The sequence below is a fragment of the Camellia sinensis genome, unplaced genomic scaffold, assembly GCF_055761805.1.
Source record: "Camellia sinensis isolate YWXY unplaced genomic scaffold, ASM5576180v1 Unanchor1, whole genome shotgun sequence".
In the NCBI taxonomy this organism is placed as follows: domain Eukaryota; kingdom Viridiplantae; phylum Streptophyta; class Magnoliopsida; order Ericales; family Theaceae; genus Camellia; species Camellia sinensis.
This window is the reverse complement of record NW_028128987.1, coordinates 17,886,168-17,958,256: the sequence shown is the minus strand read 5'-3', so window position 1 is coordinate 17,958,256 and position 72,089 is coordinate 17,886,168. Positions and strand designations below refer to the sequence as shown.

General features: G+C 34.0%; 2 protein-coding genes and 1 long non-coding RNA gene across 3 annotated transcripts; 2 read left to right on the top strand and 1 right to left on the bottom strand.

Annotated features, from left to right (window-relative positions):
- Positions 1 to 17,068: 17,068 nt before the first annotated feature.
- Positions 17,069 to 21,616, top strand: LOC114301613 (uncharacterized). Its single transcript, XM_028246575.2, has 5 exons — positions 17,069 to 17,562; positions 17,988 to 18,552; positions 18,874 to 19,075; positions 19,627 to 20,109; positions 20,962 to 21,616. Exons 1-5 carry the CDS (start codon positions 17,235 to 17,237, stop codon positions 21,418 to 21,420), a joined length of 2,037 nt encoding a protein of 678 aa, XP_028102376.2. The 5' UTR covers positions 17,069 to 17,234; the 3' UTR covers positions 21,421 to 21,616.
- Positions 21,617 to 22,180: 564 nt separating this feature from the next.
- Positions 22,181 to 52,986, bottom strand: LOC114301609 (uncharacterized). Its single transcript, XM_082911021.1, has 12 exons — positions 52,725 to 52,986; positions 45,634 to 45,784; positions 45,246 to 45,323; positions 44,869 to 44,984; positions 44,603 to 44,656; positions 43,767 to 43,854; positions 43,528 to 43,620; positions 33,500 to 33,540; positions 31,909 to 31,962; positions 31,655 to 31,818; positions 28,248 to 28,317; positions 22,181 to 22,538 (listed from the first exon to the last, which is right to left on the bottom strand). The coding sequence occupies exons 1-12, from the start codon at positions 52,821 to 52,823 to the stop codon at positions 22,413 to 22,415; spliced, it is 1,134 nt and encodes a 377-aa protein (XP_082767147.1). The 5' UTR covers positions 52,824 to 52,986; the 3' UTR covers positions 22,181 to 22,412.
- Positions 52,987 to 64,337: 11,351 nt separating this feature from the next.
- LOC145814248 (uncharacterized) lies at positions 64,338 to 66,064 on the top strand. The gene is made up of 2 exons (XR_014357594.1): positions 64,338 to 64,640; positions 65,814 to 66,064. It is a non-coding gene; the product is annotated as an uncharacterized LOC145814248 (long non-coding RNA).
- The last annotated feature ends 6,025 nt before the right edge of the window (positions 66,065 to 72,089 follow it).

Here is a 72,089-nt window from a genome sequence, read left to right as displayed (position 1 = left end):
GCCACCGAACGCATGGCGTGCAGCCATGTTCTGCCCAAGATGATGTTGTAAGTGGAGGGGACCTTCAATACCCAGAACTCCACTTGTTTTGTTACGCTTCCTGCTCTGACTGGAAGAATTATTTTGCCGACGGGCCACTCTAGCATGGAGTTGAATCCAATTAGGGGAGAGACTGCAGGTGCCAAGTCTTTGTCTTGTAGCTTTAGTTGTTTAAATGTGTCGTAGTACATGATCTCACATGAACTACCCTGGTCAATCAGAATCCGCTTGACGTCAAAATCCTTGACTCGGAGAGTGACGACCAGAGCATCATTGTGAGGACAGTATATTCGATCCAAGTCCTTATCCGAGAAGGACATGACATTTGTTGCCTCTGTCTTTCCCTTTTTGATGGCAGGTTGGGCACTTAACACCTCTCTAAAGTGCTCAGCCTTCTTGATTGATCCTCTGAGCTCGCATACACGCTCAGGTTCAAAGACTCCATGTATTACATTGATAATGCCTTGAGGTGGGGCGTCGATTGGCATTCCGTTGGGGTTATTGTGATCCTGGGGGGCTGGTTGCGTCCCTCCTTCAATGTATTTGTCCAAGTGGCCCGCTGCCACTAATTCTTCCAGGTGTTGTCTCAATGGTGTGCAATTCTCCGTGCGGTGTCCCTTTTCTTTGTGGAAGGTGCACCGCGATCTTTCGTCATAGTCCTTCTGGGCTTCTCCTAGCTTGGCTGGCCACTTGACGAAAGGTTCATCTCTTATTTCGCTAAGAATCCGATATATCGGTTTCTTGAACATCGTGGTTATGGCAGTGCGGATTCTCAACCATCTTTTATCCGGGTCTTCTCCGTTATCTCGTCTGTCACGCCCGTTTTTGTTCTGACGATCTACTGTATTGACCTTTGTTGAGGTCTTCTTTTCTGGTACTGCGGTCGCACTAGATTTTGCTTTTGCTCGTGCGCCATCCTCTTCTACCCTGATGTGCTGATGCACTCTTTCCATCAGGGCTTCCATAGTGAGGGGTGACGTCATGGTGATCGAGTCCCTCAATCTGTTCCCAACTGGAAGGCCTCTTTTATACTATGCAATGGCGAGATTGGTGGGGCAGTCCCCAATCTGATTGAATGTCTCCCAATAGCGACTGTTGTAGGATCTTAGGGTCTCTTTGTCGCCCATGTCGATGGAGAGTAGCTGGTCGATCTCCACCGGGGTTTTAGCGTTCGTTCGGAACCTTGTTACGAAAGCTTCTGCCAATTGCGCCCAAGAGGCTATGCTGCCCTCAGGAAGTTTCTCGAACCAAGTCAAGCCTAGGTCTCCAAGGCTAGACGAGAAGAGTATGCACATTAAGGCCTCGTTTCGTCTGTAAACGGCCATGACTTGGCGAAAGTGGCTCAAGTGTGAATACGGGTCCGTCTTCCCTTCATATGTGGTGAATTTCGGCTGAAGGAAGCCTGATGGAAGGGGCGCGTTTTCGATTGCTGGAACAAATGGCGAAGTCTGTAGTCTTGCCAGTGCTTTGTCCGTTGGTTCGTAGGCTGGGCGCGGTATTGGCATTCCAACCTCGACGCTTCCATGCATCCGAGGAGCCAACCGCTGTAAGGCAGAAACTCTGTGCGGATCCCGCGCCCTGGCATCCTCCTTGCATCGTGCTTTCTCTTCGAGCACTGTTCGTAAGTCGGATGATCTGGGTAATTCCGTCTGTCTAGATCTAGTTTGATGTGAATGAGAGGGCCAGTATGTGCTTCCTTCAGTGTATGACCTTTCAGACTTCGTCCTCTCAGATCTGGAGTGACAAGTTCTGGAAGACCATGATTGAGTATCGCCTGTCCTGAGGCTTCTACTCTCTCCTTGTGAGGGCGTAGTATTCCTGCTACGATTTTCTAAGTGGCGAGGGGACGTCTTGTTTTTGCGCCCCTCTCCTGTCGCCACTTCTTTTTTCTTCATCTGGCGTTTCAAGGCCTCCATGTCTGCCGCCATCTTTCTTATCAATTCATCTTGCTCTTTCACGCGATCTTCCAGAGCTTGAGCGTCAATCCTCCGTCTTTGTCTGTCAGGGCTTTGTGAACGAGAGCTGTTATTTCGTCTTCCCCTAGTATCCCTCCTGGAGCTATGTCGTTGGGGCTCCAAGTCCGCCATGGGAGGGACAGAAGGTAATCCTTCACGCCTTGCGCCCCCTTCTGGAGTTAGCCCGTCGACAGCGGACTGCGGCAATTCTTCAATGTGTGCCATTGATCGTAAAGGGGAGAAGCTTTAATCAAGAGGTTTTGTTCTTGTCTGTATTTCCCACAGACGGCGCCAATTGTACGGGGAAGAAATAATTTTCCTCGTATAATCCTGTTGACTAAGTCCACGCTTCTCCGTACGATGTCGCTTTGTCACCTAAAAACACAAACGTGAGCTAGCCGGCGGGTGTGTGCCGGAAACCTCTCCGATGCCTAAGTCAGAAAACTTGACAAATAGACAAAGCTCAATGTATTCAAGAAGCAAAATTGTATGTTGTGTTATGTTACCTCCTCCAAGGTGATGCTTGTGAGCTTTTATAGGTTTCGAGTATCCCAATCCTAGTAGGACTTTTATTCCTCCATGCAGAGTCCTCCTAGGATTCATACTTCTAAAGGATAATGCTTATTCCTTTACACCCCCCCCACTGCTTATACCAAGTGGGATGGTTTTTACTACGGTCGAACTATCATTTGACCGAAGTAAACTGGCTAAGCTGAGCCATGAGGTAGGTCGAACTATCCTTAGTTCGGCCCTTCCTTTTACTCCTCATATCGGTTCTCCCTTGCATGAACCATGATATGTTGGGACCGAGCTACCGAGTAGCAAGGTATTGACCGATCTATCCAGGATACGTTATGACCGGACTAACTCGGAGACCGGTCTAACTCAAGTTGTCCAAACCGAAGTAGCTTTACAATTCCTGAGCCGAAGTAACTTCATGTCTTTTGACCGAAGTAACTTTATTTCTCATGGGCCGGAGTAACTTCTCGGCCCATTTTACCCAATCCTTCGTACTTTGGGCCATAAAGTCCATTTCATAGCTCGGCCCAATTTTCACCAAAAATTACCCTCTCAATAATGACAATCAACATTAAATACCAACATTAATACGGGATAGGAGAGATTGAGAGTGTTTTGGTCTTCTTACCTCAAATAGGATCTAAGGGAATAGTCAAAAAGAATATGGGTTGGGTGGAATAAAACTCTTAGAAAGAGAATAAAAAAGCTCCCTTTTTTATTTAACAAAATTGATTAAAAAAATAAAATTTCTAATTGCTCTTCTATATACTAATAAAATTACGTGAATTATTAATTGAAATGCATTTCTAATATCATTAAAAATTATTAATCGACTTGATAATTTATTAATAAAAAAGATAATTTGCTATGAAATTATAAACTTCAAGGGCCCGGATGTAATTTTACAAATTACATAAAACAATTTATATTTTAAGTAAATCTCAAAAAGTGTATTTGTAATTTACCCTAAAATTAATTATTTGACTTAATTTTTAAAAATTGTTTTTGAATTTTATATTTTTTTCCTTTGTGTTTTTTTTTTTCATGTTTTAATCAAATTTAATCTAAATATAATTAAAAAGCATAATATTTATGAAAAAATTTATCAAATTTACTAAATACAAAAATGTACTTTTTTTTTGTATTTAGTAATTTTTTTAAAGATTGTTCACAAATATGCTGTTTTAAGTACATCTTGATTAAATGAAATTTAAAAATTTTAAAAATCATGAAGACAAAAAAATATATGTATAAATAAATAATTCAAAACTAGAAATATTTATTTTGGAAGTTGGTAAAAAGTTGACTTTTTGACTTTTTTAACTTATTTTGTCTTTTAGTGGGTAAATTACGTGAGAGGTGATGTGACCCAAAATAGATAAAAAGTTGAAAGCTGGCTTTTTACCGGCTTCCCCAAAGACTCTAGGGCCTTTTTAGTTGGTTTTTTTGAGTTGGACTTTTTTAGCTTGGGACTAAGGCATGGCATAGGAAGTGGGTTGATTTTTTAACTTTTTGGTTATTTTAACCTATGGCTAAAAAGTCTGATTTGGGAAAGGCTTTTGCCTTTTTTGACTTTTTTTGACTTTTGCCTTAATTATGGGTTAAATGTGATGTTTTATCTTATTAGACTAAAAAGCTTATTTTATTTTTTGTGGCTATTTTAGTAAAAAAAAAAAAAGCCCCCAAACATTCTTCCCAAACCATACCTAAAAAGTTCGTTTGGATTGATTGTTTTGGTTTTTTTGACTTTTATGAAACAAAAAATGAAATGATTATGATTTGGATGTAACATTTTAACTTATTAATTTATTTAGTTTATTTTATCTTTTGTGCTTTTTTAGTCCAGATTTCTTTTGCCAAACGAAGCCTTAGTTTTGTTAAAAATCTAATCTACAATGGAAAAACAATAAAGGGAAAATTACACTGACACTCCTTTGAGATTTTTATTTAATACAAATTCTCCCTTACGTTTGAAAAATTACATTTCTCTCATTAAGGTTTGTAATCTCATTACAAATTACCTTCTGAATTGCTGATATCATGTCCTAAAATTTTTTAAATGGTCGTTTTGTCCTTTTTCCTATCATTTCTTCTTCTTAACATCATGACTACATTCTACAACTTTTCATCATTAAATTATACATAAACATATTCTTATTTAGTGATGATATACAAACATAAATTTTATATAAAATTTTTAAAAACAATGATATAACTTAATGGTGACTTTTTACTTTAAAACAAAACATCCATAAATGTAATTTTATATTTACAATAACATCATTATCACAACATTTTTATGATATTTTTTGTATAAATTTTTTTATATGAATATAATTTTTTTTTTTATTTCCACCATCATTTTTGTTTTTTGTCTATTCATCCACATTTATTTTAGTACTATCAAACACCGTCATTCCATTTATTACAGTATTACTAGATTCTTATATTTTTTATTTTTTATTTTTTTTGTACTTGATGAATTTGAAAAAAAAATCACAAAATATTATATTTCTTTAGTATATCTAAATTAAGTATATTTAAAAAATAAAAATATTACTTATAATATTAAAAGAAACTAAGTAAAAATTAAAAAAACACAAAAAATTAATTTTTTTTGTGAGTTAAAACAAAAAAAAAATGATTGTCATTTTTCTTGAAATGACATAAATAAAATATTAATATTATTTTATATGTATAAAGGTTAAAAGATAAATATATTATTTTAATTTGACAAAAGGTAAATATAATTTTTTAAACTGAAAAAAATTATATTAAACAAAAATCTCAACAGTGCTAGTGTAATTTACCCAACAATAAAAATTGAATCATGATGTTCTAAAAAAATTAGATAATTTCTGCCACGTTAGAGATTTGGAGTAAAGCACGACGTCTATACTTGTCAGAATAGTACTGGCCAGGGTTGGCATCCAATGCTTCGCGAGCACATGACAAATTGACATTTGTTTGGAAAAAGGAGAAAATCGCATGTCAGTAGTCTTTTAAAAAATTAATTACATATATATAAAAAAAAAAGTGTATGACTTTATTTTTAGGGCAAATTACATATACCCTTTGAGGTTTGGTTAAATTACAAATATCCTATGAGGTTTGGAAAATTACAAATTCCTCCCTGAATGTTATATTTGCATAACAAATTAGGGAATAATTTGTTATGAAATTTAAACCTCATGGGACAAATTGTTATAAAAATACAAACCTTAGGAGGCGGGATGTAATTTCTGAAATCTCGGAAATATCTGTAATTTAGCCAAACCTCAAGGGAGGTATATGTAATTTACTCTTATTTTTAATGTTTAAAAAAACCGTCTTAATTTGAAAATATTTTTTAAAATATACACTGAAATGTAATTTCTTCTAAAAAAAAATATAGAAAATTTCTTTCAATAAGATTTGAATCAAATATCCCAACATAAACAAGTAATGCAAATATAAGTACGTTTTCAGTAAGTAACCTTTAATACAATGGTACCATTCCCATCACCGTCCCAAACTACTTCATTAAAATGACACACCAACTGCCAATTAAACTAGTCATCTAGTTGTAATTTATTGCTCTCATTCAATTTTTTAATTTATGCGGATTTTTTGCATGGCCTTTTGTTCTATTTTTTTTTTTTTAAACTTTTTTCTAATTCTTTATTCACCAAATTTTTAGCATAGCTATCAAACGAAAAAATAAACAGAATAAAACTAAATAAAAATAGTATAAAATTTATTTTATCCCCTTGTGTTTTGAGACAAAAACACTTTACCTCTTATTGTTCAAATATAACTAGAAAGTTCTCATGTGATTTTGGACTAAAGTACAACCACTAATAATGTTAACTATAGTTATAATACTCTCAAATTCTATATTTTATTGTTATTTTCTTTCTCTCTCCTCTCTCATACACATAATTTATAATGTCTAATATTAATTTAATTAAATCACAATACTTATAAAATTTTAATTATTTATTGTAATTCTTAAGTTTTTATTCTCATTTAATTATATTTTAGATCACAATTAATCTTAAATATTTAATTATTTATTGTACTTCCTTATTTTTTAATCTAATTATATTTTATATCACAATTAATTATATATAAATTGTTAATTATTTATTATATTTCTTTCAACATGTTAATTTAATCATATTTTAGATCAATTTTTATTTATTATTTATTTTATATTTTTATTTAATTATATTTTAAATAAATTCTTAATTATATTTTATATTTTAGATCAATCTTTAATTTTATTTGATTTTAATTAACATATTAATCTAATTTTAGGTTTATAGAAAATTGGGATAAAATTGTCTTTTTCTTTTTATTAATTTAATTTTATTTTTTCCAAAAGCGAAACCCACCCTAAAAAATGGCGTGTGTAATTGGATGAAATACCTAATGGGGTCACTTTAGTCCAAAATCATATGAAAGCTTTGTGGCTAGTTTGGATGGAATACCTAGTGGGGGTCACTTTAGTCCAAAAACACATAGAGGCTTTGCTATATTTGAATCATAGGCGATAAAGTGCTCCAACCCGAAACAATCCTAAAAAATAAAATAAATCTAACAAAATATAAATTGAGAAATGCTATAGAGAGATCCCTAAAGCATAATTCCAAAATTCACTCTTCATGACGTGACAAAGAATTTAATCTTAAATAGTTGATTAGTATATGGAATAGTCCACACCATTATAAATAAATTTAGTAATCATATTTTAGGAGTTTTAATTTTTTTTTCAATATAAATTATCTATTTATCTATCGATCTATCTATCCATATCTACACTATTATATATGTGAGCACTAGACTTACTATCCAAATGTTTGGTGGCTTCTCCTTCTATTACGTGTCTTTTATTTGCTAACTAAAACAACAAAAAAACAAAACAAAAAAAAATAAACAAGTCTTGAACTTGGACCTTGAATTTTTAAAATAGGATTCTTACCAACACAATAGTTAATAAGTATTTTATTTTATATTTACTTATTTAAATTGTACGTGTGCCACCCGCTAATATATTATCATGCACACATCTAATATTTCACTAAACAAAAGTGGAGTCACTAGAGTGGTATATTTAGCTTATTCTTATTCTTCTTCTTCTCTTTTTTTTTTTTCTTTTTTTTTTTTTTTATTTCTCCCAAAGTTTGGGTTATGATTGTTGGGTTTTGTAACTATTGAATTTCAAAAATAAAATAAAAAATGTCTGACTAATGACAATTCTAAAAATGATCAAATATGAATATAAAATAACAAAATATTTACAATTTCAATACATTTGTCACATATTTAAAAATGTCTTATATACTTATATATATGTATATATATATATATATATACATTTTAATACACATTTTATATATTTTTCAACACCAACACCAACCAGCTGTTTCGTAACATTGTTCAAATAAAAATTAAAAAGCTATGCATACACACAGCTCTCAATAATGCAATAACGAGGAAGAAGTCAGATCAACACCGGTCTATTGCGGAGGCACTTATTGAATGAGGTGGTGTTGAGTTGAACAATTCTCTACTCTCTCTCTCTCTCTCTCTTTAGTGTCTATTCTATTATTACAAATTCAACCTTTTATACCTTCATTATTCAAAGTTAGTTTCGCAGTTGAACTAACCACTGGGTCAAGAATTGTGTTAGGAAGAAAGAAAGAAGTCACTATTGGGCTATTCTTTATAATTTTTTTTAATTTTAGGAGTTTGTGATAGATTATTTTATGTAATTTCTACTTATAGTTTATGAAACAAAAATATTTTAAATAAATTAGAAAAAGTCAATTTTAAAAACTGGCCGAGGGGTGTTTTTGAATTTTACTTTTAGATTATTAACTTTAATCTAGAATAAGTTACACCAAAATGTCATTCGATTTTTTTAAAAAAATATATATATATATATATAATTAATAATTGTCAAATTTCCATTACTGGAAAAGTCATGTTAACCATACGAGGTTAGAAAATGGTAAGAAAACTATGTTCAATTTTATAATTTGATTTTTGTCTTAATAGAAGAAATATAACGTTTCAGTTCACAATGAACTTGCGAATTTCAAAATATGTTTCGATTCACACTCAATTGATGAGCGTCAAAATAAGATAGCTTTGATTCAATTTTATTTGGTAGTTGGGAGATTAGACAGGACCAATTTCGTGTGTTTTGTGATTTTGTATCTGTCCACAGCATAAATAATATCATATTGTCATATAATATTTCGAAACTGCTTCAAATAATATATTAAAAAGTGATGAGATTTTCTTATCATGACTCCTCTAATAATAGAGAATATGCGATTAATTTTTATGAAATAGAACTGAGTGTATTTAAGTAAATTTAAATAACTTACTACTAAGCTTAATTCGACTCAATTATATAAATTATAAAAGAGTGGTGCGACATCTCCTTAATTTTGTCTCTCCAATTTCACTTTTAATGACGTGACACATCCCTATGTGAAGTGGTCTCACACTCTTCTCTCTCTTATCTTTAGTCTTCCTAATTCCACATTATTATGGGTGAAAATGGGGGAGCAAAATTAGTTATCTATTTTTTTAATATAAATTTAATGCAAACATATATAGCTATCGATGTGTAATAACCCGACCCTCGCATGTGTTTCTGGTATATTTTCAGTCCCTTATTCTGAGCATTTAAATATTTATGGTGAAATTTCATGTGAAATTACATTTACTTAAGCGAGACTTATGGTTACAGATTCATATCTGTCTACTAAAAGAACAATCTGTCACAATTATAATGTTTGAATTAGGATTTGAAGCCTTAGAGGCTTAATTATCTGAAATTGACTTTACATTTGAGATCAGCATAATTTTTAAGTAATAATAAGCGTTTCTGTGAAATTTCAATTTGGGATGATTAAACGATTGATTTTTGTCCTATTCACTTTTTATATATATCTATGTTCTTTTTAACATTTGACTTGGTAATTCTTCTTCAAAATATCTCCTGGGAGAGTAGGAAGAGAAGAGTTAGAGAAGGAAAGGAAAGATTCACTTAGGGTGGAAATTGAGAGGATTGGTAGAGATTTGAACCAAGGTATGTAAACTTCATTTTGAATTAAGCTCTTTCTTAGATTTGAATAAGCATGCCTTTCATTTGGAAGAGCTAGGGTTGATGCTTGAAGTTTTGTAAGTATTGATTGTCTAATTGGAAAGTTATGCTTGTCATATGGTTGTTTTGGAACCTAATTTGAGTTATATGAAGAAATTACACCTTGTTTCCTTGTTAATTTCATGTAAACACTCATTTAGGTGGTTGGATTATAAAATTAAATAGCTATGTATATATGTGTATAAGTGAACCCAAAATAATTAGAACTTTGGAAAGAATTATGGTTGGTTGTGATTATGAATTCAAAGTAAGTAAGGACCAAAGTAGATCGGTGATTGATTTTTGCGTGATTTGGAGCCTTATTCTTGTGTTAAATTCATCTAATTTGAACCTTTTTATGTGTTTGCAAAGATGGGTTTTGTGTGAGTTTCGGACTGCCAAAACAGGGGCTCGGCCGCACGTGTGAAGGTCATGGCCGCACGTGCGGGCAAGAGAAAAAAATGAGATTTTGCATTCTGCTTATAGCCGCTCGTGCGGTGAGGAGGACCGCACGTGCGGTACATGTCCGCATGTGCGGCCCAGGTCGGGAAATTTGTTCACTCCGTTTTACTTGCTTAACCCTCAGCTATTTTTGAAATTTATGTTTGAAGTCTTTTTGATGGTTGTAAATTCAATTGAAGTGTGATGACTCAAGAAATGGTTTAACAAGGAAAAAGGGAACTAATGTGTGTTATATACGTATGTAGGACACACGACGGGAGGAAACATCGCTCCGCAACAACACTGTGAGTAATAATAGGAACGAAATACCTTTATTATCGTTAATAATTATTGTTATGAACGTTATGTTCATCGCAAAAAACTATGTTAATATGTGTGCTACTCGAGAAACAATGTGAAATTATGGAAACATCGGAAGTCTTGTGAACTATGAACCTACGGAAACATCGGAAGACTTGTGAATTTATGAGGCCGAGGGCCGATTTGTGGATTTATGAGGCCGAGAGCCGATTTGTGAATTTGTGAATTTGTGAACCTATTAGGCCGAGGGCCAAGCTGTGAAATACGTTGTACTTATTAATAATTATGTTCATTCTGGAATAATGATTTTAGTGTAACTGTGAAGGCATACCGTTTGCTACTAATGGGCCTGAGGATGATCAGTTATAAATCATCGAGTATGGATATTTCTGAGGGATCAAAATAATTGGTTAAGCTATGTGCATCCGTATGAATCTCAAATAGTTCTGTTGTGTTACATGTGGACCCGAGGTCATTCAGAACCTACAATATGAATGCAAAGGTTTAACGTTATTATATGCTCTCTGTAATAGTATGACTCTTATTCTGCTATACATGAGATAACTGTGTTAATCGATAACTAAGTCATGAAAAGTTTATGTGCACTATTCCATAATGGAATTCTTAAGGAACTAAGGTTATTCTGTTTTTGTTTATCCGTTTCGATTATGCTATGTTATGACATAATATGCATTGTTCGGTCTTTATGACCTAATGATTTCTGGTATGGAACAAAGTGCTGAACGGAACTAAGTGCTACACTTTGGTGGGAACCACCTCTAGAATCCGTACGAGCCACCTCTTGAGTCCATACATATTTATTTTTGGGCCGCGAGGCCGTTCTGTTTTTTCTGGGCCGCTAGGCCATTTTGTTATTTATGGGCCGATGGCCGTTCTGTTATTTCTGGGCCCATGGCCGTTTTGTATCTATTAGGCCTATGGCCATTCTGTACATTGGTGGGCTTTAAGCCATTCTGTTAAGAAAACTGGACCCATGGCTGTTCTGGAAGTAATTACAGAATGTAGTTAATCATATGCCTCTGCAGTTATATATTTTATTATTCAAGTTAAGCATTACATTATTTATATACTATTATTCACTGAGTTTCACTCATTCTGTATTTTGTCTGTTTTTGTAGGTAATCAACCGAAAGACCAGTCCTAACCCTTAAGGCTCGTCTCTCTCTTGTCAACCTCGGTGTGTCCAGGCACTTAGCTGAAGCCCGTGCATCTTGTAAAGTGTTGTTAATTTTTTTTGGCTTATGCTTTGGTTGTCTTTCATTAATATTTTTGTTATACGCCCAATTATGGGGCTGAGTCGAGGTATATGTGTGTAAGTTTTCTGTATATTATTTACCTAATGTGATGTTGTGATCCTGGCATAATAGTGGTAGCTCAATGGAATATATTTTTGTTATCAAGTGCTTCCGTTCAGACCCCATACGTTACATATATCGGTTTTATGTCTGTTTCTGATGTAGTCATGCCCAAAATTTTTAGGGACGGTTTTGGGGTGTGACACGATGTCTGACCGTTTTGATTTGTATAAATATTTTATTCAACGAATCTTAAATGGTGAACGGTTTAAACCACTAAAATCGATTTCAAAATAGATTTATCAAATTAAAATATTCTCTCAAATTGAAATGATTAACATGAGAAAAGCCCACCCAAAATAACACAAGCGAAACCTAAAAACATAAAGCTCCTTTTCTCTCCTTCCTGGCAAGCTAAACTTATTGCATAAGCATATGGGTGAAACTCTATTGAATTCTTTGTGTGGATTTTTTTTATTCAATAGTAATTTTTAGAGAGAATTACACATTGGTGGGATGAGAAAAAAATATTTACAAAAAATGATAAATATTAATAATTGTAACTATAAATTTTTTCACTTTTTTGTAAATATTTTTGCTGAACTTCACTGATGTGTAATTCTACCTAATTTTTATGGTCATATTATTTTGATCAACTGATTGAATTAGTTTTTAGGAGAAAAAAATTTATTCTGTGTAATTTAATTTCTTGTTATATCAATACTCTAGGCACAATAGAAGTTTGGAATTCTTTGTGAATTAAATAACTAATTAATTTGCATTGTATGCTCATTTAAACATTTTTGGTGATTCTTTTATGCAAAAATTAGTTTTAGGGTGAACAACATCATTGGTCTTTCTAGTTCAAGCAAAATTTTATTTTGATTTTCATAATTTTAATTTTATCAATTTAAAGCCTACACTTTCAATTTTATTTTAAGGCCACAGCTTTTCTCCGGTCCAATTCGAATTAGAAGGTGCTCTTGGGCCTCCATGGGCACACCATGGAGCCCACATCAATAATCTGAACCGTCAATGTGCAAGTCTCGTCAAGTATTTTATCTCTATAAAAAATCACGTTGATTGAATATCGATAGTCACGTGATTATATCACATTTGTGTCAACAATAAGTATAATTTTTAAAATAAATTATTTATACAAATGCGATTTGATCAAGTGGCTATCGATATTCAATTAACGTGATTTTTTTATAGGAATGAAGTACTTGACAAGTCTTACATATTGAACGATTTGGATCATCAATGAGGGCCCCATGGTGGGCCCATGGAAGCCCAACATCACCCTCCAGTTGGGATACCCAACTAAAGAGGTCTTCCTTATTTTAATGCGATCCTTCTATCAATTGTCATTAACATTTTAAACTGCAATACCACATATGTAAAATTAGAATGATCAAAATAAAATTCAAAATAAATTATAGTAATCACCAGAATAATTTATTCATTTTTCTTTCTTACGTGAGAATTTTAAAAAATTTCACAAAATTGCATACGCTTCTTTCAATCTAAAATACTAACGATAATGACAGATACACTAAAACGTAATGACAAAATTAAAAAGTGAATTTCAATTGAATGCTAAACAAAAAGTGAAATCATCGAACAGCGAAATTGAATCCATTCATGAAATCTAAAAATAGAGGCCATGCATGACAGAGAGGATACACATTTTGGCAAAGTGGACAGTACAACATTCACCACTAATAATAGGAAAATGCCTGGTAGCTCGAAACTACCAGGCTCGAAATGGCTCGAGAGGAAGAGAGGGAGAGGGAGAGGGAGAGAAAGAGAGGGAGAGGAGAAAGAGAAGGGAGGGAGAGGAAGAAGGTCGGCGTCGCAGCTCCCCGCCCCACCCCGCCGTCGTCGCAGCTCCCGTCGCCGCCTCTGCTTCCTCCTCCGTCGCAGCCCTGCCTCCGTCGCAGCCCAGCCTCCCCTCCTCCTCAAACCGGTTTTTATGGCCCCCTCCCCTCCCTCCTCCTCCTCCTCCTCCTCCTCCTCCCTTCTCTTCTTCTTCTTCTTCTTCGTTCTGCAAAACCAGGGAAAAAAAAACAAAAAACAAAATCGACACCAAAACGATGTCGTTTTGGTGTCGAGCCGCGTTTCGAGCCGCAACATTCGAGCTACGTAGCATGATCGCTAATAATATCACTAAGAGGAAGTAGAAGATTTAAGGAAAATTTTTAGTAAAACTTAAAAAATAATTATAAATATATAGTAGATTTTATTAATATTAATAATTATAATTATAATTTTTTTTTTTATAAATATGTAATAATTTTCTCAAATTACTTCTAATTGGTAATTTCTCCAAGATTCAAAAGGATATTTATAATCTTGGAAAATAGCATTAATTACAAAACTATTTCAAACTATAGCATTAATTACAAAAATAATTCCAGCTTCATCTAAATTTAGCTACCACACATTATTTTATAATAAAATTTGATGTTGGCAGGTACCTTAGGCCGCGTTTGGCAACATCACTTTTTAGCTTAAAAGTGAAAAAGTCACTAAAAAAATTAAAAAGTCAACAACCTATATCAAAAAGTCAAAAATTCCCTTTTTACACATCTTTTCGTAAAAAATTAAAAAATCGTCACAAACAAATTAATTTTTTTACCTCATATTATAATTAAAAAATTATTAAAATAGCTTGTTCTCAAACAAGACTTTACTGGACAAAAAAGATTAATACTTTGAAGAATCCGGAATTAGTCCATTTCTAATAAATTCTCAACACATTTAATTGTCTCAGCGGAATTGAAAGTTGATGAAACGCGTGGCATTTATGGATTTATTAGTTGGTATTTGATTGCAATATAAGGAGGAAGAGTAATGCTAGAGATCCCAAATATTCTACTAAAAGTTTTACCAAATGTCTCACATGGGTATGGGACCCACACAATGTAGGTCTCATGTGGGTCCCACACACATTTGGTAAAACTTTTGGTAGAATTTTTAGGGTCTCTAAGCATTTTTGAGTGATTTAAAGTGGGAAATATGATAGGATTATCCAATTTGACATGTGTTTCACATGATACCGAACTTTGAATAATTTTAATATTTGTATAGAAAATTAAATAAAAAAAAATTAGGAATTAAATAATACTATAGATAGTGTGGTATCATAACGATTAGGTTTCTCGGGATCATTTTTTAACTTCATTCAATAGTCAAATATAATTATATATTTTTATTTCATCATAACTAAATATAAATCATAACCAAATACAATATCTCACTTCCTCTTCATAATCCTATCATATATCTAATTATTCATCCCATCTAATCTCATGACGTAATTTATCCCTCAAGAATTAAAGTTTAAAAGAGTCTAGAAACCGAAATATTCCTCTCTTTTTTTTTTAATTTTAATAATTACATGTGTTTCACAAAGTATTTATTTTTCTTGTCAATGGCTTATTTAGACTTCAATCTCATTTTAACGTGAATAAGACTAGCATTCATCTTACTTATAAAATACTTTATCTCTGTATAAAATATATTCACTACGATCAACAAATATAATAGTAAAGAGATGCGACACAATAATGACAAATGAAAGTATTAAAGGAATGGACAAACCTAAATTGAAGTAAACTTACCAACAAAAATATATATACATAAATCTCCTGAATTTGATTAAGCAAATGGCCGTTGATAGAATCAAATGAAAGAGAAGAATTCATATATCTTATCCCATTTGATAAGACTTAAGGATTGGTTTGGTTTGATTTGGTTAGTTTGGTTTCAATATTTGCATAATTTTTACATTTCTTATATTATTAGAAATTGCATTTTTACAAATATGAAAATTTTGTTGTCTTTACACATTTTATAAAAATTAGTTTTGAGGATATTGTTAAAATTAGAGTAAACTAATGATTTTTTTTTTTTTTTTTTAAATACTAGTAAAGGTAAAATTATGTTTTAATAAACTAAATATTTTAGATAAAATGATAATGACAAGTACAAAAGTCCGACGTCGTATTACAAAAGTCTGAACAATGACACGTACATATGACATTTTCTGTTTTTTTGACAAGATAACGTTGGTGGTGGTGAATTGAAAAAATACATATATTTTTTAAAAACTGTATTGCTGATAAATGATTTTGGGTACTTAGACAAAAAATAAATAGATAAAATAAAATAAAAAATAGATCACAAGACACCTATCATTAAATTTATAATATTTTTTTATGAATTTCAATACACTTTTTAATGTTTTTATATCTTTCCAAGCTATTTTTTATCATTTCTTTAATGTTAACAAATGTATTAATGACACTAATGCAAAATTTGTATAATATCCTAAAATTATTAAATTTCTTAATTTGTATTAATTTTATTTTTTTAATTTTAAATTATTTAGTTTTCAAGAATTAGACTAGTTAGTTGACTTAGCCTTAATTTTATATGAAGTGTTAGCTATCAAATTCAAACTTAGTGTGAAAGAAAATATCAAAATTAAAATTAAAAAAATTTACAAAAATCGTTTTGGAGGCTTGGTTGTTCTAATATTCTAAGTCATGTTGTCCCCACAAAATCAAAGCAAAAGGGTTGAAAACAGAAATTCATGGCTGATAACAAGCCAATTAGTAGCCCATATTTTTAGTTCTCTGTCTCTCTCATCTCATTATTTATTTTTATTTTTATTTTTTTTATAGTAGTTTAACTTTGTTAGCGTACGTCCAGCTTATTTTTATTTTATTTTTATAATAATTTAACTTTGTTAGCATACGTCCAACTTCAACCGTTCATTTTTTAGGACTTTCTATATATATTATTTATGGGAAAAAAAATGGCGTTGATCTAATGATTGTAGTCATTTCATTTTATTAGGTTTGTTTCAGAAAATTAGATGATAAATGTATTTTTTTAAATAAATCATTTATATTTTTTGAAACAAATGCTATAAAATAAAAAAATAAAATTTATTGAATCAACCTAATTCTTTCCAAAGATGAGATATACCAAGGGTCTTATGAAATGGACTATTTGAATTATCAAAATAGGATCCGTGATGGGCCTATAGATTATATTTGAATCATGAATTTAAATAAGAATTTGAAAAGAAACAAAAAAAAAAAAAATTGAGAAAAGTGTAAAAGAAATATATGTTAAATTTTTTCTACATGTCTTTTAAAAATAAAAATAAAAAAATTCTATGGAAATCAACGATTCAAACGCGCAAGGAGAAGGTTTTTCCTTGTGAAGAGATGAAATTTGCATGAAATTGCAAACGAGGACTTGGGCACAACGGTTGGATAGGTATTACTACTTGGACAGCTTGGATGTGCCTTCTGTTCACGGCGTTTACTGGTTTTTAAAATTAAAAAAATAACCATTCTCACATATTTTCAGTTGATTTATTACACCATTCATCAATCTTTTTCATAACCCTCAAAATATCTATAAATACTAGGACTCTTTAGCTCATCACAACACCAAACATTCTCTTTTTTCTCAAACCACATAATGGAGTTAAAGCAACCCATGATCAAAGAGATGGAGCCACAGCATGGCCAAAAAGGCTTCCTTGTCAAGGGTACTACGAAAATTGGTGGCCATGATTTCGAGGATACGAATTGTCGATTGGATTCGCTTAGAATGCTAGAGACGGGCTTGCCTAATGGCTCTCCGGAGAAGAAACTGGCATGGTTGAGGTCACAAGTGATCGGAAGCGATTTGGAGTTTGAGACGCCGTTTGGGAAACGCCGCCTCACTTATGCCGACTACACGGCCTCTGGCCGGAGCCTTCTCTATATTGAGAACTACATCATTGCCAATGTTCTCCCGGTTTATGGTAAATTTAAACTATATAACTTCTAACTTAATTTCTTATATGTGTAAACAATGAAGTAAACTCATGATTCTTAATAAAGTATGCATTTTATGTCAATTTTATAAAATAATAATAATCTTATGGTGTTTAAGTATGCGTTATGTTTCATTTCAGTCTCCAAGTTTCAATTTGTCAATTTTTATCCCTTAACACCGTAAGTTATGTTTGATTTTTTTTATTAATGTTTAAAGACTAAACTGACATAAAACTTATACTTTAAACATGATAGGATATTTTATTATAATTTTGTTAACGAATTAAAAACTTTTGATATGAAATTGACAAAATTAAAAACTTGTTGAACCAAAATAATACGGAACACATAATTTAAGAATCATAACTATATATATATATATAATTTTGACTTGTGAATTATTATGATACAGGAAATACACATACAAGTGACAGTTATGTGGGGCACCAAACCACAAAAATGGTGCATGAAGCTAGTAAGTATGTGAAAAGCTGCCTTGGTGGGAAAGAAGAAGATGCCCTCCTCTTTGTTGGATCTGGTACAACTGCAGCCATCAAACGCCTCCAAGAGGTCATGGGAATTTCAGTTCCATCCATCATGAGAGACAAAATATTAGCATCAATGGAGGCCGAGACCGAGGACGAGGATGAAAAGATCACTAAGCTTAGGAATAAGATCAGGAGTAGGGTTAATGAAGAAAGATGGGTAGTTTTTGTGGGTCCATATGAACACCATTCAAACTTGCTGTCTTGGCGCCAAAGTCTAGCGCAAGTTGTTGAGATTGGTTTGGATGAAACTGGGTTGATAGACATGAAAGCTCTGAAACTACAACTTGAGAATTACCGACACACCAATCGCCCTATGTTGGGTTCTTTCTCGGCTTGTAGTAATGTCACCGGGATTTACTCCGACACCCGTGCCCTCGCTACTCTTCTTCATCGATATGGCGCTTTCGCTTGCTTTGATTTCGCTGCAAGGTATATGAATTGCGCTTGCTTTGATCATTTGTACTGTTAATTTTATGTGATTCGTTACAATTTAGTTTTCAATCTTTTAATTTTCTCATTTTGATCCTCAAGTATGCAATTTTTTATACTGTAGTTTTAGTAATCAATACCCGTTCAAAATCAATAACACAAACAATGGTGTATTCAAAATTTTAGCAAAAAATAATGTAATAAAATTTTAGGATTAAAATGCATGCTTTGAATACACGTATTTGATCATTTGATTTTGTTTAGATTTCATATAAAATTTCAAAAATAACCCTATACATATATATGTGTGTGTATATGAAGTGGTCCTTATGTAGAGATAGATATGAGATCTGGAGATATAGATGGGTATGATGCAATTTTCCTAAGTCCACACAAATTTGCGGGAGGCCCCTCTACTCCTGGAATTCTCCTCATGAGCAAGGTCCTCTATCAGCTCGGCACCTGTCCCCCTTCAACTTGTGGTGGCGGAACTGTCAGTTTTGTCAATGGATTCAATGAGAAGGTACACAAAAAAGTCAATTTTACATATTTATACCATCTATACTACTATATAAAGTCTACACAAAATTGAATGAAGACTGTCACGTGTTTTACTTTTCTTAAAATATTCCAAACATAATAATTATTTTAAACTGTTTCAATTCTTACAGATCCATCTGCTTCAAATAACTTTCTTAGTTATTCAATTATTTCAAATAATTGTTATTTTAAATTTCACACACGTGTGAGTAACACCTTACCTTTAGTATATATATATATATATATATGTGTGTGTGTGTGGGTAAATTACATTAACCTCCCTTGAGGTTTAAAGAAATTTCAGCAAATCCTACCCTTTTGACATAATTATACCAAATACATTTATATGACAAAATCATTTTTCATCTATGCAATTAACGAATTTTCAACGAAAATGAGGTTTGAGTGTTCAACAAATTAAAATCTTTAGAGAGCTGAGCGTAATTATGACAAATTTGTAGCGCTTGTTTATTTTCTTCAAACCTTAAGATTTACCTTATATACATGTATATACTCAAATTCAAACGAATGCAGGACACACTGTATTATAACGACGTGGAAGAGAGAGAAGACGCGGGAACTCCACCAATAATCCAGAAAATAAGGGCAGCAATGGCATTCTGGGTTAAAGAGTACATAGGCCATGAAGTGATCAAACAACAGGAACACAAGCTCATAGAGAGAGCACTAGACAGGCTTCTTTCAAATCCAAACATATGGGTATTAGGAAATACCAGTGTCGAAAGGCAAGCCATCTTGTCCTTCCTTGTGTTCTCCACTTCAAATTATTCTAGAAATGACAACACTAGAGTTGACGGAGGAGGAGGAATTTATATGTGGAGAGAAGCTGGGAACATGAGAGATAAGCCGATGCACGGGCCTTTTGTTGCAAAGCTATTCAATGACCTGTTTGGGATACAGGCACGAGGCGGTTGCGCTTGTGCTGGACCCTATGGCCACCATCTTCTACATGTCGATCAGCCTCACTCACTCGCCTTCAAAGCTGCCATTCAAAAGGTAACTAACCAACGACCAAGGATTCCCAGTCTCCAGATTTTCCCATCTCCTATTCCAAAACACTTACAACTATTGAATTATGTGAAATCTTGAGGTGCAAGAATCTCGAGACATAATCTAACAGATGATGTGAATGTTTAGGGATAAGGAGTAAAAGGATTGGAGAACAAAGGATCCTATGCTCTAAACTACCTACCGGATGATTAGTATTAATTATTAACTAGTGGTTTTGATATAATAAATATATTAACCTGATTAATTACACATGTACGCATGGATAGAAACCCCAACTGCAGATATAATGAAACCATGGTTACCCGAAAAAAACACTAGTACCCTGCTAATTTACGTTACCCAAAAAAAACACTAGTACCCTGCTAATTTGCATTTTGGAATGCACATTCCAAAACACAATTTATTTCCCCAAAAAAATGATGAATTTAGCAAATCTTAAACGATTCCCAATTTTTTTTTGCCTATGCTTTTTCTTAAAAGATCTCCTTAGGAAGAACAAAAATCAAATCAAATCATGTGAATTAAAATCTAGGAAGAGTAGAGTTTTGGAAGGAAAAAAGTATAGAAAAAAGGAGGGCTATAATGCTCCTAAAATTGTGTTTTATTAATTTTAATAAAAATAAATTTTATTCTACAAGACATCTAATTATTGAAAGAAAAATGCTCACATATTTACTACTATCTTAAGTTCTAATAGCAAGTCTACCCCTATAGTATTGATATTTTATAGCATACGACCTATGTTCCCATTCCTCAAACTAGAACGATTCACATTTCAAAAAACATAGACTTCAGAAGGAAGAAAATGGAGAAAATAATAATGTATTATGTTGACAGGGATACAATGGAGTGAAGCCTGGATGGACAAGAATTAACTTGGCTTACTTCATAGCAATAGAGGAGTTTGAATTCATTCTTGCAGCCCTTGAATTCATAGCTATGTACGGCCAGAGATTCCTTCCCCTCTACGACTTCAACTGGAAGACAGGCGCTTGGACTATGAAGAAAAACTCAGTCAAAGAGATTGCAGCCATAAAACAAAGCAAGCCTGCGTTTAGCAACTCACTAATCACTCATGCTTTGCAAGCAGCAGCAGCAGCCAACTTTGAAGATTTTGATGAGAAAAAGAGTAACAAAGTCGGCAGCAATATTGATCCAAAGACAGTTGAATTGATAGACAAGTATGTGTCTTACTTGGAGACTGCTAAGAAAATTGCACATTCCCTCCCAAAGTTTCCACCACCTCGTAAGGTTCCCAAAGATATTGATCTTAACCTTGTACACTTTCGAGTTTAGCCAAATATGGTAACTTTCATTTCCAAGTAATGTCTATGTCAATATACCGTGTGTGAGAGTTATTCACTGTTGGTTGTGTTGTACAATCGCTAGTTGTATGTTGAATCCAAAGTGTGTGAGAGTTATTCACTGTTGGTTGTGTTGTACAATCGCCAGTTGTATGTTGAATCCAGAGTGGTTTTCATCTTTGTTCCAATTAAGCTAATTTCACTAGTGTATGCATTAAAAGCTACTTTGAATTCATATCAGTTAATTTTCTTAGTATTTAATTTTATTTCTTTTAACACATGCGAAGAGATTTCAAGTACGTGGTTATATTTCGGACATTCCAAGTCTATGCTTCGTTACTCAAACACAATGGGTCCACCAATGAACAAAAACCTCTGATAAGAAACATGTACACCATGTCATTACTGAACGCTAATGTAATGGACCTTTCCATAACAAAATCAGTACTAGCAAATTTTATCCACAAGGGACTTTGCTCTGCCCTAATATAAAATAGAAACCAGGGAGACGAGACCAGTTTATCCTATGAAATGTTTTATCATTCTTCAGATTTATTTATCTGAATAAAGCTACCACATTTCTAAATCATCTATACACTAGCAACATCTCCATGACATCATATTTAATGGTGTGTGTCTACTCAGACTCAAAATTAAGAACGTCAATTTAGAAGTTTCTTAAGAATTCTCAGTTATTAAAAAACTTACCAGAGTTTACAACTGAACAGGTTGACAGAAATAACATCAACGTATCTCCAAAATATTCAACGAGGACTAAAGTCCGCATACTTTTTTATCTCCAAAATATTCAATATACTCACACATACTCATTTTGCACACAAACAAAATCCAGGAGTTTCTCAGTACAATAACATCAACCCAATGTTTTCCAAAATCCAGTACCTTTTTGTTACCTTGATAAGCCATATATCTTGCATTTTTGGCTGTTCGAGTTTATTCGGACTAATACATGAAAATTTATTGTCAGACAAATAGATCTTGAATATCAAGAATATCAGCAAGGACTCCAGCTGCTGTAGTATCATTGCCTGCTCCAGCACCTTGAATAACAAGTGGTTGTTGATTGTAACACCGGCTTGATATCTCCAACTGCACTTACATTGAAAAGAAATACTTAAATTTCACATGTAAATCACAACCAACTCTAAATCACAGGAAGGAATTGTTAGTATATATTAGTATATACATTAGCTGTCAAACCTTTAATAATGTATCTTTAATAATGTTGTTTGGTTTGTGCTTCTACTTTCGATTCTTTGGGGTTTGTAAGGTTCCTTTTGTTTTCCCTCTCCTCTATAAAGGAGAGAGCTCAACTGAATATTATATACAACATCAATATACTGAATATATCAATACATACATAATTGTTTCTCTCTCTCTTTCCCTATACATTAATTCTAACATGGTATCAGAGCTAGGTTAACAACCTAGTAATTTCGCTTCACCGGCGGGCGGCAGTCTCACCTTGGCCGCCCGCCGGACGATGAGAAAACTAAGCACATAACATGTCTGCCATACCTCCCAATTTCGGTACTCCGCGGCCGCTTCCGCCGCCGGTGAGTATGGACAGCTCAGCTACACCTCCCAACAACGGCCAACAACGGCCACAATCGGTGCCACTATGGTCTCCTCATGTCGGACCCCCCACCAGCAGGTCTTTCTGCTCCTGCTCTCAGGCTTGGTGTAACATAAGCTCCCTTGGTCAAGCTTCCATCCTCCGACTCAATCACCGAAGTCATGGACACATCCTTATGACCCTCCAAGATTCCATTCAGTGAACCTGAGCACCACCATGGTTTCACCATGGTCCGAAATGCTCCGATCCATCCCACTCTGTTGGGAAGCTCCTCATGCAGAGCGACCTCGACATGGCCACCGGCTGGCTCTGCACTCAGATTCTCAATCCCTCCGCCGTACACGGTGTCACCAAGTTCTTCGATCTCACTCCGGCGAAGTTCCGCCGCAATTATCTCGGCCTCAAGCAACGCCGGCTCAAGCTCCTCCCACCTCTCTCTCTCTCTATGTGCCTGAGACTATCCAAAGAACAAGTGTTGTCCACTTCAACAAACTCCACTCATTCCCTTCGTCAAACAAGTGGTCTAAGAAAAAGTGGGATCAAGAACCTGCCGACACCAACAGGAAGCATGGGAGCCTCACCACATCTCTAGCACCTTTTTATTTATTTTATAATAATAATTATTATTTTCTCACCACACTTATTCTCTCTGTAATTCACTCTCTCTCAAACTATTCTTACATGGTATCAGAGTAAGGTTGAGAACCTAGTATTTTCGCTTCACCGGCGGGCGACAGCCTCGCCTTGGCCGCCCGCCGGACCTCTCATCTCTCAACTGTGCGGGCGGACCTCTCATCTCTCAACTGTTTCTGCATGACTTCCATCACAGTGCTCAAGCACTGTTCCACTCGCTCCGTTCTGCTTATGCAGCCACTCCCACAAACCTCAAGATCATCGATCTGTACGTGATGTTTGTGGTCTTCACTGCTCTGATTCAGGTAGTTTACATGGCTATTGTTGGATCCTTCCCATTCAACTCTTTTCTCTCGGGAGTTCTTTCTTGTGTAGGGACAGCAGTTTTTGCTGTTTGTCTCCGTATCCAAGTGAACAAAGAAAACAAGGAATTCAAGGATTTGCCACCAGAACGTGCTTTTGCAGACTTTGTTCTCTGCAATTTGGTGCTCCATTTGGTGATTATGAACTTCCTTGGATGAAGTCTGAGGCCCTAGGACTGTAGGAATATTGTTCAATGAAATACTTAAAGCCCAGTTGGTCACAACACCACCGACTCTCTAAACATAGAGCCCTCACTATTAACATCATGAAAGAGAGTGCATTACAGGTGGGGGACCATTCGGACTGCGGCCTCTTGCGAATCCACAAGCACCACCGGCCTTGCAATCTCTGACTGATGATCATCACATCTAATGGAAACTGTTTTGATGCGTTTATTATTTCCATTTTCTCGTCTTTTCTCGCGGTTCTCTCAATACACCACTTCTGTTTCAAGCACAGGTTTTGCATAGCTTTCATCATTTTTGTCAGGTGAGACCATGCAAAACAATAATAAAATATATCAAACCCATCTCGGGTCTCTCTCTCTCTCTCTTGGGGTCAGATGGGTGAGTGGTGTTCAGGTGAGACCATGCAAAACAATCATAAAATATATCAATCCAACTTGTGCCACCCACCCCTCATCATATCTTCATATTTGTTTACTCTTTCAACTTCCAACCATCTATCTTTCATCATTGTTTGCCCACCCACCGAATTGCCTATGACCATCTATTATATATATATATAATAGATTGTATTCTTCCTGCAACCTCCTCATAATTCCCACTATCCCCACTTTACCTTTATTTATTTTATTTTATCTTCCCTTTACCATTCCCAAAAAAAAAAAAAAAAAAACCAAACCAAAACCACCAACCACAACCACCACAAACACCATTCCTAGATTTAACAAAACCGTGGGCCCCGAAACCACGTGAACCACTTTCCTTATTTTCCCATCTTTCGTTTTCATTTCAAATATATTCTTATTATTTCTTTCTTTATTTTTTTTTCACATTATTTTTAATCTTTTTCAAATTCTATTCATACCATATAGCTTTGCACACCAAACCTTGTTTTATTCATCTCAGGAATCTACTTCCATCGCGTTCTCACCAGCGAGTTACAAAAAAAAAAAAAAAACAAAAAAAAAAAAAAAAAACAAACAAACAAACAAACAAACAAAAACAAAAACAAAAACAAAAAAGGAATCAAACCCGATCACAAACAAAAACTCTACTCTGCCGCCGGTCTCTTCTTCTTGCCTCCGTCCTGGACGGCCCTTGACGGTGTTGCCTCCGTGTTTCCCACGCCGTCGAGCCCGTTCCCTCCCCCCTGCTCCTCCACTGCAGCATATGGCGGACCTTCAAATCGGAACATAACGGTGGCCTCCCGCTTCAGCTCCTTGTTTTCCGCTTTTAGCACACATATCTCTACTCGCGCATCCTTACACATGCGCTGGAGCAGAGCCAGTTGGGCGTTTAACTGCTGCACCTCATTTGTCCTACTCTGAAGCCAGTGCGACAAGTTTGTGACTGTCGTCATGGTCTCCACACATGACTTCAATGTATACTGATTGGCCTCAATATCTGATTGCGCTGTCATTATTTGCTCCACAGACCGCATAGGAAAGGTCAACGGAGCAAAACCAGGGGCGCTTGGTTGAGGTTCAAGGGCAACCGCACCAGTTATCTCTCTTGTGGACTCGTTGAGGTCTGGAAAGAGAGTGAGCAAACCACGGGAAGAAGAGGTCATGTTTTGGGTTGTTGAGTGTTTCCGCGCAGCAGCGATTTCAAACTGGTAATGTCAGCAAGGGTTGGTTGCAGAGTGTTTCAGAACGAAGATGTTTAGCGGTTTCAGACTTGTTTGGTTTGCACAGCCTCCGCCTCGGTTTATATAGACAATGACGACGCGGACGACATGACGCTCTATCACTCACGTGCATCGCCGCGTGTCCGGCGCAACTTTTAATGGCTCGCCGCTCGACGATTTCTGTCGGGCACGGCTTTTGATACAGTGGGCGCGCCTTTTGAGGGCCCGACTTTTGAGGGCTCGATATATATATACATGTATATCTTTTGGGCAGCCTATATACATAATCCTACAGTGTGATCTACATCGGTCCGACATGACCCCATAAACTGTCCCGACATTGATTCCGGTTAACTTCTACATTGGTCCGGCATGACCCCGTAAACTGTCCCGACATTGATTCCGGTCAGCTTTTACAACGGTCCAACATGACCCCATAAACTGTCCCGACATTGATTCCGGTTAGCTTCTACATTGGTCCGGCATGACCCCGTAAACTGTCCCGACATTGATTCCGGTTAGCTTCTACATCGGTCCGGCATGACCTCGTAAACTGTCCTGTTACAACGGTCCGACACGACCATACAGTGTCTTCACCAACGGTCTGACACGACCATACAGTGTCTCCTATCCTATTTTATTTTTAGTTTATTTTCCTATTTTGTTACTCTTTTCAAACTCAAGTTGGTTAATGTTTATCATCCTTGAGTTTGAGGGGGGCTGTTAGTATATATTAGTATATACATTAGCTGTCAAACCTTTAATAATGTACCTTTAATAATGTTGTTTGGTTTGTGCTTTTACTTTCGGTTCTTTGGGGTTTGTAAGGTTCCTTTTGTTTTCCCTCTCCTCTATAAAGGAGAGAGCTCAACTGAACATTATATACAACATCAATATACTGAATATATCAATACATACATAATTGTCTCTCTCTCTTTCCCTATACATTAATTCTAACAGGAATTAATAAGTGTAAATGGTTTGATATTCTCCTACAGCATTTCCATGATTAAGTGTAGGTACAATATCCAAGCATGGGAATCTATTTTGAAAGTTTTGTCAAAGTTGCATAAGAATTCAGAAGAGGAGGTTTTTGCCTCCTGGAAAAGACTAAAGAGTTTAATTGCTTCAAGGATGAGAAGCAGAGTCAAGATAAAGCTGACCAAATGGTTAAATACACGCAGATAAAGCACATTTCATACTGTTATACTCTACTATCAGAGCAACAAGTTTCCGCTGCAACAGCTGCAAAAAGAAAGATAGACAAGATATGTATATGTAGCATGCCAAGTGATCTACTAGGCATAGAAATGGTGAATCATCTGCTCATTTCTTGTACAGAATGCTGAACACAGTTACAATTCCCCTCAATTAGGCCTAGTTTGGGAAGACTAAATAAGTGCACTTTTTGACTTTTTATGAAATATGAGTTGGGTTTGGGTTGGGTTTGAAGTGATGTGTTAGAGAGGTGATGTGACTTAAATAAGATGATGTGACTTAAATAGAATAGTGACTTTTTGTCTTTTTTTAATCATGCCAAACTTGGCCTTGAACACCAAATATTGTAGGACATTTTTTGTGATTTTTGTCAATTTTATGGAATATTTAGTTGTGTATGGGTAGATTGGATAATTGATTACACTCAGTCAGCCCGGCCCACCGGATTCAACCTATGGTCTATTCCCACTCAGGTATTATCATGCATTCATGTCTTAATTGCATATGAAAAAGGATTTTTGGGAAAAGAGTATTATTTTTCTGAAATAGAGTTAGAATTGGTCTCAAAACCAGTTTGTCAATTGATCCGTCTTGGGAAGGGATCAATCCCCAAAAATCGTCGCAGTTCAATAAATTTCCAGAGGATAGCAATTGCCTTGTTGATTGTTTAATTAGACATGAGTTCAAAAATTGAGAATCAGATTAAATAACTATAATTTTGTGAAATTGGCCTATTCAGGCACAAAGGTTGGTACCAAAAATAACTATAATTTCTAGTGTTTCTTTCTTTCCAACTCATGCAATTCAGGCACAAAGGTCAGTACCAGAATTTTGTTCTGGTTGTTTCCAACAAGGCCACCAAAAGAAATCCCAAAAGACAAATATATTTACCAATTCTTCTAAACTATCATCTCATTAGCAGTGGATATAAATCTACCAGTTCTTGTAATTATTGGACCAGTAAAATAATCACTGTACATATGAAGATACTAAAGAAAATGAACTACTGAAACATGATGTCCATAATTCTCATCCATAACCACCGTGCAGGAAACAGAGTCGCCAGTTGTTCTCAGGATTTCAAGTCTGTAATCCCCAGAGTTTAAATATGTAAGTAGCAAGAAAATCATTTTATGAAACAGAACATTAAAGTAAAAGGCAGAGAAAGGGGAAAAGGAGAAGTAAAGAGCACTTACCACATTGTCACTTCCTCTTAGTCTCCCCAAGGGAGAATTTTTTGGAAGCTCTTGAATGCCAACTTCACACCTACAAAAGAGGTAAGGCTTACATCCAAGTGGAAAGAGTTGTATAAATAATGTCTAAACCATCAAGATTTATTTAACAAGATGACTCTGTTTCGTCCAAACACAAGGAATGGTGCTCACACTAAAACAAAGAGAGAAGTGGCCAAGTAGAGGGCTACAAGCAGAGGGCTTTGTGGAGAAAGTGAGTGGATGGTGGGACAGCTACAGTGTGGTCGGGATGCCTAGTTGCCGGCTAGCTCAGAAATTGAGAATCCTAAAATCTGATTTGTCGAGTTGGAACCTGGAGGTGCTTGGCCGGTTGGAGGTTCGGAGGGCGAACATCTTGTCAGTTATGCAAGAGTTGGATGAGAAGAAAGCTGAGGGGGCTCTATTTGAAACAAACTTGGCTTGCCGAGACGAGGTACGGAAGGAATATGGGTAGATTGCTCAGATGGAGGAGATTCGCTTCCGTAAGAAATCTAGATGCTTGTGGTTGAGAGATGGGAATCGCAATACGAAATTCTTTCACAAGATAGCAAATGCTAAATAGGGAAAATTTGTGTCGATGGGGAGGTTCTATCGTCAGAAGAGGACATCCGAAATGGTATTGTGGCCTTCTATCAGCATTTATTCCGTGATGAGAGGGAGGTGTGGAGGCTGGGGTTGGATGGGATTGCCTTTGATGTTATTTCAGAGGCGGATGGTTTGATGTTGGAGAGACTATTCACAGAGGAAGAGGTTTGGAGTGCTTTGCAGAGTATGCCTGGGGATAAGGTGTCAGGGCTTGATGGTTTCTCTACTATGTTCTCCAAGAAGTGTTGGGGGGTGGTGAAAGAGGAGGTGATGGCTACGCTTGAGCAGTTCCACCAAACGGGATAGTTTGAGAAGAGCCTTAATGCAACTTTCATTACCCTAATCCCTAAAAAGGGAAGGGCGGAGGATATCCGAGACTTCAGGCTGATTAGTCTTCTAGGTAGTGTTTATAAGTTGTTAGCTAAAGTCTTACCTAATAGGCTTCGGGGCATTCTAGAGAGGGTGGTGTCAAAGTCTCAGAATGCCTTTGTGGGTGAACGTCAAATTCTGAATGTTGTGTTTGTGGCTAATGAGTGTGTGGACTCGCGGCTTTGAAAAGGGAAGGAGGGAATTATCTGCAAGTTAGATATTGACAAGGCTTATGATAACGGGAATTGGAGGTTTTTGTTGTATTGCTATAGAGGATAGGGTTTGGGAGAGGTGGAGGCGGTGGGTTCATTTTTGTATCTCCACTGTGCAAATGTCGGTCTTGGTTAATGGGACGCCAGCAGAGAGATTTGCAACATGGTGACCCTTTGTCTCTTTTATTGTTTATTTTGGTCGTGGAGGCTTTGAGTCGGTTGTTATCTAGAGCAGTTCAAAGGGGCTTGTTGTCGGGTTTTGGAACGAGGCCTGCTACTTTGGTGGTGTCTCATCTCTTTTATGCTGATGATGCGCTTGTCCTCTGTGATGCGGATGCAGCTCAGATTGGTCATTTAAGGTGTGTGTTGTTTTGTTTTGAAGCGGTGTCAAGGCTTCGAGTTAATTTAGGGAAGTCGGAATTGATTCTGGTGGGTGAGGTGGGTCGACTTCCAGTGTTGGCAGCTATTCTGGGGTGTGAGGTAGCCATGTTACCGGTGTTTTATTTGGGGCTTCCATTGGGAGCTACTTTGAAGGCAAAAATGGTGTGGGATGGAGTGGTAAATAGGGTGCAATGGCATTTGGCGGGGTGGAAGCGGCAATATTTGTCTAAAATAGGGTGGATTACGCTGATCAAGAGTGTCCTTTCTAGTATCCTGGCTTATTTTATGTCAATGCATGTGATTCCTGTGTCGATTGCAAAGCGGTTGGAGAAGCTACAACGGAATTCCTAGTGGGGTGATGGGGGGAAGGGGTTTCATTATCATTTAGTGGCTTGGGAAAGGATCTGCACTCCTAAGGAGATGGGGGGGTTTGGTGTGAGAAGGTTGGTTGTGTTTAACCGGCTCTTTTGGAAAAGTAGTTGTGGTGTTTTGTGGAGGAAAAGGAGCGGCTGTGGAGGAAGGTGGTTAAGTATGGGTTGGATAAGGGGGGGTTGGTGTTCGGATAGGGTGGGTCACTCTCATGAACGGGTTTTGTGGAAGGAGATTTGGTTGGGTCGAAAGGAATTTTGGGATAGGGTTTGGTTTAAAGTGGAGGTGGGGGATAGGGTTCGTTTTTGGCATAACAGGTGGTGTGGGGAGCTATCATTAGCGAGTATGTTTTCATTAATATATGTTATTGCTGTTGATTGGGAGAAGGTGATTGTTTCGGTGTGGATTAGGCAAGGGCAATCGTTTGTTCGGAATGTTCATCTGTGACGTAATGTCCACAATTCGGAGGTGGACCAGCTCGTGGACCTTCTGGGATTTCTATATGTGGTGAAGATGGGGTGGGATGCGTTGGACTCTTTGGTGTAGGATTGTCCGAGATCTAAAGGGGTTTTCTCGGTGTCTTCGTTCTATGGTGTGCTCGTGGGTGGTGAGGTTGCTATCTTCCCTTGGAGGAGTATTTGGGCGACGGGTTCTCAGTCTAAGGTAAGCTTTTTTCGTTTGGACAGCTACTTCGGGTAGCATTCTGACTATTGATAGCTTAATTCGTCGACAACATGTGTTGGTAAATCAGTGCTGCATGTGTTGTGGTGATACGGAAATAGTGGATCATTTGCTCATTCATTGTTTGGTTGTGTCTTGGTGATGGAGCTCGATTGTTGCTCTGTTTGGTTTGGCTTGGGTGCAACCAGGTTCTGTGTTGGATGTGGTTCAAAGTTGGGGTGGGGCTAAGGTGGGGAGGAGACGTCGGAAGGTTTGGATTCTTACTTCCCACTGTTTGTTGTGGTTGGTTTGGTTGGAACATAATAGGCGTGTTTTCTAAGATATTTGTCATTCAGTTTTGTGCATAGAGAGTAAGCCCTCGTTTGTCTTGCATAGTTGGGTTACGGGCTTAGTTGATCCCAATGTCTTGGTTTTTGTAAATTTTGTAGAAGACTTAACTAGTTAGGTTGTTGGGCCCAATGTGGGTTGTTTATCTTTTGGTATTCTTTGCATCATCTTGATAATTTTATAATAAAGTTCAATTATTTATCCCCCCCAAAAAAAAGAAAAAAAAAAAAAGAAAGAGAGAAGTGGTCAATCTTAAGCTCTTCAAGTCATTGCACATCTTAATCATTATGAACAAATAATGGTTTCATGTCATTTTATAAGGAGGTAAAAAACATCCTTGCTCTCCCACATTGAAATTTGAGACCGCATATTAAAGGTCAATTCATAGAACATACTTCACCATATATCAAACTGCCAAGACTTGATTGGAACAGAAATATAAAGTACCTTGAGTCCTCAATCACACAAACATAACGGAGCACATTGCCATTTGAAGAAGCCTTTTCAACCCTCTCTTGGATGCCTTTATCAAGAAGTGGTAGGCCGTTGACCAAAAAATCTTCAACATGCATTATATTTGGTCCCATTTCTTCAGGATACAAGCTTTCAACCTACAAGATTAAAGTAGAAACTACATATAAATCTGGTCATACTTGATTTGAAAGCGGAGATATACAAGTATATCATCTCAATGTCCAAACCTTTATGTTGTCCAAGTCAATCCGCTGACCAAGAAGTCGAGCAAGGATCAAAGCCTGTCTTCAAATAGAAAAACTAGTGATCAATACATGACATGAAGCAACATATCTTAAAACTATCTCAAATAAAACTACATAGTGTTTTGTATTATCTGCTTCATCAGTGACAAGGTTTCATCAGAAGAGGATAAAAATAATTTGAATTAGTTTTGAAGTTAGAGGATTGCCCATTGAACAAGAACTATTAGTTTCTTTAAACTTGCAAATCAACTACTTCAAGGATATCATCACTCTGAACAATATTGAGATTGCTTCATATTTTGCACAAGTCGAACAGGAAAAAAGTAGGAGATCTCAGTTGCTAGAATACCAGTCAAACCATAATTTTTGTTTATAAGCCAGAACTACTCCAAATTGAGTAGTATAACAGTTGGCGCACACTTGTCACCAAGGTTCTGAAAAGCGGTTGCGGTTGCTGTAACGGTGGCGGTGGCGCGGCTGCGGTTGCGAGGTGTAAAGGCCGTAGTGTAACGGTTGCAGTAACCGGAACCGTGAATTTTTTTATTTTTCGCACAATTTGAAAAAAATTTACTGATACGCATATTTTTTTTCCATGATCATATTTATTGGGTTAAAAATAAATATTGATCAATTTTTGTAAATTTTTAAGTATGATCCAATATATTTCATATTTTTAAATCACTATAAACTGAGTTTTTTACATTTTATTTCAATAATTAATGACTTTATATTATACAAAAAATCAATCACTAACTATTATATATAAGATAAACAATGACAAAAGTAAAAGAATAAATAAGAGTCTAAACATATATATATATATATAGACATATTTTAACCAAGCTAAATAGATAATGACCACACTTATTATTATTATTATTTTCAAACAATATATAGATAGACACACACAAACAAAATGGTTGAGTGATAGCAGCTGAATAGAATAGCATAGGTCTTACAGCTTCAACAAATCAATAACATGTTCTTCATCTTCCCTCTTCTCTCTCTCTATATCTTGCTCCTCCATTTTCTCTCTTTATCTTCCCTCTTCTCTCTATCCCTCTTCCCCAATTTTCAACTTTTTTTGCGTGTTTTTTCGAAAGAAACAGTTTGGAACCGTTACGTAATAATGTGTAACAGGCCGTTACGGCTGTTACGGCACCGTTACGACCGCTACGACAGCTACTACGGCCGACACGACAGCCACTATGGCCGACACGGCAGCCGCTACGACCGACACACCTGTGAATCTCAATCACACTGCAAAAGCGGCTGTAACGGGTGGCGGTAACCGCCAAAACCGTTACGTAACGGCGTTACGTAACGGTTGCGGCCGCTTTTTAAAACCTTGCTTGTCACTAATCAAATTCTTCCAATCTGTGCAACACACTAGGTGTCACATTACACTAGCAAAAAATTGAAGTTAATAATAGAACTAAGCCTTCTGCAAATGTGTACCATTTAGTAACAATATGTTTATGATGTATCCTCAAACAGAATACTTTCTTGAGATTAGTTTCACCTCAGCTAAATGCAAGTGATTTTATGGAAGGAGGGCAGGGGCTCGACAAACCTTTCTTGCTACATCCATCCCACTGAGATCGTCACGAGGATCTGTGAGAATAAATATGAAATCAAATTAAGCATTTCTTTAATCAAAAGTATTTGTCTTCAAATTCTAGAACAATCTTACAGAAGAACAGAACTAAATACAGTAACACAACGATCAAACTGTAATTAGATGCCATCAATGAATCTAGCTTTTTTGAGCAGCATCTGCAGGTAAAGTAAAATCATTACGATACCATTGGAGTAAATGAAAGTCGTTAACAACCATAGTATAGAAACAGCTCTGCTATTCAATGAAACAAACCTAGTTTAATATAACATCATCAATTATGGCCAAAATTCCTATATTGGCCTAATATGTTGATGCATTTGTGCAAAAACATATATATACACACACATCAAAACATATATAGGGTGATTCAATTTCTGCTGACATCACTTTGTAAATCCAACTACAATCTTCTATTTCTTTCTAGAGCAAGGTGCATCCTTACGAATGTGTATCTAGCTGGTCTGTTATAAACTGTCAACCATACATGAAATTAACAACAATAAATTTTTAAAAAATATATATAAAAAACACACAAACAAAAGCATACAAAACTAATTTTAACACACGACTAATAAACAAAATTGAAATTGGAAAGTGCATTTCAGTTATGTTTACATGCATCAACTGCAAAGTACACATTTATTCTGTGTATCTTCAAAAAGAAATCTGGAACTTCACCACAATTTAAAATAAAAAACACATGTTGGTTTCAGCAATTCTACAAAGTAGCACTCCGGTGTGATTTATGCAAGACACTTTCACAATAAGACAGGGATTCCTCAATGTCATTCAGATTTTTATTCAAACTTCAAAGTACAGAAACAGAACATAGCACAAAAAGATTCCCCAAAGGAAAACAAACCATGGGGCTCAAAAGGACATTAATTGTAGGGAAAGAAGAAGATTTTTAAAGTAATTTTCCTTTTCACATGCACATATGGAAAGAGAAGAGAGCAGAAAAATGAAAGGAAGGAGAAGAAAAAGAAGAGAGGGAACCACAGATAGAGAGCTCAATTGCTTCTCATTTTTTTATTTGGGTTAATTATAGACTAAAGCTAACCTAGAAAATAAGTACCCAAATCATATCATACCCAGTAGGATAACACGTAAGGCCTCAAATTTTTTCCACACACAAGCTACTAGAAACACAAATACATAGCAATATTTTATTGAAGAGCCCTAATAGGACAAATTAATACCGTGTTAATTGAAAATCATCTTCCTATGGATCAACTATCAAATGACTCAAATGCTTCATTATAGCAATCCGCTGCAATCAAAGGGCTGTGACATTAGATTGCAACACAGTCCCATGGTTATGATAACAATGCATATGATCTAAGAACTTCTTACTTGTATTGTCTACATCAATGATTGCCATGTCGAACACTTGTTCAGACAAGACGTATCGACTCATGCAACCCCTCTTTGAGCACTTAGAGAAGTGCCCTTTCTCAGCTAAAAACAGCTGCTGAAGAACCAAATGAACTATAATGTGTTACAAGGTCGCCAATACAAATCTCAACTTTCTTCACAATTATTTTATTCTTTTTCCATGTAGACAAAACTAACCAACAAGGACAACTATTAACACTTCAGCGCATGTAGACGAACATATGATTATATTTAACATAGCATTTAAGAAAGCAAACCTACAAATACACAACTATACATTGTGTGCCAGGGTGTAGATTTTGGGAAGATTGTAGTGTCTGGCACCATAATTCATTCCAAAATGCAATACTTCCATCAATTTATTTGTTAATAATGGACCAAAAAAAGTTAAACCGTAAGGACTGGATCCCTTTTTGATGAATAGATTACGAATTTGCCTGGCCTTTTCTTCTTCAATGCAATAATCTCCAATATGAATTGACACTAGGTCTAAAATATTGGTTCTGCACTACCTGCCAAAACCTCACAACACTCATGCTGCTCTTGTGGCTAAATCAAAATGCCAACTTAATGAATCCCAAAAGTAGCTTAAATAAATTTTAATTGTCTGTTAGAATAGGAAATAATGAATTGTATTCTTATTTATTCCTTTTTTAGTTGCTCAAATTATGCCTATAATTGATCATAATTATTAATATAAAAGAGAATGAAGTCTAACGCATTCCCTAACTTTCTCTTCTCCAAAATTACATGGTATCAGAGCCAAAACCCTAGCCCATACCTCTGTCAGGAGTCACCTCTCTCAGTCGACTTCTGTAGCCTATCACCCAGGCCCCCTACAGTCAATCCAAACCTCCCACTCCTGTTCAGTCCATCGGCAGCCTCCCTGTGCCTCCCGACAGCCTCTTAGGCCTAGTCGACAGCCCCTCTGGCCTTCTAGGGGCCTGTCGGCAGCCTCCCTCTTCCACCGCAGGATTGCCCAGGCTCGTCGATAGCCCTAACTTGTTCGACTAAGGCCGTCGTGGCTTCCTAGGTGGTCAACTAGGGCCTTTGGTGCTCCTTGGTTGGTCAGCTAGACTCACGCATGTAACTAGTCGTCTCTGTTCTTGTCATCTCTGTATAAAACAACAACAACAACAACAACAAAAAAAAAACAAAAATAGTTTTCTTTTCTTCTTTATGCTTTCATAGGGTGAGTTGTGCCTTTCCTTCCACTATTATCTTCTGAGTTTGTGATTGGCCCTGGGTTTGAAGGTTCCTTAGTAGAATATTCATAGCAGAATTCACTAGTGAGTCAACAACTTCTCAGCCACTTAAGAGCGAGAGCTTCCTTCTACCTTCTACTATGACTGATAATCTCAACCCTGGCCTAAAAATCACCACTCTCTATTCAATGGTCAGAACTATCCAGCGTGGTCGCAAAGTCTGACTATTTTCTTAAAGAGCAGAGGGAAGATGGGTTATGTTAATGGCAGGATACAAGCACCCACCACCACGGACCCGAGTTATGATCAGTGGGAGATCACCAACTCCCTCATTATGGGTTGGTTGATCCATTCTATGGTCCCGGAGATTGGAGAGGGCTATTTCTCTATGGATACTGCACAGAATATTTGAGAGGCTGTGACTCCTACTTACTTCCGGAAAGGGAACTTCTCCCAGGCTTTTGAGTTACGTCGCTCCATTGAAAGGTCGGTACAAGGTAAGATGACTATCCTTCAGTATTTTACCTTCCTTAGCAATGGGCGGAAGCGACTTGATCATCTTCAGGATTACAAACCAATCTGTCCCACTGATTCTGTGGGTTACCAGAAGTTTGTGGCACAAGAGCGGGCCTTCAAGTTCTTAGAAGGCCTAAATGTGGAGTATGATCCAGTGCAGAGCAGAGTCCTTGGCATGGATGTGCTTCCTTCTCTCCAGGAAGCCTTTGCTTTTGTGCAGAATGAGGAGAGTCGCCGTTCTGCGATGCTTCCCTCTGCCACTCCTGATTGCTCGGCCTTGGTCTTTGCACCTCCTCGCAATGGCGACCGTGTGACTCATGATTCTCGTCCTTCCTCTGAGAAGGATAATCTTTTTTGTGACTACTATCGTCGACCTCGCCACACACGAGAGACCTGTTGGAAGCTGCATAGGACTCCTTCTGGTGGCTGAGAAAACCGTCTTGGTACTCGAGGGGGTAGGTCTGGTCCATCTAGAGGCTGAGGGACCAATGCTCAGGTACATCTTTTAGACACAGTTGAGACACCATCTTCATCTTTGGTTGTCTCCCCAATTGCTGATGTTTTAGGGTTCTTTGCCTCGGATTTTGAGATTGCTCTTCGACACTTACTAGATCGTTGAGCCTCCACTTCTGCTCAAGGTGCACGCTCTTCTTCCTTTGCCAATTCAGGTAACTTGGCTTCCTCCCCATATGCATTGCTCTCTCATACGACTGGCCCATGAATTATTGATTCTGGTATTTCCGACCATATGTCTGGCTCCTCTAATTTATTTTCAGAGTATAACCCCTCCTCAGGTCAGGAAAAAGTGCGTATTACAGATAGTACCATTTCATCTATGTCAAGGAAATGTTTAATTCATACCACCTCTTCTCTTCCTTTGTCTTTTGTCCTCCATGTGCCCAATTTCAATGTTAATCTTTTATCTTTGAGTCGTATTACCCGTGCCTTAAATTGTAGCGTGACGTTTTTTTCTGATCATTGTCTTTTTCAGGACCTTATCACGAGGAAAAGGGTTGGCAGTGGTAGAGAGGAACATGGGCTCTACATTCTGGATCAGACAGACAAGCTAGCTCATTCATCTATTCAGTTACCATCCACTACGGAAGACATTTGGCTGTGGCACTGTCGCTTAGGACATCCCTCTTTTTTATTACTTAAGCATTTATTTCCTTCTGTTTTTGAGAAAAATAATGCATCAGAGTTTCAATGCGAGTCTTGTCCACTTGGAAAACAACAAAGAGCCTCTTTTGCTCCTTTTACTAATAAAAGTTTAGTTCCTTTTTCTTTGATTCATTCTGATGTATGGGGTCCATCTCATTTTGTGTCTTTAACCGGTCAAAAAATGGTTTGTTACCTTCATCGATGATTGTTCCAAGGCCACTTAAGTCTATTTGATAAAAGATAAAAATGAAGTCTTTTCTGTGTTTCAAAACTTCCATAACATGGTTTGTACTCAGTTTTGGGCGATTGTCAAAATTTTACGTTCTGATAATAGGAGGGAATATATTGACTCTGGTCTTGCCACTTACTTCGCCAGTCATGGCATTATTCACTAGACTTTATGCACCAATACCCGTCAACAAAATGATGTTGCAGAACACAAAAATCGCCATCTTCTTGATGTTGCCCCTTGTCTATCCTTTGAGATGGGGGTTCCTCGATCCTACTGGGGGGGAAGCGGTTCTCACTGCCACTTATTTGATTAATCGTCTTCCTACTCAAGTCCTTCACAAACAAACACCTCTTCACGTTTTGTTCGGGTCTATCCTTTCCCGGTTCTCCATTCCTCCTAAGACTTTTGGCTGTGTTTACTTTGTCCATAATCATTCACCCACTCGTGGTAAATTGGATCCTAAGTCTCTTAAATGTGTTTTTGTAGATCATTTTGCCACCAAAAAGGGTTATAAGTTTTATCATCCTCCCACTCGCAAATGGTTTGTCTCCATGGATGTTACTTTCTTTGAGTCTCAGCCTTACTTTCCGACGCCCCCGGTATCACAGTCATCCCTTCCAGGGGAGCCTTGGTGTGAAAAGATTCTTGTTCCACGAATAGAGGATAATGAGCCAGCAGTGGTTGAGGAAAAGGAAGCCATCAAAGTTTATATCAGGGACAAGTACAGACAACAAGTCACCTAGATGCAAGAGCCTACTCTCCGTCCACTGCTGTCAATTTCTTCTCCGGATGAGTGTCCAGAGTCAACCTCATCTCCTAAGAGTCCAGGTAATTCTAATTCTAGCACTCCTATTCCTGATATCTCAGATCTTAATGTTCCCATTGCTAATAGGAAGGGAGTTAAGTCATATACTCAACATCCTATTACCAATCATGTCTCTTATTCTAATCTGTCTTCCTCATACAAAGCCTTTCTGTCTAAAGTGTCTTCTGTGAGTCTACCTAACACTTTTCTGGATGCTCTCTCTATTCCTGAATGGAAACATGCCATGATGGAAGAAATGAGAACTCTCAGCAAGAATGGCACTTGGGAGTTAGTGGAGTTACCGAGAAGAAAAAATCCAGTTGGGTGTAAGTGGGTGTACACGGTAAAACACAAAACAGATGGTTTCACAGAACAATACAAAGCAAGATTGGTTGCTAAAGGCTTCACTCAAACTTATGGGGTACATTACCAGGAGACATTTGCACCGGTTGCAAAAATGAACTCTGAGAATCTTAGGCTCTGTTTGGTTGTGTTTTCAAACTAGTTTTCGGCTTGATGGTTTGAGTAAGATGTTTGGATAGAGTTGTGGAATTAATTTTCCACAACTCTGCAGAAAACTCTGTCAAACAGAACGCGTTTTTCAATTTTTTTTTCAAAATTTGGCCTAACTGGTTGTCCAGTCAGTTGACCGGAATTTTTTTTTTTTTTTTTTTTTTTTTTTTTTGCAATTGATATGTTAATTTTATATATTCGAAAAAAATATTTTCTGAATTTTTTAAAATTTTTTATGTGCTTTAAAATAATTTTGAGTTTTATGTTTGGTTATGAGTTGTAAGTTTTTGTATTAAATATCAAATGTCACATCAAATATTCCCCACTCAATTCAAAACTATTTTCAAAACTCTCACCAAACAAATTTTCCACACTCAAATCATAATTCCAAACCTCACAAACTCAAAATACAACTTATACTCTCAAATCATAATTACAAAACTCTACCAAACGCAACCTTACTCTCTCTTGCTGCAAATTTGGATTGGCCACTTCATCAGTTTAATACGAAGAATGCCTTCCTTCATAGAGACCTAGCAGAAGAGGTTTATATGGATATTCCTCCTAGTTTTGCAGATGCTAAGTACAAAGGTAAAGTATGCAGGCTCCGAAAGTCACTTTACGGACTAAAGCGGTCCCCTAGGGCTTGGTTTAAAAGGTTTGCTCAAGCTATGCTGAAATATAGGTTCAAGCAAAGTCAAGTTGATCACACCTTGTTTGTGAAACATTCCCCACATGGTAAGACTACAGCTCCCATTCTTTATGTTGATGATATTGCTCTGACAGGGGATGACATTGAGGAGATCCCTCAATTGAAGGAATACTTAGCCAAGGAGTTTGAAATCAAAGACTTGGGTTGTTTGAAGTATTTTTTGGGCATTGAAATAGCTAGGAGCAAGGATGGCATCTTTATATGTCAAAGAAAGTATGTGCTTGACTTGCTAATGGAAATTGGACTGCTTGGAGGTAGACCACGTGATACACCTCTAGAATCAGGCCAAAAACTTAGTGAGAATCAATAGGGAGAGCTAGTAGACAGGGGGAGATACCAGAGACTAGTGGGCAAGCTCATATACTATGCTGAAATATGGGTTCAAGCTGATCACACCTTATTTGTGAAACATTCCCCACATGGTAAGACCACATCTCTCTTATATTGATAATATTGTTCTGACAGGGAATGATGTTGAGGAGATCCCTCAGTTGAAGGAATACTTAGTCAAGGAGTTTGAAATCAAGAACTTGGGTTGTTTGAAGTATTTCTTGGGTATTGAAGTAGCTAGGAGCAAGGATGGCATCTTTATATGTCAAAGAAAGTATGTGCTTGACTTACTAATGGAAATTGGCCTGCTTGGAGGTAGACCATGTGATACACCTTTAAAACCAAGCCAAAAACTTAGTGAGAATCAAGAGGGAGAGCCAGTAGACAGGGGAAGATACCAGAGACTAGTGGGCAAGCTCATATACTTATCCCACTCACGTCCAGACATTGCCATTGTCGTGAGCATGGTGAGCCAATTTATGCATGCTCCTAGAACTTCCCACTTTAAGAATCCTGAGATACCTGAAGTCTTCTCCAGAAAAGGATCTCTACTTCTCAAAACATGGCAATCTTAGTGTGGAAGCATTTATTGATGCAGATTGGGCAGGATCAGTCACTGACAGACGATCAACTTCTGGATACTGCACATTTGTTGGTGGCAACCTAGTCACCTGGCAAAGTAAAAAACAGAATGTGGTTGCTCGATCTAGTGCTGAGGCAGAATTCAAGGTTATGGCTCAGGTGGTATGTGAGTTACTATGAATTAAACTATTATTGGGAGACTTGGGAATTCATCAGACTAACTCCATGCGACTATATTGTGACAACAAGGCCGCAATCAACATAGCTCATAATCCAGTTCAGCATGATAGAACTAAGCATGTGGAGATTGATAGGCATTTCATTAAGGAAAAACTCACTAATGGCACCATATGTATTCCATTTGTGAAAATTAGGGACCAACTAACTAATGTTCTCACCAAGGGACTAGGGAACAAATCCTTTCATGGCATTCTCAACAAGATGGGTATGAGAGATATCTTCACACCAACTTGAGGGGAAGTGTTAGAATAGGAAATTGGTAGAATAGGAAATAATGAATTGTATTCTTAATTATTCCTTTTTTAATTGCTCGGATTATGCCTGCAATTGATCAGAATTATCAATATAAAAAGAAATGAAGTCCAACTCATTCCCTAACTCTTTCTCTTCTCCAAAATTACATTATCAAGAAACTACGATGGCATGAACTAAAAAACAGTTTATGAATGTATTAAGAAAGATAGATCTTTCTTTCTTTCTTTATTTCTTTCGTTTTAGAAGTATAATCTCAACAAAGATGAGGCACCAAGGGGGGTGCAACCCATATACAAAATAAAAAAACATGAGCTCTACCCACTATACCTCAAAATGTACTTGAAAGTCTCTGCAAAATCCAAAAATTAGTTCAAGGGCGGGTTAACCAACCCTGAGAACCAACTATATAAAAAAGAACGCAATTTTCCCTGAATAGTCAAAATTTATTCTTCTTTACCAACAAAAGTTTTTTGGTTGGTTCCTTTCACCCCAAACCAACCACATCAACGCCAACAGGATCAAATTCCATGACTTCCTTTTCCCCTTCCCTACCCAAATTCCCCTCCAAGAAAGAAGTTGCCTCACCTCTCTAGGGAATACCCAATCTATGACAAACAAACCAAGAATTAAGGCTCACAATTTCTGCGCCACCTCACAATGAATTAGAAAGTGACTCGCTGATTCCTCGTCATCCTTGCACATACAACACGAATCTTAGAATCCCAAACCCATCTGCACATGAAGGTAGACCACTATCACCCATCAGAGTAATGTAATAAGACTTCACCTAAAACTGGCCTGAGGAAAACTTAAGCCATTGAACTGACTGAATCACCAGCATCCAATACGGAACTAATCAAGACGATTAAGGAGATCCTCAATCATTAAGCTCTCTTTGAAGGCCAATATCCCAAAATACCTGACCATCAAGCAACTGCAGTAGCCATTGACTGAGGCCTCCCTATCACTAGCGATGCAAGCAACAATAGGAAATGCATCCTTCAAACCTCCACTGACAATGGCTTTAGAACCTAACATGTTCCCTACTCCCTACCACAAATTGAATATGCTCAGAAAAAGTGTCCCGCTCACTTTTAATTCCTTTGCACAGACCAACACCACAAAATATTTGCAGGAAACCACCTTTCTCCAATATATCTCCCGTCACATAAATTTTGGATCCAAATACAAATTTTCAAACTCTGGAATTTATTTTACCTAACATGTAAAATATCAATTTTGTAACTGTAGCATGTATATTGAATTCTTCTATCCTGTTAATATAGAATACAGACTAAAATAAAGTAGCCAATGAAATTTAAGTATGCACATATTCCATCGTTTGTTAAAACTATTCCAGGGAACAATTCAAGAAGTTTTCTTTATATCAGACAGAATGTTCCATCTATTTGAAAAATGAAGTTGTTAACTCTCTTTGTTCATTTCATGTTTTCTATAGATGACGAGTTTTCCTTAAAAATAATAATAGAAAATAAAATTCCTCAACCATAATCAGGGAAAACTCCAAAAAAACAAAAAAATCACATTCATTTGTACAATGATCGGAAGTCACTCTCACTTTCCTATAACAAATTAGAAGCTAATGGCCAAAAAAAGATACATGCTAGCAGAAATCCTTCAATAGAGAACAAAAATTACAAGAAACAAACAAACAAGAAATGACCAAGCATCATATATAGATATCAAAGTAATGTATAATGCAAAATTCTTACAGAATATATGCTTTCTGTCAAAAAGTTTAGGAAACAAATAAATTCATTAATCTAATACTAATAAAATGCCATAGGAATTTTGAATTAAGCTCACAGTTTTCGTTTTCTTGCCTTTTTCTTTTCAACAAAAAATGGAAACGAATAACAGGAATAGACAAACAGTCAAGGTAAAAAAGACCTTATAATTGACGATTTGGACCCATATCACTAATTATTTAGATATGGCTTTTCTATACCAAGAAGAATCCTAGAATTCAGCTAAACTGCTTTATTAAAACGGTAACATTATAAATTATTAAACCTGGTTCAGTGTAACCACGGCTTTTAGCAGATTTGACAACTTGGCTGAATGGCTTTCCATCTTCTACCTCGCTTATTACATAACCCAGCGTACCTGTTCACATACAAGGATATGCAACAAAATGATAAAATCACAACTTAAAAAATGAAGCATGTTCGATATATGCAAGCAAGCAAGCAAGCATGAAGAAGAAATAAGACGTTTCAAAAAAAATTAAAAAATAAAAATAAATGTTATACCACTTAAGCTCCCAATTATATGGTGCACGGGATCTCCAGATGAAAGTACACGATTTAAGGATGCTATAACAGGGAGGCCAGCACCAACCTGCCAGTTGTCATAGCATGAAATTATTATTTTTTATTAAATGCCACAGCATGAAATTATGCAGACTATAAATGATTAATCCTATCAAGCTCAATTTTTATAAACAATAACTGCCAGAAACAATAAGATTTTTAGAGTTATAGGAGAAGCAGAAGCAGGTTTAGGGAGCAAGATCTACTCAAGATAAATGGTTTTTCCCAGATGAAACAACTAATTGGCCAAAATTATTTAGAAGAGTTTATATTAAAAATAAGACTCCATTAAGAGGTTTCCAATTTATTACAAACAGTGTCTTCCAAGTACCACCAAAACCGCTTCCAATTTATTACAAACCGCTTACAAACAGTGTCTGGACGACATTCATAAGTCAAAACTGGTTGAATGCTAATATTGCTAGACCCATCTCTACATCAAACAGAAAGCATACAAGCTGATATATTTAAACCTAAATTAAGAGACTTTATACATCTTAACTGGTTTGTAATCACAGTAATATGTGAAAGAATGCAACAATGTATTTCAATTTAGTATAATTTCATCAACTGAATCACAATTTCAGTCTTGAATATTAGCTCTAAAAGACAAAGAAGAGATTAGCAAAAATTTCAGTTTTGATCTGCAAGTCATAATCATCTGTCCACTCACTATTGCACAACAATAGTCTCCAACCATCACATTCATATTTTATCTTTGTTCCAAGGTGTAAAAGCACTTCTATCTGCACCAACCAAGTAAAAAGCACACTCACAGTTGATTCGTGTCGAATGCGACGTGGATATGCAAGCAACTTATCATAATCTTCCTGCAATCCAGACAAAAAATAACTTTTCTTCAGACAACAGAAATGTAAGCAGATGAAATATTATATGAAATTTTTCCCCACAATTTGTCATGGTAAGCAGAACAATCAAACAGCAACCACATACTATCATTACCTTGATCACAAACAGAAACATCAAATGGCATCCATTAACAAACTAGGGTGCGGAAGAAGTACATAAAAGGATTAGTTACCATTGAAGAAGTAAGAGGCTTCTTATTGGCCATCACAACACAACAACCCAAATCTACCACTTGGTTTAGCACTCCAATAGTCTCAGAACTGGCAGAGCAATCAATGAATGCCAAACCTGTTGCAACAATTATTTCTTGCAATCATTCCAGAGTGATCTGAGGCTCAAATTATGATGTACAAACTCTAGCTCAAGATATATGGAGACAAAGTTGTATGCTGGCACTTCTTTTTTAAGTTCACATAGGATAGTAAACAGAACACATGCTGGGAAGATAAACTGCTATGTCACCACCTTATGCAACGCCATCTCTAAAAGTTTGGTAACGTTCAAACGCACAACAAGAGAACCAACATTACAGCTCAAATGTGCACAAACCTGTAGATCTACCCAGAAGAGTTGCAACATCGATGATTTTTCCCATAGCTTCAGGGTTCGAAAATACCTTGCATTGACCTATACAAGTACCCGACAACAAGAAGAAGTGTAAGCATGTTGATTGGCTTTGATAAGCCAATAGCACTAGTTTGAGCTTTTTCAGTTTTTGGTTGTTAGTATGCTAATATATCATTTATAAAACACCAATTACATATACATATAAGAAAAGGTCAAAGATCAGAAAAAAAATTTATTCTTCAAATAATTCTTTCTGTAAGCCTAAATAAAAGAAGCCATAAAATAGTATTCCATACTCATTGCCATTTATTTATTTTTAATTATATATTAAGAAAAACAAAAAACAAAAAACAAAACAAAATGTAATTACCTGAATTACCAAGTGTCAGTAGAGAAGAGCCTTTCAACTTGACCAGGCAAACTTCCGTCAAAGTGGTATCATCCAACTCCGTTGTGAGCACATCTGATGCAACAAGTAATGATTTACTATCACATATTCCCACAACACGCAAGTGCACTCCCTGTCAATCAAGTATAGTATACTCAAAAATTGCTATCCCCAAATTAAATTTGTCAAAAACATAAGCATAAAATTATTTATATTTCATATCTAACCATGTTTTGTTTTTGAAGAGATCAATCTAATATTGAAGCTTCAAACAAGCACATAAGACTATAAGTGGCGCCATTGACGCTTGAGAGAAGAAAAAGCTTAATTTCCCATGCTTTGAAGAATTCCCACATCACCCTAATCTTAAAAAATTAAAAAATTCAAATTATAAAATAGAGAACGTAATGTTAAGAGAGCCATCAAACAAAAATCCATCCTACGAATGGCAAGCCTTAATGAAGGTCATGCCATCAAATGCACAATTTATTTAGTTATTGAAGGGAAAATCTACACGAATGTCAAATTACCAGAATTACAAATTTTTGAAGGGAAAATCTACACGAATGTCAAATTACCAGAATTACAAATTTTTAGATCAAACATAAATCCATAGACTTTACACATTCCCCAGTATTCTGTACACCTCAATGGTTGGCCGTAGATGTAAGTATGCACAAGCGCAAAAGACACTCATAAATCATAGAATTCAATGTTGTTGAAACCAAGACGCAGTCTTGTTGCATTATATTCCCTTTCCACTTAATTCAAATAGTATAACAAACTAATACAGTAATCACAGGGTGTTTGATATCCCCTTAAGTGAATTACCTCATAGAGTCTTCCATCTAATTCAGAGGCCCATGATTGACAATACAGTCATGACAACAAAAGTAAAATCAATGCTAAAAGGAATTTAGTCAATGATAATTGACAACAACAAAAGCAAAATCAATGTTAAAACGAGCCAGGAAAAAAATAATAATAAAAGAAAATAAAATAAAAATGGAAGGAAACCAACAACAACGACAACAAAAAACAAAAAAAAAAAAAGCAAACCAAGACAGTTGCCATCATTGGATTGCCAACTTGCCATTTAAAAAGTACTTTTCAGAGAAACAAAATAAAAAATAAGGTTCTTGAATGCTCTATATAATTTAAATGATCTTTTACCATAGATATATTCTATCCTGTACTTTCAGTTAGATTTTATCACATTCAGGGTCGGCCCTAACTTTATGGGGGGGCCTAAGGCAAAGTTAAAAAATGGGGCCTTTATACATAATTTTTTTTTTTATTTTATTTATTTTTTTTTTTTTTTGTACCCACAATACAAAATTTGCTTGCATATATAAATACTAAAATTATTCAGCTTGTTTGGTTCTAGTTTTCAGAAAACAGTTTTCAGAAAATTTAATTTTTTTATTTTTCGTATTTTAATGTTTTCAATGAATTTTTTAATATTTTAAGCATTTTTTTTTAATTTTTAGACACACCTAACATAAATACACTTTAAAAGTATAATATTTGTGAAAAAAATCTTTAAAAAATACACTAAATACCAAAAAATACAAAAAAATTTATGAAAATTCAGTACATTTTCGTATTTTTGTGTATTTATTAATTTTTTTAAAAAAAATTTCACAAATATTTTACTATTTAGATACATCTAAGTAAGGTGCATATAAAAAAATAAAAAAAATTACTTAAAATTTTAAAAATATTCATTAAAAACACAAAAAACAAAAAACTCAGTTTTCAGAAAACTGAATTTAGAAAACTGAAACCAAACACACTGATTAATTTTTTACCCATGCTATGCACAAAAATTATTTAAAATATTAGGTGATAAATTGAATTTGAAAATATTATGTTAGTGAATAATTCGATTATAATTTATTTTTCACAACAATTACAAGTTGAAATAGATTTTGCACATTTTTTATGGGTAATTTTACTGATTTATTTAAATTTTTTTATGACGTAACTGATTGAATGTAAAATTTGATCAACTTCAGCTTAAAAAAATTATTCCTTAAGAGGCAAATGTAACTGATATATTCGACAATATTCTAAATAATCCATACATTTAGCAAATAACCATCCATAACTATTAAATAATTCACCACTTCATTATTTTATTGAAAAAAATAAATAAATAAAAATAAAAATCAATCAGTGTGTTTGGTTTGAGTTTTTTGAATTAAGTTTTTGAAAACTAAATTTTTTTATTTTTGTGTTTTTTTGTTTTTAGTGAATCTGTTTTAAATTTTAAACATTTTTTTTACTTTTTAGATGCACCTTACTTAGATGTATCTAAAAAGTAAAAAATTTGTGAAAAAATATTTTAAAAAATTAATAAATACATAAAAATACAAAAAATGTACTGAATTCTCGTATTTTTTTTGTATTTTGGGTATTTAGTGAATTTTTAAAAGGTTTTCTTCACAAATTTTTTACTTTTTAGAAACATCTAAGTTAGGTATGCCTAAAAATTAAAAAAATTGCTTAAAATATTAAAAAAAATCAGTAAAAACAAAAAAACACGAAAAATAAGAAAGTAGAATTTTCTGAAAAGTGTTTTTGAAAAGTGAAACCAAGCATAGCGAATGAAACTTTATTTTTAAACTACTAATATAATAATATAATGTTTGGTTCATTGGAATCAAATTAAATAGAATGGAATGGTAATTTTTCATCCTCTTTATAGAATGACTATTCTCTCACAATGATGATTCTATTTGTAATATTTTTTGTAAGATAAATTGATAGAGAGAGAAATACAGAGAGAATAAATTGTATGTATTATGATTGATGTATGTTATGGTGTGTTGAGCTCTCTCCTTTATAGAGGAGAGGGAGAACAATTACAAACCGAAAGTAGAAGCACAAACCAAACAACATTATTAAAGGTACATTATTAAAGCATACTAATTATTATACTAACCTAATTATTAAAGCAACATTTTACATATTATATTCTAACAGCCCCCCTCAAACTCAAGGAGGATAGGAACTAACCAACTTGAGTTTGGAGAGAGTAACAAAACAGAAAAATAAAATAAAATAAAAATGGATAGGAGACACTGTATGGTCGTGTCAGACCGTTGTAGAAGACTGTATGGTTATGGCAGACCGATGTAGAAGACAGTTTATGGGGTCATGTCGGACCGTTGTAGCAGACAATGTTGTGACAGTTGTTGGGACAGTTTACGGAGTCTTGCTGGACCCTTGTAGAAACTAACCGGAATCAATGTCGGGACAGTTTACAGAGTCTTGTCGGACCCATGAAGGAGCTAACCGGAATCAATGTCGGGACAGTTTACAAAGTCTTGTCGGACCCATGAAGAAGCTAACCAGAATCAATGTCGGGACAGTTACAGAGTCTTGTCGGACCCCTAAAAAGTCGCACCCTCAAAAGGTGTGCCCAATTTTTCAAAAGGCGTGCCATCAAAAAGGCGTGCCCAATCCATAAAAAAGGCGTGCCATCAAAAGGCGTGCCCATCAAAAGGAGCGCCCATGTTGTCGGCGAGCGCCGAGAGGCGCATGATGCGCGTGTCTGCCTCGGCTATTTAACCAAGGTTGAGGCGGAGGCTGTGCAAACCAGTCTGAAACCGCCGAAAATCCTTTGAAAAAACTCTTCCGTTTCTGAGAAAGAGATTCTGGAACACTCTGTTGCCATTCTGTAACCAACCCTTCTCTGAAACACTCAGCAACCCATAACATGGCCTCGTCTTCCCGTTCAGCTATCCAGAATATGGCCTCTTCGTCCCGTGGGCTGCTCACTCTCTTTCCCGACCTCAACGAGTCAACAAGAGAGATAACTGGTGCGGTGGCCAGTGAACCTCAACCAAGCGCCTCTGGTTTTGCTCCGTTGAACTTTTCGATGCGGTCGGTGGAGCAAAAAATGGCGGTGCAAACTGATATTGAGGCCAATCAGTATACTTTGAAGTCATGTGTGGAGACCATGACGGCGGTCACAAACCTGTCGCACCGGCTGCAGAGTAGGACAAATGAGGTGCAGCAGTTAAACGCCCAGTTGGCTCTGCTCCAACGCATGTATAAGGATGCGCGAGCAGAGATAAGTGTGCTAAAGGCGGAAAATAAGGAGCTGAAGCGGAAAGCCACCGTTATGTTCCGATTTGGAGGTCCGCCATATGCTGTAGTGGAGGAGCAGGGAGGAGTGATCGTGCTCAGTGGAGTGGGAAACACGGAGGCAACACTGTCAAGGGCCGCCCAGGACGGAGGCAAGAAGAAGAGACCGGCGGAATAGGCAAAGAAGTGAGGTCGGTTGGTGGCCGGCGGCAGAAAAGAAAACAAAGCTGTTGGTGTTGTGTGGTGGTTTGTTGTTGTTTTTTTTTTTTTTTTTTTTTTTTTGGTGTAAAATTGTGATCGGGGTTGATCCCCTGATATGAATAAAATGAGTTTGGTATGCAGTTCGTCTTCTTCTTCTGCGTTTTTTTTTTTTTTTTTTTTTTTTTTTTTAATAATAATAAGAATAATAAGATATTAAGGGAGAAAGCAGAGGCGGTGGAAAAAAAAGATATAGCTTTATAAAAGATATAAAGAGAAGTGTGATAAAGAAAAGGGACCAGAGAGAGGAAAGTGCATTGGTGATCACGTGGGTAACCTTTTTTTTTTTTTTTTATTGTTATTTTTATAATAGATATATATTCTATAATGGGTGCTGGCAACAGCACATTGAGAGGAATAAAGTGTGTTTTCAAAAAAAGGATGAGAGAGAGAGAGAGTGGGTGGAGGAAAAATATTAAAAATGTTTTGCCTCATAAGAAAAAGAAGTGAGTGGGTGATATGATATGAAGAAGTTGGGTCTGGTGGACCAGTGATGGCCACGACACAGTCCACACTGTAATGGTGGCGTGCCCGTACTTCTCTCTGGGCACTGGGCATGACTAGTAGCCATATCAGAACTGAGCTAAAAACTCCATAAACTGCCGCATGGGTCAGACGCGAAGCGGGCAGGCCGCGCGAGTTGGGGTGGTCGCGCGGGGGACAGTGCCTTGAGTGACTCTGTCGCAGGCCGACGGCGGGGCCTAGGCTAGGACGACGGGCGGCATGCAAGTAGTGGTGGTCTTCGGTGGCTGTGCAACGAGATCCAGTATGCTCGAATCTCTGAGGTCGCTAGGCTGAAGTGAAGCAGCAATGGTGAGTAGCAGCTTGGATCACACAGCGGCGGCGGTCGCGCCAGAGAATGTGGGTCCGAATGTGACGGACTGTTTGAACGGGTTTCGGGTCGGACCTATGATGGAGATCGAGTCGAGGATGGAGATGGCATAGATCCAGCAGGCGAAACCGGAGGCGAACCGTTCTGAGTACTCTCCCCTGATACTTACACTCTCAGGAACACTGGTCCGGAAGAGGTTTTCATCAAGGTGAGTTGTTGTGGAATCTGCCATTTTGATAGTCAGCAGATCAAGAAGGATCTTGGCATGTCCAATTACCCCATGGTTCCAGGGCATGAAGTGGTTGATGAAGTGATAGAGGTGGGATCCAATGTGAGCAAGTTCAAGATAGGAGACACAGTGGGAGGTGGATGCATCGTTGGATGCTGCAGAAACTGTAGTCCGGGCAAATCAAAGAGCAATACTGCAACAAGAAGATCTGGTCCTTTCTTTGTTGAAGCTTGATGGGAAGTTGATCTTGACGGGCGGAATAGGTTGAGGTCCGGCGGGCGGCCAAGGCGAGGTTACCGCCCGCCGGTGAAGCGAAAAATACTAAGGTCTTAACCTTGCTCTGATACCATGTAAGATAAATTGATAGAGAGAGAAATACAGAGAGAATAAATTGTATGTATTATGATTGATGTATGTTATGGTGTGTTGAGCTCTCTCCTTTATAGAGGAGAGGGAGAACAATTACAAACCGAAAGTAGAAGCACAAACCAAACAACATTATTAAAGGTACATTATTAAAGCATACTAATTATTATACTAACCTAATTATTAAAGCAACATTTTACATATTATATTCTAACATTTTTTCACAATGATGATTCTATTTGTAATATTTTTTCATCATTTTTTTAGTAAACCAAACGTGAAAATAAACATTATGATAGAATGATAATTTCATTTCAATGAATCAAACCTAACATACAAACTAAATCATTCGGGGGGGCCTAATTTTTCCACAGAATTTGGGGGCCCAAGGCGGCCTCCTTGGTGGCCTTACCTCTAGGTCGGCCCTGATCACATTTGAACTTAATACTGTTCACAGGTTGAAGTTTCTGCTGAAATAATTTCACTTGAACAAAACGGAACCTAACACACTTCTTACAAAAAAAAATTAAGAATGTGGTTAACATCTGGTGGTTATTGGATAGCCCTTTGTCTTCCTCAAATCCAAATTCTCATTGTTCATGGGATCAAAACTAAACGAAGTGCCCACCATCACAATTTAGATTAAAAGTACGAATCCCATACAATCAACTATGGAAGTGCCCCCATTTTTCTTCAATGAAGTCATTCTTAGCCGACAAATTTACAAATTTAAATGATATAAGTATTCATAATGGGGCCATCACATTTCTCGGCCATACACGTTAATTCTTTCTGTTTCTAAAAGCTTCACTCCACTTAAATTTGTTTATTTTTGTATGTTTTCTTCTCTCTTTATTTTTATTTTTATTTTTTCCACCTCCACTGTTGTTTTCATTTCCTTCACCAAAACTGACTAAACAAGTGTGCTTACTCTTGCATTTCTGATATTTTAATTTTAAAATTGGAAACCATGAATTGATAAACTGCATCTAAACAGGCCCTCCCTCATTGATCATATACCAAATAGTGATCTTTAAAGATTTCATAGAAAAACTAGATTCGTATCAGACAGTAGAGTAGTAATAAAGCAATGATGATGATTATCGCAGATAAATAGAATGACAAATAATAATACCCTTTTGGGTTTGCCCAAAAACAAACAAACAAAGTGAATTTCTTTTGAAATACACAGTAATGGCATTTCAAAACCATGTATATGCACAGTACATAGATAAATTAGATGAATAAGTATAAGTGAACCCAAATTTCAAAAATTGTTGACGATGAAGATACCTGTTTGGAATGAAGAGATCTGCAGGAAACAATGTGTTGGAGGAGTTGACGTCCAACACCTCCACAACCCATCAGAAGCAGAGGGATATTCTTCTTCATCGTTGTTCCTTTACCGTCAGGGTTACGCTCAATTCCTAGCACCTATATATATCTAAAAGCTCCACTCTCTCTCTCTCTCTCTCTTTCTTTCTTTCTTTCTTTAGTCCTTGTTTGTTTGGGAAGAGGGTTCTGGGTTTTTGTTGGGTTAACGAATGCACGACGCAATTGAAGACCAGAAAAAAAATAAAAAAATAAAAAAATAAAAATAAAAAAAATAGCACATTTATTTGTCTTTTTTTTTTTCTTGTTTTTATAATGAACTTTCTTTTTAAAATTTGACAAAATTTATACTGCATTTAAAACTAAAAATAGAGATGGACTTAAATATGAAGAATAAATAAATAAATACTCAGAGCCAAAAAAAAAAATCATAAATAGTTTAAAAAATTAGCCATTGAGTTGGATAGAGTTGCCTTATGATAAAATTATTGAAAATATAATGAAAATGACTTTGTGTTTGTTTCTCAATTTATATTGGTCTGCTGTCAATCTCATCTATTTTCTTAAATGATTCGATCAAGACGTATTGTTTGATTTTCGTGTTTATGATCCTAAAATTAGCCCAAATAACCTTGTCTAAAACATAAGTTTACATTCTTAAAATGAGCTCAAAGGAGCATATGCCTTATTTCTCGATTATTAATACATATAAGTTAGGTGAGATATGTAATAAGTTAGTGAGAAATTAATGAAAAGATGACACTCATATTTCATATGTTTCATTTAAAAATAATGAGATATGACAAAAAACGAACTGGATGGTTGTGATTTTTATTGTTTGTTTTGTAAGGCATTGGTTTCTATCAAATCCATTATTTAGATTAGTAAATCCAATTAACATATTGTGGATTCATTCTAAATCCACCTCGGTGATCCAAAGTATTCAGTTCTTAATATCTTTCGAATAAATCTTATGTATAAAAACTTGAATTGATCGCATATTAACAATCACATATTTTGATCATATTTACGTTAACAAAATTAATGATATTTTTTAAAAATTATTCACGTAAAGAATATGACCAAAACACATAATTATCAATATTTGATCCGTTTGATTTTTTATTAGTAATATACTTGAGAAGTACTAAAAATTGAAAACAATCCAAATCATTGAGGTAGACCCAAAACAAACCGACAATATAGTAGGGGACCTCTAGTCAAAATAATGGACGGAAGGGAAAGCTTCTCCCTTATATAATAGTTAACATTTAATTTTCTCATCTTCTCATTGAGTCGCCCAAATCCCAACATATTTAAGTATGGCCATGTCAATGCACCCCACATATACCAACCCCACTCCACTATTGTGGAATCTATACGGAATCCAGATTTCATCACTGGAGGGCCAGAAAGGGAATAATATTTTTTTACCATATATATAAATACATATATATGTACGGTATAATATATAAATTATATGTATATATATAAAAAAATTCAAATATTATAAAAAAAATCTCTAATAGGATGAGAAAATTTGTTTGGTAGAAAATTTTTAAAAAAATGTAAAAATGAGAGAATAATGAGATATATGTCTTTTATATTAAGATGTCATTTTATTTGTGAAATACGATATATATTTTAGAAAGTGTTATGGCAAGCAGAATTTTTCACAGAAATATGGAGGCCATAGCTCCCATAGTCTTCACCTAATTTCATCCTTACTCTCTTTTTTTGATACAAAAAAATGGATATGCAGATAGGCTATTCCAACATATCCGCCAGGGAGTATTGCCCCTTAGCACCTACAGCATATCTGCAGGGAACCCCACCGCACCTACGTCGGGCCCGAAACTTAGGCCCCCTACGTGCTCCAGGCACTAAGGAGTATGTTTAACCCCAACAAGGGGCTATGGAGACTCGAACCCAAGCTTTGAGCGAAGGATTCTAAGATCTTATCCACTGAACTAACCCCCTGTTGGTATTTCATCCTTACTCTCGCACCGTAACCAGGGCCATCCCAAGTGCAAAGTCATTAAGAGCACATTTGTTTGGAGGGATAAGAACATGGGATAAGACTCACAATTTGTAGATAGAATAGTCCATTATTTGGTTCAAAAAATTTACACCGGACTAATAGTCTCCCATATATGGGACAACTCTATCCTAGGTGGTGTGGGACAGAAAGTTCACGATAAACTTAAGATTGAGATTATCCTGAGCTTATTGAAATAAAATTAATATCTCAACTAAAATACAATTAAAATAAAAATATAATTTATATAATTTTAGTAAATTAAAGATAAAATTAAAAGTTCAATTTATTTAATTAAAAATAAAATTAAAAGTTCAATTTATTAAAAGTTCAATTTATTTAAAAGTTCAAATTAAAATAAAATTAAAAAAATTTATTGATGTTCTATTTATTTGATTTTTTAAAAGTTCTAGTAAAAAATAAAATAAAATCGGATACATATCGGATTCAATAGAATAGTCCAACCAAAATATCTAATCACATTACTAAACAAACATAGGATTTAATAGAATAGTTTAAACCAAATATCTAATTCTATGACTAAACAAATATATGATACAAATTCAGTCCAACTAAATAATCTAAAGACAATATATTTCAAGATTAACAATCCAATAAATGACAATCTCTTCTCATCCAATCTCTCAAAATAAACACATCCTAAGGTTATTGCCTTAGGGCCCAAACAACTGAAAGCCTTCAATTTTTTATTTTGTCTGTGTATGTGTAATTATTTTCTTTATAAATTTCGTCACATTTCATTGCAAAACGCCAAGGGTAGTAAAGATAGTAACACTAACTAATCATATATATTATTAAAAGTAATATTTTTTTCATGTTTAGATGACATATTATAAAATTTTATTTATTTTTTTAAGAGAGTCACATTAACATATATTTTCTTAATTACATATAGAATTTTACACAAATACAAACTAATTTTAAATTATACTAATTTTACCTATTTTATATGGACTCCTAATTAACAATTTTTTATTTTTATCGCAATTTGAGATAATCCACAAACTCAATACCAATTTTACGTTTCACATTTTTCTTCTTAATTCTTTCAAGGGTATTAGGTTTTTTTTTTTTTTAAATGCTAAACTGCGGTCTTCTTTTTTTTCATTCTTATTTTCACCAGCAATATTCTATATCTAATACCAATTCTATATTATAGATTTATCGTTTAAATTTTATAGTGATTCTATATATAAAATTATACTTTCTTTCCTACGTTATTCTATATAATCACAACTAACAGGAGAAAAAATCTGCACAACAATGATACTCTCGAGGAACCTCTAAAGTTTGGATTTACTACTTAAGTTACTTTTTCAATTGTTGAACAATAAGTTCTTTTATAGTTTGACATCATATTACAGATGATTAATCACTTCATACATTGAGACGTCGTTTGGATATTTTCATTATTTTTTCTTTTTGGGTTTAGATGTTATGTGATTCTTTATTGCTTAGTCATTGTTGAATTTCTTTTATATGGTTAATATTTTTTTATATGATTCTTTTTTATGTATTTGTTAAATATATTTTTTTTAAAAATAACAAAGTATATTGTACGGGTCAACTGCTAATATATCAACTAATACATCAACTATGTAATATTAGCTGAGACCTATGTTAAGTAGTGGAACTCATATATATATATTTTATATTTAATTAATATATTAATTAGTATATGTAATATTACTCATCCAGTTAAAATATACATACGGATTTTGTTTAATTCATTCATAAACAAACCAATAATTAAAATGTAACAGTCTACGTGAATGATCTTTGTAACCGTCTACATGAATGATCTTTTATTTAACATTTTTCTTTATTAATTATGGTACACGTGTTGCAAGTGATTTCTCATCTAGAGTAGTTATATTTTTAAAATAAAAAATGGGAAACTTTATAAATAATAACATAAACAATAAAGGATACAACAAACAAATCCTTAATGTTAACAGTTAATGACATTAAGGATATAAACAAAAAAACTCAGTCTCCATATTTTTACAAAAAATCACATCCTTTATATTTTAACAAAGGAATTTCTTAGCATTTGCCTTTAGGTCCCGTTTGTTTTCAGAGTTAGTTTAAGTGGGATTATTAGTGTGAGAATTGTTAATGAGAGAATTAAGAAAAATTATGTTTGTTTGTGATATATTTTAGTAAGAATATTAACTATATGAAAAATCATAAATACCCTTTGATATTTTTGATATATTTTAATATTAAAAATCATATTTTATAAATATTTTTTTGTACTATATTATTTTAATATACTAGCGTATGCCCGTGCCTAAAGGCACGGTGTAAATAATATTAAGATTAAAATGCAATTATAAAAATATATTTAACAGACTGTATTCTACAATTCCAAACAAATTAAATATAAAAAAAATTAAATATCAAATAATGCACACCAGCCAGTGCTCTGCAATTTAAAAGAAATTAAAATTAAAATTAAAATTAAAATGCACACCAGTTACTGTACTCTATAATTCCAAACAAATCAAATATAAAAATAAAATTAAATATCAAATAATGCACATCAGCCAGTGCTCTACAATTTAAAAGAAATTAAAATTAAAATGCAAACTAGTTAGTGCTACTGCTGCCAATCAAATCTATAGATGGTATGTAGCTTCACAACAAAATTCATCCTATGACATCTGGTAACCACAAAATTTAGAAAATATAACGCGCACACATCTATTCTATCATTGAACATAATTGTTTTCATCTCCAAATGTAAGATGCCTACTTTTTGTAGAGTATTGTTGTGTGATTACCAATTTTTACACCAAATTTATATATCATTTTGACATGTAATCACAGAATTAGTGCATCAGTAGACACCTTTCATGCATTAAAATACACATATGCATGACATGTAAGATGCCTCCTCAGATGATGGAACCTAACTATATAGGGATAACTTGAAAATTGAGCCTAATAGCAAGAGGAACAATACATTATTTAACTGTATAGTATAGAGAAAAATTGACATTTTTTTCACTATCATATTCCATATCAGTTTAGGTGTTTTCTTTTGTCTAACATTAACAATACATTATTTAAAAGAAATACAAATAAAACAAAAATGATTGCCTACAGAAAATATAAGGCACAATAAATATGGTAAATGGACCACCCCAAAACAACTGAGATTAATGAGTGATCAAAAATATCCTAAATGTAGAATTGTTTCTAGAATTGGGTAATCATACTGTTCAAGATAATATTGTGCAATTGATTTAGCTACTTTTATTCAAATCAATCACAGGGACAATGGGTTACGTTTGTCAGACCCACATTTGAATCCCTGATATAGAATATATATGGTTACAGAGAAATTTTCAAGTGTTAATCCAACTAAGATCTATCAAAAGCAGCAGTTGCAACAGCTGATCATTACATAGCCACACTACACACCACAAAAGAAATTCAACACTAAAAAGAGTTAGAAAGAAGTATGGACCCTACCTTAGGCTGAAGATTGGTTATTGTGGACCTCAGCACAGTGATCTTCTTCATCTGGCAAATACTAGTGGGGGAATTGAACAAAAAGAGCGAAAAAACATAAGGAACATCCAATCTAAAGATGAAATACTTACCAAAAAAAATCTAAAGATGAAACAGAAGTTAGCAGGTAACTTTCACTGAACATACCCTGAACAAAAGTAGGGGTATATAATATTTATTTACCAAATGTTGATCACCAGATTTCTACTATATAGCACAAAGAATCCCAAAGATGATGTCAAATTTTTATCGAAGGAAAATAAATTACATACATAGTCAACAAAAAATTGAAACAAAGAATAGTACGGGATGTTGGTTGAAGAACAACTGTAGGAGGCATTGCAGTTGCTTTGATAGGCTGCATACTCCTAGCAATACATTTTCTGTATGGTTTGGACCAAATCATTTTGTGTTCATCACAATATAAGCAAACACTACTCAACTGCACAAAGAGGAAACAGTGGATTACTCAACTGGAAGGAAGATGGCTTGCCAGGAACAACAGTACCAAAAATGCTTGATTGAAACTTTACAGAATTCAGATTGCGATTGAAAGACGACACCTGAAACGAAATAAAGCAATAATAATAACAACAATGAGAGCAATTTCCATGTCGCACATTGCAATCCATGAGTAGTGAAAACTAAATAACATAATGTGGAAACAAAATTAGAACAAAAATAAATAAATAAATAAATAAAAATACACATACAACAGAATTAAAAAAACAAAGAAAGTTCTAAGGTTGAGAATTTAACTGGAAAAAAAAAAAAAAAAAAACATTACCAACATCTCAATAAATAAACATTACCAACATCTCAATAAACATTACCAAAAAGGGATATGTTAGAATCAGATCATGGTATTTGACAATAAATAAATAAATTTAAAAAATAAAAAATAAAGTGAGAAGTTAAGTTTTCAATAACCTAATTGATGTTTTCATGATTTTCAAAATAGGAAAAATCAGTTCATGAAATAAAATTAATTCTAACATACCTAAACAACCAAATAAGCATCAAAGAAAAACGAAAAAATTGAACAACAACACAATGAACATAATCCACAACTACCTCTTTGGTAGCAGATGAATAACATCTCAATGCGGATACTGCAGGCTGCTGTATCCTCTACAAGGATTGTTCTAAAATCTAAAATTAAATACTATCTATTAGATGCAAAAAAATCTTTTTCAAAATCAAAACATACGATTGAAAGACCTACCGGAACAGGAAATCCTCCAGCTCCAAGTTTTTGCCTTGCAATCCTCCACATCCTCACAAATGAACTAAATACATACATACATAGTCCACATACACAAAGAAACCATAAAATTAAGCAGATAATATCTCCAAATCAGAGACAAAACAAAATATTATACATAGTTCAAACCCGAATTGCAACAGACGGAAAATAGTCAATCAAAAAAAAAAAAAAATTAATTTTTTATCATAGACCACCGTTAAAGCAATCCTATTCATACGGGACTCAATCAAAGATAGTCAGTTAAACACCAAAATTGATCAAAATCATTCAAACAGATCCAGTAGGTAATCCATAAAGTAAACCACACAGCAATAATATATAACAAATGTAAGTACATCCAATTCGAGAGAGTAAAGTTCGTACGATCGGAATTAAATAAATAAATTAGAACAGAAGAAAGTTCTAAGGTTGAGAATTAGAACAAAAATAAATAAATAAATAAAAATAAAAAATACACATACAATAGAATTAAAAAAACAAAGAAAGTTCTAAGGTTGAGAATTTAACTGGAAAAAAAAAAAAAAAACATTACCAACATCTCAATAAATAAACATTACCAACATATCCCTTTTTGGTAATGTTTATTGAGATGTTGGTAATGTTTATTTATTGAGATGTTGGTAATGTTTTTTTTTTTTTTCCAGTTACTTAGAACTTTCTTTCTTTTTTTAATTCTGTTGTATGTGTATTTTTTATTTTTATTTATTTATTTATTTTTGTTCTAATTCTCAACCTTAGAACTTTCTTTTGTTCTAATTTATTTATTTAATTCCGATCGTACAAACTTTACTCTCTCGAATTGGATGTACTTACATTTGTTATATATTATTGCTGCGTAGTTTACTTTATGGATTACCTACTGGATCTGTTTGAATGATTTTGATCGATTTTGGTGTTTAACTGACTATCTTTGATTGAGTCCCGTATGAATAGGATTGCTTTAACGGTGGTCTATGATAAAAAATTTAAAACAAATTATTTTTTTTTTGATTGACTATTTTCCATCTGTTGCAATTTAGGTTTGAACTATGTATAATATTTTGTTTTGCCTCTGATTTGGAGATATTATCTGCTTAATTTTATGATTTCTTTGTGTATGTGGCCTATGTATGTATGTATTTAGTTCATTTGTGAGGATGTGGAGGATTGAAAGGCAAAAACTTGGAGCTGGAGGATTTCCTGTTCCGGTAGTTCTTTCAATCGTATGTTTTGATTTTGAAAAAGGAAGATTTTTTTGCATCTAATAGATAGTATTTAATTTCAGATTTTAGAACAATCCTTGTAGAGGATACAGCAGCCTGCAGTATCCGCGTTGAGATGTTATTCATCTGCTACCAAAGAGGTAGTTATGGATTATGTTCATTGTGTTGTTCAATTTTTTCGTTTTTCTTTGATGCTTATTTGGCTATTTAGATATGTTATAATTAATTTTATTTCATGAGCTGATTTTTCCTATTTTGAAAATCATGAAAACATCAATTAGGTTATTGAAAACTTTAACTTCTCACTTTATTTTTTATTTTTTAAATTTATTTATTTATTTAGTTATTTATTTATTGTCAAATACCATGATCTGATTCTAACATATCCCTTTTTGGTAATGTTTATTGAGATGTTGGTAATGTTTATTCATTGAGATGTTGGTAATGTTTTTTTTTTTTTTTTTCCAGTTAAATTCTCAACCTTAGAACTTTCTTTGTTTTTTTAATTCTGTTGTATGTGTATTTTTATTTATTTATTTATTTATTTTTGTTCTAATTTTGTTTCCACATTATGTTATTTAGTTTTCACTACTCATGGATTGCAATGTGCGACATGGAAATTGCTCTCATTGTTGTTATTATTATTGCTTTATTTCGTTTCAGGTGTCGTCTTTCAATCGCAATCTGAATTCTGTAAAGTTTCAATCAAGCATTTTTGGTACTGTTGTTCCTGGCAAGCCATCTTCCTTCCAGTTGAGTAATCCACTGTTTCCTCTTTGTGCAGTTGAGTAGTGTTTGCTTATATTGTGATGAACACAAAATGATTTGGTCCAAACCATACAGAAAATGTATTGCTAGGAGTATGCAACCTATCAAAGCAACTGCAATGCCTCCTACAGTTGTTCTTCAACCAACATCCCGTACTATTCTTTGTTTCAATTTTTTGTTGACTGTGTATGTAATTTATTTTCCTTCGATAAAAATTTGACATCATCTTTGGGATTCTTTGTGCTATATAGTAGAAATCTGGTGATCAACATTTGGTAAATAAATATTATATACCCCTACTTTTGTTCAGGGTATGTTCAGTGAAAGTTACCTGCTAACTTCTGTTTCATCTTTAGATTTTTTTTGGTAAGTATTTCATCTTTAGATTGGATGTTCCTTATGTTTTTTCGCTCTTTTTGTTCAATTCCCCCACTAGTATTTGCCAGATGAAGAAGATCACTGTGCTGAGGTCCACAATAACCAATCTTCAGCCTAAGGTAGGGTCCATACTTCTTTCTAACTCTTTTTAGTGTTGAATTTCTTTTGTGGTGTGTAGTGTGGCTATGTAATGATCAGCTGTTGCAACTGCTGCTTTTGATAGATCTTAGTTGGATTAACACTTGAAAATTTCTCTGTAACCATATATATTCTATATCAGGGATTCAAATGTGGGTCTGACAAACGTAACCCATTGTCCCTGTGATTGATTTGAATAGAAGTAGCTAAATCAGTTGCACAATATTATCTTGAACAGTATGATTACCCAATTCTAGAAACAGTTCTACATTTAGGATATTTTTGATCACTCATTAATCTCAGTTGTTTTGGGGTGGTCTATTTACCATATTTATTGTGCCTTATATTTTCTGTAAGCAATCATTTTTGTTTTATTTGTATTTCTTTTAAATAATGTATTGTTAATGTTAGACAAAAGAAAACACCTAAACTGATATGGAATATGATAGTGAAAAAAATGTCAATTTTTCTCTATACTATACAGTTAAATAATGTATTGTTCCTCTTGCTATTAGGCTCCATTTTCAAGTTATCCCTATATAGTTAGGTTCCATCATCTGAGGAGGCATCTTATATGTCATGCATATGTGTATTTTAATGCATGAAAGGTGTCTACTGATGCACTAATTCTGTGATTACATGTCAAAATGATATATAAATTTGGTGTAAAAATTGGTAATCACACAACAATACTCTACAAAAAGTAGGCATCTTGCATTTGGAGATGAAAACAATTTTGTTCAATGATAGAAACAATTTTGTTCAATGATAGAATAGATGTGTGCGCGTTATATTTTCTAAATTTTGTGGTTACCAGATGTCATAGGATGAATTTTGTTGTGAGGCTACATACCATCTATAGATTTGATTGGCAGCAGTAGCACTAACTGGTTTGTATTTTAATTTTAATTTCTTTTAAATTGTAGAGCACTGGCTGATGTGCATTATTTGATATTTAATTTTATTTTTATATTTGATTTGTTTGGAATTATAGAGTATAGTAATTGGTGTGCATTTTAATTTTAATTTTAATTTTAATTTCTTTTAAATTGCAGAGCACTGGCTGATGTGCATTATTTGATATTTAATTTTTTTTATATATTTAATTTGTTTGGAATTGTAGAATACAGTCTATTAAATATATTTTTATAATTGCATTTTAATCTTAATATTATTTACACCGTGCCTTTAGGCACGGCCATACGCTAGTATATATATATATATATATATAATAGCATAATACTAACAAAAAAAAAAAAAAAATACACAAATGCACCACACACACCATGGGCAAAATACTCTTAACTAATCCCCTCACTACTTTTAAAACACAACCTTTGGACTTTTTTGCTAATCCTCTCCTCCAGAGTCTGTCTTAGTTCCTTAAAGTATCTCCAACAATTCACCATATTTCTTCCCTAAAATATAACTAAAAAATTGATTCCCTATTTTAAGGAGTCACTTATTCAACTATTGTTTTTTAACAATACTTCATATTCTTTCTCTATTCAGTTTAAATATTAATTATTGGGTAAATTACAAATACACCCTATAAGGTTTGATTAAAACACAAATAGCTCATATGATTCTGGAAATTATATTTTACCCCCTGAGATTTCTAATTTCATAACAAATCGCACATTTTATTAATAAATCATCAAGTCAATTAACAGTTTTTAATGATGCTAGAAATATGTTTCAATTAATAATTTAGATAATTTTATTATTGTATAGAAGAACAATTATGAATTTTATTTTTCTAGTTAATTCTGGTAAATAAAAAATTCTAACAATGAGGGTATTTATAATTTTTCAAACCATTTTATGCAAACCTCAGGAGGTGTATTTGTAATTTACCCATATTATTTATTCATTACTTTTTTAATTAAATTGTAGACATATTATAAAATATTATTGAATGGACACACAGACATGTGGTGTTTCAAAAATATTAGACAATTTCTGATTATTAAGGATCCAAAAATCAAAAAAATTAATTAAATAAATAAAAATCCAAATAAGAAGCAAAAAAAAATATAGTAATTCACACTTTTCAAATAATGATTGTAATCAACAAATAAACCAATCATAATCTATAACCTATATAAAAAGAACGTAAGAGTGGTATAACATGGTGTAACGCTAGGTTTCTTCCCTTGTAGATTTTGGATTGGGCACGTGGGTTCCTAGAATTTCCCAAACCGGTGCGATGCTATTTGGCTATTTCCCAAAGCTCTTGCCTGCAAGGTGTGGATTCAAATCATCCACACCGACTATAAGGAAGAAAACAAATTTTGCCTCTTTGAAGAGCAACCTTCACCAACCCACAGGTCCACAAAAAAGCCCCCAACTTGAATTTGTGGAAGTGCACAATCGCCACTGTTGTTGTTGCCTATTACATCTCAATCCTATGGCGGTGTATCGGTTGCTGTTGAGTTGGGCAAATATTGAGTTGTCTTCAAAGGGTGTAGCGACGAAGCAGTAGAACTCTATATCTTTCAGAAGTGCTAAAACCAAGAACAACAAGGGCACAACCAGACAACCAGGTGTGTGAAATTCCCTACTACGTTTTGTTTTCCTCTGTGTTCTGTATTTTCTATTGGTGTTTTTGCAAACTGGAACTCCATTCAGCTTTGTATTTTAATGCTCTTTCGAGATGGTTGGACAATCTGGTATGTAGATAGTTGCTTCCATGCTTTATTTGTCTTCCAAGATATGCCACCATGTGGTTTCTATGTTATTGTTTCTCTTTACTTTAATTTATGTGCAAATCATGCACACCACCTGTTTGTTAATATGCCTATGAAAATAGAAATAGAAAATTTACAGTTTTTTTCCCTTACTTCAATATATATATATATAGATAGATAGATATAGAGAAAAATGTATCTCAAATTGTAGAAACTATTCTTAGCTCAACAAGAATTTCAGTTTCAATTCAAATGCTATTGTATAGATATGCTATTGTAAGGGTGAAACTCTAGGGGTTTTGTTTTGTTTTCTTTCTTTTTTTTCTTTTTTTTTTCCAAACATAAATTAGTGTTAAAATATAAAAAATAATACAAAAAATTATTGCCATGTTAAATATGGAGGTCCATGGAAGAAATAATGCAATATCCAGATCTCTATAACTCAAAATGCAATATTGAAAATAGCTTAGAATTTACAAATTTTAATATGTTCTTATTTCATTATGTCTGGGTTCCAAATGTTTAGTAATATTAATGTGTACACGAGAACGTTACATTGGAATGAGTGGAGTTTTTGTTTTTCTTGTCAAGATTTTATCTTGAAAACATTTTATTATTCATTTTTTCTTTTGAAATTTCAGTAAAGTACTTCAAGAACCACTTCCATGGGGATTGAAAAGTCGTTAAGCATGACAGAACCAACTTTTAGAAGAGGAGGAACTAGGAAAAGTAGCAAGGGTTTACGCTTTGTCGAGAATAAGCGTTGACATTTAGGATTGAGCTTGTACTTTATTTCCATTTTGAACTGATATTATACATAGATTAGGTAGCTTAGTTTCTATCCAGGAACGTGTCAATGATGTTGAATTGCTAATTATATGGTTATTTATAGGAATGTCCTCGTTGGGTGTCATATTGTAGCCAAGTTTATCTTTAGACTTTAACATTTGATATATAAATGGTTTCAAAAAGTATGTACGTAGATTTTTTGGATATGTTGAAGTGTAATGCTTTGTTGTACCATTGCAGAGCCAACATAATGAGTTGGAGGCAAAGTTTTTTTTAGGAGAGAGCAGCCCTTGAAGCTAATTGCTAGAAGGTTTACAGATCACTATACGATAAGGTATGGAGAATGTGACTCATTGAGTGGTACAACCTATGGATTGTGTAGTTTGGCACTGCTTGTTTTCTTAATGCTTTTCCCAAATACGTCATAATTTCTTGTAATCAAAAGAAGTTCAAATTTATGTGAATTACCTATTTGTTTGGTTGACTTGTAATATGAGTGAACATGTTGCAGAGGTGTGAAATTGTAAATGGTGTTGTCAAAGTTGAAGGAGTTACAAGTGAAGCCACAATGGACCTTGAGGATGATAACTCTACAAAAGGTAACTCACTTCTTTGAAAATTGCTGAATTCTTCTTCTCTCTTTTGTTGGGAAACATTTTCCCACACCATTGGATCTCATCATCACAGGTAACAAAAACTTCAATTTTTACTCTCTATTTCCTGAAATCTGTTTCTCTACGAGTCAAATGGTTTTGAAATTATTTGATTTCGGTTATGAAACGGTTTGATTTCTATAGCATCTCTTGTCTTCTCTTCAATGATTGAAGTGGGTTTTCAAATGGTTTCTACTTCTATTTATTGAAATGGGTTTCTAAAAGATTTCTATTTCTTGAGATGGGTGTATGAAACAGTTTCCACCATCACATCATTTTTTAATTAGTTTGATTTCAGATATTAAACATGAGCACTTTGTGAAAAATGATATTAGGCATGAGGACTCTGTTGTTTGGCCTCTGGATATCAGTCCTCATGCTTTATAGAAGAATAAGTGATATCAACTCTCAAACCGAATGATTTGGTATGTGATTTTCTAGAAATATAACTATATTTGACCTATATTTTACACATTTTTTTCCCCTCAAATTCACAAACCAAATACAAATTTTAAAGTATATATATTGACACTGTAACGCGACCGCGTGGGGGCCAACTAGTTGATTCAAAATGCAAATGATATAATTTTGGAGTAAAATAATAATTCTATATGTTTGGAGAAACTACAATGGCTCTCTACAAGTGGAAAGTGGTTATAGCAACTCTTATATTTGGGGGATTGGATGAGAGAATTGTTGGGTGTACTTTCTGACAAAAAAATTCCTAATTTTAGCTAAAATACAGGTATAAGGGATCTTTTGGGGATGCTCTTAGCACTATGAATCCATTTTCTAATTTTACAAATAAACACTACTTTAATGGGTCTCACATCTATCTTAATCCAATCACATCCCATATAACTCAAAACTAACAGGGCCTTAAGGCACATGTTAAGAATACAATTCATGTTTGTAACTTCCCCTACTTGTATGGGGTGTGATGACCCCACCATACATAATAATTAGCATTTAATTAATTAAGGAGATTTGAATCTTAATTGCTCATTATTCTAATTTAATCTAGGATTTATGAAAATTGTGGAGACTAATTCGTATATGATTCTATTGAGAATTTATTTTAAACTTAGGAATTGAAAGCTTAAATGGCTTAATAAGGTGAAATTGATGAGTTGAATCGACTCAATTTTGAGAATTAAACCCAATGAGAGTTTAAATAAATATGTGATTCAGTTTAGTAAAATTAAGATTCGATCAATTGGGTTCGAATTGGAGTTGATTAAATTATGAGGTGATGATGAGGATTGAGAATTAAGATTATCATGAATTAAATTTATTTATGAGGTGTTCAATTTATGTAATTTAGGGGTTGTTTGGGGTGTCCTAAATAAGTGCACTTTTTGTCTTTTTAGACTAAAAAGTTGAGGTTGAAAATATGAATGTTTGGGTTAACTTTTTGACTTTTTATGAAAAAATGTGTAATAAAAAATTATAAAAATTAGTTTGTAGGGAAAATTAGAATTGGGAATTGTGCAGTCGTAATTGTTGACTTTTGGTGAATAGTGATAACTTTTTAACTTTTTGAGTAACTTTTTGACTTTTTGGCTTTTTTTAAACTACCCAAACTTGGCCTTAATGGCAGAGATTTTAAGTTTGATTTGAAATTGAAGGCCTTAATGATTTAAGAAACCAAAATTAAGAATGGAAATAAGTTTAATTTGATATTTATAATCTTTTGGGAGTTTAATTAAAAATCTGATTCAGAATGGTAAATTTAAATATAATTAAGGGCAAATTACAGTAATGGTCCCTATAGTTTATCCATAGTTTCATTTTGGTTCCTGTACTTCTAATTACATCAATTTTGCCCTTATAGTTTGGTTTTTGGCTCGATATGGTCCAATAGTTAACCACCGTTAGCTTTTTGGACGGAAACTCGTGCGTGCAAACCCACTGTTTGAAGCATTATGTTGCTGACATGGCACAATTTGGTTGAGTTTTTAATTATTATTTTTTAAATATTAAAAACTAATTTATTATAAATAAATATCAAAAATAAAATTTAAAAATATTAAAAATTATTTCATACCCAAAAATAAAAAATCAGATAAAAATAATATATATTTTTATTTTTTTACCAAACTAATTTTTAAAATTTTAATATTCTTCAAAACATAATTTCTAGAACTCAACCAAATAGAAGTGTGATGAAGTAACCTGTCTATTTGTTAAAATATAGTTTTTATCGGAATTTTAGCTAAAACATAATTTATTGACTCAAAATCAACGTATAAAAGTTTAATACTAAAAAAACTAATTTATTTGATACATTTTATAAGTTGATTTTGAGTCAATAAATTATGTTTTAGCTAAAATTCCAATAAAAACTATATTTTAGCAAAACTTTATTACACCTCTATTTGGTTGAGCTCTAGAAATTATGTTTTGAAAAATATTAAAATTTTAAAAATTAGTTTGGTAAAAAAATAATCCCATGGAAATAATCCCCCCAGGATTGTTTAGTTCATCATATGAGGGATATGGAGTCCAGTTGGACTCGATGTCTGGCGGACTAAATTATTAATAAAAAATAATTTATTATTAAAATAGACATTTATAAATATATTAATAAAAAATATAGATATTTATAAATTATTTTTTTAGTGTTGTTAATTTAAAATTATATATTAAATAAAATCTATAAATTATAAATTTAATTTAATTAAAAATAATAAATTAAAAATTATGACCTTATAAATTATAAATTTATTTGTCTTATTTATAAGGCCATAATTTATAATTTATAAGGCCACATCCAATCCAACTAAATAATCTGGAGGATTCATAAAAAATATAAATTATAAATTATAAATGTAATTTAATTAAAAATAATAAATTAAAAATTATGGCCTTATAAATTATAAATTATGGCCTTATAAATAAGACAAATAAATTTATAATTTATAAATTATTTTTTTAGTGTTGTTAATTTTAAATTATATATTAATAAAAATAAAATTATAAATTATAAATTTAATTTAATTAAAAATAATAAATTAAAAATTGTGGCCTTATAAATTATAAATTATGGACTTATAAATTTATAAATAAGACAAATAAATTTATAATTTGTTAGGCCATAATTTATAATTTATTATTTTTAATTAAATTAAATTTTTATTTTTAAATTTTTAATTAAATTAAATTTATAATTTATAATTTTCATTAATAAATAATTTTAAATTAACAACACTAAAAAATAATTTATAAATATCTATATTTTTTATTAATATATTTATAAATGTCTATTTTAATAATAAATTATTTTTTATTAATAATTTAGTCCACCGGACATGGAATCCAACTGGACTCCATATCCCTCATATGAGGGACTAAACAATCCTAGGGGGGATTATTTCCATGGGGTTATTTTTTTACCAAACTAATTTTTAAAATTTTAATATTCTTCAAAACATAATTTCTAGAACTCAACCAAATAGAGGTGTAATGAAGTAACCTGTCTATTTGCTAAAATATAGTTTTTATTGGAATTTTAGCTAAAACATAATTTATTGACTCAAAATCAACTTATAAAATGTATCAAATAAATTAATTTTTTTAGTATTAAATTTTTATAAGTTGATTTTGAGTCAATAAATTATGTTTTAGCTAAAATTCCAATAAAAACTATATTTTAACAAATAGACAGGTTACTTCATTACACCTTTATTTGGTTGAATTCCAGAAATTATGTTTTGAAGAATATTAAAATTTTAAAAATTAGTTTGGTAAAAAAATAAAAATATATATATTATTTTCATCTGATTTTTTATTTTTGGGTAGGAAATAATTTTTTATATTTTTAAATTTTATTTTTGATATTTATTTATAATAAATTAATTTTTAATATTAAAAAAATAATAATTAAAAACTCAACCAAATTGTGCCATGTCAGCAGCATAATGCTTCAAGCAGTGGGTTTCATCCCGAGCGTGCAAGGCACGCACAGGTTTCCGTCCAAAAAGCTAATGACGGTTAACTATTGGATCATATCGAGCCAAAAACCAAACTATAGGGACAAAAATGATGCAATTAGAAGTACATGGATCAAAATGAAATCACAGCATGGGTAAACTATAGGTGTAACAACCTGAAAATTTAAGTTGTCCCTTAAATTTTATATTAGTATTATTTAATTATAAATGAGAAAAACTTTAAATGTTTAATTAAATATTTTGTAAAAATAAAATAAAATAAAGTATAATTTATTTACATCAGAGTCATTGGTAAAAAAAAAAAAACAATTACTTAAACTTATCCATTTGAAGATAAGCTTGAGTTTAGGGCATAATAATGGCAAGGCGACGTGGCATGACTACGTGTCACTCAAAACTTAATGAGCAAGTAGTGTACCCTAGTATATAAGGAGGGGTGATGCTATGGATAGAACATGGAGAAACAAACAAAGAAGGGGGAAGAAAATACTAGGAGTAAACAAGGCCTTGATAGTAGAAAGAAAGAGTGAGATATTAAAGTTAAGATGAGTTATATTATACCTTCAGTTATCATTATATATTTTGCGTATGTTTTGAGTTATCATAGTTTATTTTATGTAAATTGTGTTTTATAAATTATATTAACATTTCTAGTTTATGAACCTTATTTTATATAATAAGGAAAACATATGGATATAACTGTTTATTAAAATATATTTTGAGCAATTATTTTATAAGTACCACCACGGAGTTCTCATGCCTTGGGGGACTTAAATAACCATTGGCCCTCTGATTAGTCACTTTGTGACCCTCTGTCTGTCATGGATCCATTGGCAATCTAATTTCTGGTGTGGAGCAAAGTGCTGTACGGAACTAAGTGCTACACGATTTGGGAGCCACCTATAGAGTTCATACGAGCCACCTCTTGAATCCATACATCTGTTCTGTTTTGTACCGTGGTTAAGATTATTTTGTTATATGATTTATGTATTATATGTCAAATGATTCCCATGTTATATATTATGTATTTTAATATCAAGCTTTGTTTAGCTAATAATTATCTATGGTGATTTTATACCCTTATGCTTTCAGTATAATATTTCTTACTCTGCCATGTGTTTATAGTTGTTTACCAATTTTCAAGAAACAGTGCCATTCAGAAATAGCTTTTGGAGAATCTTAGACGCAGGGGTACGGAATAGACACACACAACACTTTATGATATTTTTATATGTACATATCGGCCTTTTTGGTCAATAAATTTTGCAATAAAAATAGAAGTTTCGATGATTATTTTGGTACCCTCACTTAAATATTATTTCCGCTTACGTTTATTAATTTGTTCATAAATCGGCCGGAGGTAACTTCAGTTACTGGCCATCACGATGCTTAACCCTTTGGTACGGGGAGCGGGTCGTGACAAATGGTATTAGAGCAATGGTTTATGAAAAAAAAATAAATAAATAAAAATAAAATATCATTCGAGTATAGGGCACACGCACATTTAAGAAGTAGGATAGCTGGTAATTATTTAATTATATTATAATATTATATGATTTTATATATATATTATTTTTTTTTTTGGTGCATAATTTGTGAGGGATAATAGATATAATTTATATTTGTTATAGCAAAAGAAGGAAAAAAAACAAAGGGTGTTGGGCTCAAGCACCCACCAAAATTATAATATAATTAAATACATATAATTTCCAATTCAATATTCAAAAAAAAAAATTCATTTCGACTTTTTAAAAGTGAGTTCAAATTATAAAGATACCAATTTTGAAACTATTTTTCGTCAATGGAAAGTTCACGTATAAAAGAAATGGGAGTTCATCTCAAATTCTTTTAACTCCTGCATATGATTCTGTCATTTCACTTCCAGTCGCTTGTTTGATTGTTTTCTCATT

Bases quoted from the DNA above. Each gene is read 5' to 3' on its own strand.
- LOC114301613 (XM_028246575.2), top strand. From the start codon at position 17,235: ATGGAGTTAAAGCAACCCATGATCAAAGAGATGGAGCCACAGCATGGC. The intron at 17,563-17,987 runs GTAAATTTAAAC...ATTATGATACAG, and splicing joins CAATGTTCTCCCGGTTTATG to GAAATACACATACAAGTGAC. The intron at 19,076-19,626 runs GTACACAAAAAA...AAACGAATGCAG, and splicing joins TCAATGGATTCAATGAGAAG to GACACACTGTATTATAACGA.
- LOC114301609 (XM_082911021.1), bottom strand. From the start codon at position 52,823: ATGAAGAAGAATATCCCTCTGCTTCTGATGGGTTGTGGAGGTGTTGGA. The intron at 45,785-52,724 runs GTATCTTCATCG...CTTGATTGACAG, and splicing joins GATCTCTTCATTCCAAACAG to GGAGTGCACTTGCGTGTTGT. The intron at 43,855-44,602 runs GTGAGTGTGCTT...GACAACTGGCAG, and splicing joins GCATTCGACACGAATCAACT to GTTGGTGCTGGCCTCCCTGT.